General features: G+C 45.9%; 5 protein-coding genes and 1 long non-coding RNA gene across 23 annotated transcripts in view; 3 read left to right on the top strand and 3 right to left on the bottom strand.

The window, feature by feature from the left end:
* The window catches only part of ARHGAP9 (Rho GTPase activating protein 9), a 10176-nt gene extending 3703 nt beyond the window's left edge, over positions 1-6473 (bottom strand). The window contains exons 1-11 of one of the 9 annotated variants that reach the window (XM_027855067.1): positions 5992-6470; positions 4775-5140; positions 4153-4373; positions 3245-3466; positions 2650-2766; positions 2256-2327; positions 1640-1701; positions 1226-1313; positions 815-910; positions 528-626; positions 95-233 (exon numbers count right to left, since the gene is read on the bottom strand). In XM_027855067.1, coding sequence (XP_027710868.1) covers positions 95-233; positions 528-626; positions 815-910; positions 1226-1313; positions 1640-1701; positions 2256-2327; positions 2650-2766; positions 3245-3466; positions 4153-4373; positions 4775-5090 — 1432 coding nt within the window. In that variant the 5' untranslated portion in view covers positions 5091-5140; positions 5992-6470. Of the gene's footprint in view, positions 1-94; positions 234-527; positions 783-814; positions 911-1225; positions 1314-1639; positions 1702-2255; positions 2361-2649; positions 2767-3244; positions 3467-3626; positions 3740-4152; positions 4374-4774; positions 5141-5991 lie in introns of those variants that run through there. The other 8 variants (XM_027855066.1, XM_027855071.1, XM_027855065.1 and 5 more) reach the window with 8 other exon arrangements.
* A 17804-nt stretch (positions 6474-24277) lies between these two features.
* MARS (methionyl-tRNA synthetase) lies at positions 24278-36234 on the top strand. 2 transcript variants are annotated; one of them, XM_027855061.1, is made up of 21 exons: positions 24279-24402; positions 25586-25676; positions 25875-25953; positions 26036-26170; positions 26281-26356; positions 26766-26938; positions 27139-27251; positions 27614-27730; positions 28127-28330; positions 29389-29590; positions 29841-29915; positions 30007-30177; positions 30595-30690; positions 30904-31021; positions 32921-33134; positions 34299-34430; positions 34530-34634; positions 34721-34907; positions 35459-35530; positions 35834-35917; positions 35996-36234. In XM_027855061.1, exons 1-21 carry the CDS (start codon positions 24294-24296, stop codon positions 36140-36142), a joined length of 2700 nt encoding a protein of 899 aa, XP_027710862.1. In that variant the 5' UTR covers positions 24279-24293; the 3' UTR covers positions 36143-36234. The 2 variants fall into 2 exon arrangements, with proteins under 2 accessions (XP_027710863.1, XP_027710862.1); XM_027855062.1 differs by lacking the exons at positions 35834-35917; positions 35996-36234 and adding an exon at positions 35705-35827 and having other exon boundaries at positions 24278-24402.
* On the bottom strand, positions 36170-38885 carry DDIT3 (DNA damage inducible transcript 3). Of its 2 annotated transcripts, XM_027855074.1 has the most exons (4): positions 38743-38885; positions 37337-37384; positions 36848-37003; positions 36170-36681 (listed from the first exon to the last, which is right to left on the bottom strand). In XM_027855074.1, exons 3-4 carry the CDS (start codon positions 36983-36985, stop codon positions 36307-36309), a joined length of 513 nt encoding a protein of 170 aa, XP_027710875.1. In that variant the 5' UTR covers positions 36986-37003; positions 37337-37384; positions 38743-38885; the 3' UTR covers positions 36170-36306. The 2 variants fall into 2 exon arrangements, with proteins under 2 accessions (XP_027710875.1, XP_027710876.1); XM_027855075.1 differs by lacking the exon at positions 38743-38885 and having other exon boundaries at positions 36848-37014; positions 37337-37390.
* A 2520-nt stretch (positions 38886-41405) lies between these two features.
* MBD6 (methyl-CpG binding domain protein 6) lies at positions 41406-48600 on the top strand. 5 transcript variants are annotated; one of them, XR_003568530.1, is made up of 14 exons: positions 41406-41574; positions 42548-42610; positions 42826-42962; positions 43246-43348; positions 43480-43642; positions 43913-44968; positions 45173-45822; positions 46037-46190; positions 46360-46529; positions 46673-47083; positions 47165-47217; positions 47446-47506; positions 47623-47786; positions 48365-48600. XR_003568530.1 is itself a non-coding variant. In XM_027855058.1 (13 exons), exons 3-13 carry the CDS (start codon positions 42850-42852, stop codon positions 47695-47697), a joined length of 3009 nt encoding a protein of 1002 aa, XP_027710859.1. In that variant the 5' UTR covers positions 41406-41574; positions 42548-42610; positions 42826-42849; the 3' UTR covers positions 47698-48600. The 5 variants fall into 5 exon arrangements, 3 of the variants coding, with proteins under 3 accessions (XP_027710859.1, XP_027710861.1, XP_027710860.1); XR_003568529.1 differs by having other exon boundaries at positions 47623-47790; XM_027855058.1 differs by having other exon boundaries at positions 47623-48600.
* A 164-nt stretch (positions 48601-48764) lies between these two features.
* Positions 48765-63815, bottom strand: DCTN2 (dynactin subunit 2). Of its 2 annotated transcripts, XM_027855072.1 has the most exons (15): positions 63623-63815; positions 61416-61484; positions 55200-55205; positions 52864-52960; positions 52520-52581; positions 52142-52240; positions 51756-51916; positions 51466-51616; positions 51129-51194; positions 50639-50677; positions 50395-50472; positions 50233-50304; positions 49846-49948; positions 49636-49727; positions 48765-49191 (listed from the first exon to the last, which is right to left on the bottom strand). In XM_027855072.1, exons 1-15 carry the CDS (start codon positions 63656-63658, stop codon positions 49105-49107), a joined length of 1218 nt encoding a protein of 405 aa, XP_027710873.1. In that variant the 5' UTR covers positions 63659-63815; the 3' UTR covers positions 48765-49104. The 2 variants fall into 2 exon arrangements, with proteins under 2 accessions (XP_027710873.1, XP_027710874.1); XM_027855073.1 differs by lacking the exon at positions 55200-55205 and having other exon boundaries at positions 63623-63814.
* LOC114038004 lies at positions 51123-62720 on the top strand. 3 transcript variants are annotated; one of them, XR_003568531.1, is made up of 4 exons: positions 51123-51211; positions 54303-54458; positions 57633-57774; positions 61491-62720. It is a non-coding gene; the product is annotated as an uncharacterized LOC114038004 (long non-coding RNA). The 3 variants fall into 3 exon arrangements; XR_003568532.1 differs by lacking the exon at positions 51123-51211 and adding an exon at positions 52542-52722; XR_003568533.1 differs by lacking the exon at positions 57633-57774.
* Positions 63816-67347: the final 3532 nt, after the last annotated feature.

Below are 67347 nucleotides of genomic sequence, written 5' to 3'. Positions count from 1 at the left end.
ACTAGTCACAGTGGTTCTGGCCCAACTCGTTCCCTGACATCTGGCCTTGCTCTGCCTCCTGGCTCAGGCTGTCCCACTAAATCCAGTTTCTTACGAGAGATCCTATAGCTTCTTCCTCGACGTCCTAGCAGGGGCTTTGGCTCTAGCTCTTCATCTTCTTCACCCTGGCTCAGCTCCTCAAGCTCCCCTGGCCCAGACCCAGATAGTCGCAGTTCCAGAGGATTCTCACGCTCCTGGAATCAGACAGAGCTTGGTATTGGGATGGAGAGGGGGGTCTAGACACTACTGCTTGGGGAGATGGAGTGATGAGCTAGGGAGAGACTGTTGTCCCCAACTCTGGTTCGGAGATTTGTTTGGATTCTGGAATCTTTGCATATTCAAATTTAACCCTTAGCTCCAATGTTAGTCTCATACTTTCCCCCAGACCCCACTCCTCAAATCTTGTTTGTTGGACCAAACCCCTCTGCCCAACCTTATCCCTGGATTTCCCTCCCAGACCCTACACCCTGGGCTCTTGGCCCCCTGACCAGGCGGTCGATGACCTCCCGAAGTGCCCGGTGCCAGGCTCGGAACTCTGTCTCATCATCAGACTGCAGCAGGAACTCATGTCCAGGAACAGTACGCACCTGAAGGTCAGGCCCAGGGGAAAGGTTTAGTGGTGGGAGGATAAGATTTGGGGGAAGGCAGATATTTGGGAAATATGTGGAGTCTGGCTTCTGGAAGTGGAGAGATGCTGGGTAGAGAGACATCAGGCAGAAGACCAGGACAGTAATGTATGTTGCCTGGGAAGAGAGTAGGATGGACAGTCACTCACATGCAAGACATTCTGGCGGCTGGACAGATGTCTACCATGAGCTAGAGCTGCCCCTCTTAAGTCCACACTGCTCTCTGGTCGACTGCCAGCTGGACCCTGCATGAGGGTAGGGTCAGGAGAGAAAATTGAGACCATTACTACCTCCCTCTCATGGCCCCTAACTCTTGGGTGTCAACCCCCTACCCAAGAGAGTAGGAAAGGTGAAATGGTGGTAAGGTCCTCCCAACTCACTTTATACTTGTTCCCTGACCTCCTTACTATTTTCACCACTACCACCACCACCTCTCAGTTTTCCAATCCAGTAGGTAAATGGGGGAGAAAATGTGTTTCCCACTTGCCATTCCTCTCCTCTCTTCCTCATTATGCAGACCCTCTACTCCAATACCCCTTTTCCCAGCGCAGAACTCTTACCCATACAGCAGGAACTGAAGTTGGAGGAACTTTGTAGAACACCAAGCTATTTCCTGCCAACACCACCCAGGATGAACCCCAGTTCTTCCTATAGGGAGCATTGGGAAAATCATCACACCCCAGGGAGATAACTCTCCCTATCAACACCCTACCTCCTAGATCAGGGTATTCTTATGGATAGATTTTGGGAGTCCATGGACTTGAATGTGAAAAACATTCTATCTATATTTTCACTAGCCTTCGGGTCCTTTCGTGATCCTATATATTTAATTTTAAGCATTTAAAAACATGATTGTGAGAAAGGGTCGATAGGCTTCACCAGACTGCCATCAGGGTGTGGGACCCAAAAGAGGGTCTCAGATCTGCCCTCATTTTTCAGTTCCCATCCCCCATGACCAGCTCCCCAATCCCCACCTGAGCTTCCGGCCTCCCTCAGCAATCTTTGTCTTGTTGAGCATGCCAGACTTTTCCACCTCCTGTGTGGGGAAAGATAGAAAAGTTATCATTAGACCCCACGGAGGTGTGTTCCAGGGGCTCGGGAGTTATCCCAGAGGAGCTTCAGTTTATTTACTTAGACATTCCTGAAGCTCAGGAACCATCTCCAGAAGTCTGAGTGGATATTTTGGAAGAAGGGTAGGGTTGGTCTGAATTCAAGTAAGCAAACATTTATTATGCTTGGAAGGTGTGTGTGTGTGTGTGTGTGTGTGTGTGTGTGTGTGTGTGTGTGTGTGTGTGAGAGAGAGCGACAGAGAGAGAAAGAGAGAAATGTGGAGACCAGTAGATAGCACAATAGTCCTAGCTTATTTTCTACTAAGAGGGAGAAGGAGTAGCTGAGGATGAAAAGTAGATAGACTGATAAGTATCACTCGAAGTTGCGAAAGAGGTCAAAGTGCTCTATGAATATTCAAGGAGGCAGAAACCACTTTCTGCCGTGGAAGTGGAGGTAGAGATGGGGTTTTAGAGAAGCATTTGGACAGGACCCCAGAGACCCGGAGAACACAGGACAGTTAAGGTGGAAAGAGAGACTCACGTGAGGGTCATCCAGGAGCTGAGGCTGGGATCTAAGGGCCAGGGAGCCTCGGGAGTTGTCCGAAATGGAGGTCTGGGAGGAGGAACCGGTGAGGCAGAGTGAGGACTGGGAGAAGAGATGGAAACCGTGGGCGTTGGAGAAGTCAAGCCTTCCCATCTCCACTCCGAAGTCCGGCGGAAGACAGGAAGGAAAGAGTACCTCTGAGAAGCAGGGGGAGGGCGGGGAACAAAGGAAACCGCGAAGTAGAGAGGAAAGATCAACCCAGGGGCAACCGAGGTGGGGTGTTTGTTTTGAGGGGGATCGGGGAGTTTGATGGGTGGGGCAGGCTCCCAGAGCAAAGGGACGACTAAAGATCTTCCCTGGCGTGCAGGTGAGGGAGTCAAAGATATCTCACTTGAGCGGTGAACGTCTCCTTGGTTTCTGACACCTGATTGTAGAGTCCCGCACCCTTCTCCTCAGCCTGCTGGGCTTGGGCATCTCTCCCCAGATGCCCTTCCATGGAGTCGGGGGCCTGGCCGCGTGGAGGAAAGGGGAACAACCGAAACTAAAATACTTTTCAAAACAGCCTCCCCAATCTCTTCACTTCAAAAAAGGGTCCTTAACCTGGACCCCAGGAACTTGGTTTTTTAAAATATATTGATAACTTTTTTGCTGTAAGATTTATAATATAATTTGTTTCCCTTGTAATTTTGTGTATTTTATTTTATGCATTCGAAAACGTGATTCTGAGAAGAGGTCCATAGGTTTCCTCAGACTGCTGAAGGGGACAATGACACAGTAAATTTTAAGAACCCCTCTGCTTTAAAAGACCTTCCACAGACCCTCAGATTCTTCATCTCACAATTGGGAGGGATGAGGAAATCCCTCCCAGAGAAGTTTCACCTCTAGAAGGGGGAGGGGCAGAGATGAGTGAGGTGCCGGGCGAGAGAAAGGGTAGCAGTACACTCCAAAGAGGAAGGCCTTTCTTTTTCATAGATGAAAGGTCTCACCTTTTCACGAGCTCTTCGGGGAGGCTTCCAGGACGCCTGTCCAGTCAGGGAGTGGATGTAGAAACAGCGACCAGAGTCGAGGTCCAGATGCTGTTCCCAGCAGTCCAGCCGCTGTAGTGGGGGCCGAGTAGGGCCTGGGGGTGGTGTCTGGGAACAGCGGCGCAGGTCCACCAGGTTACAGTACAGAGGGGGCTCGGACATGGGGGACCAGGGTCCCGACTGCTGGGGAGGGGGCGCGAGAAAGAGACGGTTAATATAAAGATGCTAATCCAAACTCCTTAATTTTGTTTCCTCTTCTCCACAATCCGATAGCCTTTTCCTCCTTGTTCCGGGCCGCTCAGATTGTTTTCCAACTCCAATCCCCTACTCCCTATATTTTTACCACCAGCTCCAGATTGGGGTGTCCCTGGTAGACTTGTCCTTAGCCGTTTCTAATCCTCTTGCTCCCCTCCCCTTAACTTTACTCCTACTGGCTTCCTGTTGCCAACTTCCCCCCCAACACATAACTCTAACCCCAAGGCTGAAGGAAAGGGGAACATGCTGCCTGCTTGGGGGTGGGGTGGGGCAGGGAGGAGCTTGGGGCTCCACCCACCCACACCGCCTGTTCTCGTAGAAGAGAAGACTTAAACTGAGCCCCCTAACTCCGGGATCTAAAGAGCGGACATTCTCGGTTCCCAAGGAGGACAGAGTAAGTTCGTATTGACTGGGCCTGTAATGGGAGGTGAGAGGTTTAGACCTCAGAAAAGATGGGGGTATTCCAATGACCTGAGGCTTTGGGGTGGGTGGACATTGCAAGGAAATCAGGCCATTTGTTCTTTTCAGAAGTGTACAGAGAAGTCAAAGGTGCCATCGGGCCGAGGACTCAGAGTTAATTGGAATGATTTTGGGGTAAAAGGGGAATTTCTCACTGTGATGGTATTGGTCGTAGTTCTCAGGTCTTCTTGAGAGTGTAAATGCCCAGTCAATCCATCTGAGAGGGATTGGAGTGGGCTGGGATTCAGTCCAGTTGCACTAAGACTTCTTCGTATTCTTGGCGGAAGAGGAGGCTGCCAGGACAGGCTGGGGGATTTACCCTGGGATGACTGAGGCACGGACAATTCTTCCAGGGAAGAATGAAACCGATTTGGTTCTGGTGACAGAGAAGGGCAGAGGGAAAATAGATTTGTAACCTACCAAATTTCAGGTGGCTTCATTTTTCTGGGGGTCCAATTAATTTGGGATAGGCAATAGAAAGACAGAAGACAGAGAGGGAAAGTGGTGGGGAAGTGAAATGAGGATAGAAGGGACTTGAAATGCTAGAGGCCTGGGGAGGGAGAGATTGGCAGGAAAAGTTGGAGCTACTTATTAGAGATATGGGGATCATTTGGAGAAAGGCATTGCTAAAAACCCATGAAAAGCCAGTTTAAGTAAGAATCACTCACTAATAATTAAGGGTATTATAAGAAACAAGGGAGTTGGGTGATGTGGATTGTGCGTTGGGACTTACTGAGGGGTGTTAGGGTTGGGTGAGAAGAGGAGGGTTTCACTTACTAGGGACACAGAGGAATTGGCTAGTAGTAGTGTCAGAGGCCCTCCTAGTGGATGTAGACTCTTCAGCCACATATGCAGCAGGAACAAAAAGGGGTCGGGTGTTCCTAGGTGCTCCCAGAGGCCTCACCAACCACCAGTCTGGGTTGGTCTTTCGAAGCAGGAGGAATCGGTCACCTTCAGCTAGAGACACCTGCTGGCCATCTGCTCCCATGTAGGTGAAGCCATATAAGATGTAGAGGCGGGCTCCCCGGGATGGGCCTTGGGCCCTCACCCTAAGGGTGTCCCTGGTCCCTGGCCACCATTTGCCAGAGAACATGGCAGTTAGAAGCCCGTGGTCACCTTTGAAGGGGTAGTGGCATCAAATACCTAGAGTGAGACAGAGATCAAGAGCAGTAAGACAGATGGTCAGGGAATCAGTGTGAAGAGATGTTATGTTCTCAATACTGGAGTCAAAGTACAGTACATTAGTTCTTAGAGTACAAAAAGATGATGGGATTTAGTGAGAGGTTCTTGGAAGGGAACGCCTAAGCCCAAGACCAGGTGGGCGGTGTACATGTCAGAGAAGCCTTTGCCAGAGGTGAGAGAGGATGTGGTCAGAGGGCTGGGTCAGGGACTGACTGACAGGGACAGGAAATCATAGAGCAACCTTAGCTGTTATTTCTTCCCTTATATATTTTTCAGGGCCCATTGTATCCAGTACTGAAGAGTGACTGATCCCGGTTCCCACAGCCTGGGCTGGGGAGAGAGGGAGAAAAAGTCTGGATAAGGCTAGAGGTCAGACACAGGGAGAGATAAAAGCAGATACTCTGAAAGACAAAGAGAAAACGACTGAGCTAAAGACACACAACACTGAAGTTTTTTTCACTATCATTTCAGACTTAAGGCTGCCCGTTTCCTGTGCTGCCTTTGACTTTTAGAGACAGAAAAGTAGACAAAAAAAAAAAAAAGCTAGAGAGACTGGGCTAAAACTACAGAAATACATAGAGACAGGGATGCCAGCTTCTCTCAGAATATGATTTCTTACACTGAGGAGTCGTTCTACAACTCTAAGTCCCCAGCAGATTATGAAGGAACCAGTATCTGATTTATGGAAAGTAAAAGAGGGTGTTCCTCAAAATCCTGCAAAGGAGAAGGGTAGCTTTCCCTCTGGCATGACCAACACTTTTGATATGCTTTAACCCGAAGTCTAGAGTCTACTTTTTCTTCCCCCTCCTTACCTGGCCTACTCCTTTTTCCCCCTTTTTGTCTCAGCTTCCTCTACATCGTCTTAGGTTCACAGCCTGGTTGTGTGAGGAGGTGACCAAGGTCCCCACCGGCTGTGACATCAGATAATCCACTCCCTTCCCCCAACATGTGACAAGAGGGCTGGGCTTGATCTCCAGGGTTCAACCTCAGTTGGCTGAATCATGATTGACCCTTACTTATTTCCACTTATAAAATGGGGGCAACCTTTCTCCCCAATCCTCTCTGTTTCCTTTGGGAATCTGCTTGGGATCCAAAGGAGAAGAGGTTATTTGCATAATATATTTGTATGATATTCATTTAATTTCCAGTTCCTTCCCTTCTCATTGCCCCTCATCTCTGTGCCTCATTTTTCTCCATCTCCCCTCCCTAACTTGTGTTTGGTTAAACAGTTCCAGCCTAGAGAAATAGCTTCTTACTAAATGCAATTAAGATCTCTTCCTCTCCCCCATCTAGTATGAGATTAATGTTCTATTAACTAATTAAATTATTTTAATTAATCAAATTAAACTAATTGCTTTAGTTACTTTCTGTCTGGTACTACTTCTGACTATATCTAATTTTTTTTTTAATTTTTAGGCAATTGGGGTTAAGTGACTTGCCCGGGGTCACACAGCTAGTAAGTGTCAAGTGTTTGGTCTGAGGTCAGATTTGAACTCAGGTCTTCCTGACTTCAGGGCCTGTGCTCTATCCACTGCGCCACCTAGCTGCCCCTTATACCTAATTTCTAACTGCATTTCTTGCAGTGATAGAAAGCACACTGGATTCGGACTTCAGTTGGAATCCTGTCCATGCTTCTAACAAACTGTGACTTGGGGGCCTCTTTTACAGGATCATAGAATACAGAGCTGCAAGGGACCTTAGAGATCGCTCTTCACAAATGAGATGAAGAAGCTGAAGCATATTTGTGATCTGCTGCAATGACATGACAGTCTGATCATTCCCCATCACCATCTCTAGACAAACTGGACTACTCGTTGTTCAAATATTCCATGTCCATTATGCCTTTGTACAAGCTGTCCCCTATACCAGGAATGCTTTCCCTCCTTGGTTCTGCCTCTTAGAATCAATCTCTAGCTTCCTTCAAGGCTTATCTCAGGGCCAACAAATTACAGGAAGCTTTTCCTCATCCTTTCTCAAATTTATCTATCTACCTATTACTTGATTTATTTTCTTCATTCATCCTTATCCAGAGTTATAGGACAATCCAGGAATATGTCTGGCTATTTCCTTATTAATGACTAAAAGAGTAACATTTCATTAACTAATTAACATCATAATATTAATAAACTAGCTCCAAGTCATCACCTTTATTTTATTAAACATAATTTATGTAATTATAATTAATAAACATAAAAAGTAGACTCTAGACTTTGGGTTAAAGCATATCAAAAGTGTTAGTCATGCCAGAGGGAAAGCTACCCTTCTCCTTTGCAGGATTTTGAGGAACACCCTCTTTTACTTTCCATAAATCAGATACTGGTTCCTTCATAATCTGCTGGGGACTTAGAGTTGTAATAATAAACATAAACATTTTCCCATATACTCATATTTCTCTGTATATCAAAATCCTTTTTCTCCTAGACTTAAATAAACATTTGTTATTAACTATACAATTTATTAATCATGTAAACAATACTACAAAGACAAATATATATTTAGCTGTGATCTCTCACACAGCTGAAATGTTTTAAGTTATTATTTATGAAAGAAGTTTTTCAACTTTTTAATAACATGGAGTGGGGACTTCAAGTTGGGTAATTAATGAGTGAGAGGTTTAAATTTTACTAATTTATTAGAAAATATCATACTTAAAGAAATTAATTCAGGTTACTCATTGGAAGGTCAAATACTGAAGCCGAACCTTAAATACTCTGGCCACATAATGAGAAGACGGGACTCATTGGCAAAGACTCCGATGTTGAGAAAGATCGAAGTAAAAAGGAAAAGGGGACAGCAGAAGATGAGAGGAATAGATAGTGTCATGGAAACAATGAACATGAATTTGCACAAACTGCGAGAGATAGTGGAGGATAGAAGGGCCTGGCGTGTGATGGTCCACGGGATCGTAAAGAGTCAGACACAACTGAACAACCAACAACAAACCATATATACTCCTGGATTATACTAGACATAGGGTTTATGAGAATATGGTAACAAATTAAATGGCAGGCTGGGGGTGATTTACAAAGTGAGATGAGCATACGCAAAAACCCTGTTACATTTTTGTGGTGGCAAAGAACTGGGAACTAAAAGGGTGTCCAACAATTGGGGAATGGTTGAACAAATTCATGGGATAGGAATTTAATGGAATACTATTGTGCTGTAAGAAATGATGAAGGGAACAGTTTCAGAGAAATCTGGGAAGACTTGAATAAATCGATGGAGAGTGAAGTGAGCAGAACCAGGAGAACAATTTATATGATATTGTTTGTCCTTCAAGCTTGAAGAGGACCAAAATGACATCACAATGTCATGGTCGATGTACAGTATGTCCAACTGTGGCTGATCAGACTAATGTGAACTCATCAGGCACAGATAGTTCATACGACCATTTGGAATGGAGATGTCTCTAAATTTGGGCATCTCAGATTTCTTTTGAGTTAGTGAAATTCTGCTTTGCTCATAGAATACATAACATTGCTTTCTTTGATATGAGCATGCCATACTGGGCAGTCCTGTGGTAGGATCTCCCATGTCTCACGGTTGATTCCAAAGTTCTTCGTGACCTTGAGAGTGTCCTTGGATCAATTTTTCTGACCACCATGTAAGCCCCTGCCTTGTGTGAGTTCTTCATAAAACAGTCTTCTAGGTAAACGTAGGTTTGACATTTGAACAACTAGGCCAACACATCAGAACTGAGCTCTTTGCAGCAGAGTTTGAATGCTTGGCAATTCAGCTTGAGAAAGGACCTCAGTGTCTGATACCTTATCTTGCCTGGTGATCTTCAGAATCTTCCTAAGACAATTCAAGTAGAAGCGATTCGGTTTTCTGACATGGCATTGGTAGACTGTCCAGGTTTCACAGGCATACAACAATGAGGTCAGCACAAAGCACCGTAGACCTTCGGTTTGGTAGGCAGTCTAATACCTTTTCTCTCTCACACTCTCCTTTGGAGCCTCCCAAACACTGAACTAGCTCTGGCATTGCCTTGTCAACCTCTTCATCTATGTGTACATCCCTGGAAAGTATACTGCCAAGGTAGGTGAACTTATCCATAGCATTCAATATTTCTCTATTTGCTGTAGCTGATGGTTACACGTCTGGACGGTATGGTGCTGACCGGTAGAGAAGCTCTGTTTTCTTGATGTTAGTTGTAAGGCCAAAATTAATGCAAGCAGCAGAGAATCAATGCATATTTTGTTGCATCTCAGCCTCAGAGGCTGCAATGAGTACACATACATTTGTGAACAAAAAGTCAATTTACACAATAACAGTATTCAACAACTTTTAAATGACTTAAGAACTCTGATCCATGAAATGACCAACCATGATTCCAGAGGACCCATGAAGAAACATACTATGTACCTCCTGCCAGAGAAGTAATACACTCAGGGTGCAGTTTGAGACACATATTTTTGAAATCGTCACTGCAGGGAATTTTTTTTTTGTTTGACTTTGCAAATTTGTTACAAGGGTATTGCTTTTCTTTCAGGGTGTATGGAAAAGTGGCAGGTAGAGATGGTGTATTTTTGTCAATTGGAAACATAAAATAAAAAAACCTGAAAAAATAAACATGGCATCCTATGTCTGAAGACTTTTGGACTTTTCTCTTTCTTTTCTATGGGTATTTTATCATAGAATCATAAATATGAAGTGTTGAACAGTATTCCTGATGATTAATAACATTAGCCTGCATATGTTGCTATTTCATTTGATACATATTAATTTTATATAATGGTTTCATGGTTTATTACTATGTAGACTACATGTCTCAAGATTAGTTTAGTATTATAACATTGATTTTCTAAATAAAATTTAATATTTAAAACTAGAAATGTTATGTTTTATATAAATGGTGAAGTTTTTGGACAAGAAATTCATTTGTGGTTGTTTCAGTCGTGCTTGACTCTTTTTGTGACCCCATTTGGGATTTTCTTGGCAAAGATACTGGAGTGGTTTGCCATTTCCTTCTTCAGCTCATTTTACGATGAGGAAACTGAGGCAAACAGGGTTAAGTGACTTGCCCAGGGTCACATAGTTGGTAAATATCTGAGACTGGATTTCAACTCAGGTCTTCCTGACTCCAGGCCTGGTGCTCTATCCACTGTTCTACTTTGCTGCTGTGGAAATTAATAGGAGTCCCTTAACTTCTGGAGTGCATCCAGACAATAAAAAGAAAGACATTATAAGAATATTTGGGGGGTGGGGTGGGACAAGGTCAGAGGATTGGAAGATAGCAAGGCAATTTTTAGTGAGGTTGGTCTACTTCTTTAGCACTCTGGGCCTTTCCCAGTCTGTTGGCTCATTCAATAATACCAGATACACTGACAGTGGGGTGTAATACCTGGAGCTGATTTACATACCTCCTTTTGAGGAAGAGGAGGAGTTTGTCAAGAAAATAGAGGCTTTTGTCAAGAAAAGAAGGCCCTGGCTCAGATTCTTAAAATCTAGCCAATAGCTTACTAATGTTCAGACTCTTTAAGGGTCTGCCCAATATGATGGATGTTCTAATAAACCTTGTCTTTGGCCGAAAGAAGGCTTGGGTCTAATTCTTTCAGGCAGGACCCGCGTGTTGTGATTTTGGGGTCTCAGCACCACTTAACCTTTAAACCGCATCAGTACAACCTAGTTTAAGAAGATTGAAAAGAAACATGTTAACTGTGAAGAAAATGAACTTAAAAAGCTTAAACAAAACCCAAATCTCTATTTTGGGGAAGATACATTAATATCCTTTAGCATCTTCTAAAGCAATAGAGAATTTCAGTAATTGCAGAAAAGAAAGGGAACTCTGGCTTGCAATTGCATATATGTAGGATTTGTCTAAGTTAGATCCCAAATTGAATATGGACAATAATCATTGAGCTAAGTGTTGTGAAAATATAACTGGACAGTCAGTAACTTAAAGTATTCACATGGGCTCAAATACAAAAGCCAGCGATTTCAAAGAAATGACTTTTAAAATGATTTTGAAAAAAAAAAAACTGCTTAGGGGCAGCTAGGTGGTGCAGTGGATAGAGCACAGGCCCTGAAGTCAGGAGGACCTGAGTTCAAATCCGGCCTCAGACCAAACACTTGACACTTACTAGCTGTATTCCCTGGGTAAGTCACTTAACCCCAATTGCCTAAAAATAAAAAAGAAAAAGAAAAAAAAAAGAAAAGAAAAGAAGGCCCAATAGCAAAGGAGGCTGAAAAAAGGCTGTTAGAAATGGACAGCTCAGTTGAGAAAGAACAGCAAGAAGCAAAGAGAGATCATTTACCTGGGGGTGAGGCAATGACTAGATCATCAGAGTAGGACAGAAAAGTACTAGTTGTGGAAATCACTAAGTATAGGTTTATCCCTGAAAAGAAAGATTACCAATAAGGAGACCCTTCTAGAGGGGGGGTTAAGTTTAGATCCCTTTGTCAGCCTTGTAAAGCTACAGATTTCTTCTCAGACTAATGTTTTAAATGCATAAAATAAAATACACAGGATTGCAGCAGAAACCAATCATACTGAAATAAGGATGTAATTTTTTTTCTGATCCAAATTCATGAACTGATATTTCAGCGTGTCCATGGTTAAGAACCCGTACTCTAGAACATTATGTATATGACAATCAGTCAAAAAAAGCATTTATTAAGTGCTTATCATCTGCCAGGCACTGTGCTCAGTGCCAGGGATACTAAGAAAGGGAAAACAACTCTACCACATTCCCTTTCCTCAAAGCACTCATTTTCTAATGGGGGAGACAACGTGAAAATAGCTATGTACCTAGGAGACAACTACAATGTAATTAGGAGGTAATCCCAGAGGAAAGGCACCAGCTGGGAGGGGAAGATGGAGGAAGAAGAGGGAGAAAGCAAGGAAAGGTCTGCTGTAGAAGGTGGTATTTAAGCTGAGTCTTGAAGAAAGCCAGGGAAGCCAGGAGGTAAGCAAGAAGAGCATTCTAGCCAATCCAAAGAAAGACACAGAGGTGGGAGATGTCAACTGCAAATAGGTTGGGGGTGCCTAGATTGTAGAGTGTGTGGAGGGTCGAACTGTAGAGCCACACTGATAATACAGATTGCAAGATAAAAGTTCACAAAGAATCTATGGAAAGATGGAAGGATAAACAAAATTTTTCTATTTGTGAAAGTGAAAAAACTAAGAGAACAAAGGTCATGATGGTTTGGGATAAGTCTCAGTATGGCACAAGTGAAGAAGAATTATTTCCTTTTCTTAAAAAAATAAGTTTTTATTGATATTTTCTGCTTCTTACAATCACCATAGTGCCCTATGTATCCCTACCCTTTCCCTTCCCAGAGAGCCATCTCATTCAATAAATTATAAAGTATTTTTTAAGAGAGGAGGAAAAAAGTCAACACAACTGTTGCTACATTGAAAAAGTCTGAAAACATGTGCCATTCCCATTTCCACAAAGGGGTGGGTTGAGGATGTCTTCTCTTCTCTCTATATTTGAATCCTGTTTGAGCTTTATCATTTTGTTACATTTACTTTTGATTTTTTTGGTGTGTTGTTGCTCTTTCCATTTATGTTGTTGTAGTTACTGTGTATATTGCTCTGCTTACTTCACTCTACACCAGTTCACATATATATATATCTTTCCATGCTTCTCTGTATTCATCATATATATCATTTCTTACAGTGCATAATTTGTTTAGTCGTTCCCCAATTGAAGGGCATCTACTTTGTGTTTGTTGTGTCCTACTTCTTGTGACCCCATTTGGGGTTTTCTTGGCAAAGATACTAGAGCGGTTTGCCATTTCCTTCTCCAATTTATTTTACAGATGAGGAAACCGAGGCAGACAAAGTTATATGACTCGCCCAGGGTCACACAGCTAGTAAATATCTGAGGCCAGATTTGAACCCAGGCAGATGAGTCTTCCTGATTCCAGGCTTGATACTCTATCCACTGTGCCACCTAGCTGCCCTTACAATTCTTAGCTATCACAAAGTACGTCACAGAAACACTTTCTGTGATAGCTCCAATTCTTGGCTATTCCAAAAAATGTGTTATAAATATTTTGGAGTATATAGGGACTTTTTCTTGTCAACATCTTCCTTGGAGTATAAGCCTAATAAAAGAATCTCCGGTTCAAAGAGTATAGACATTTTAGTCACTTTATTTGCATAATTCCCAATTGCTTTCAAAATGTAACATTTCACAGCTCTGCTTACAATGTATTAGTGTATCTATCTTTCCACACCCCTCCAACATTGACTATTGCCATTTTTTTTCAATTTTTGTTAATTTGCAGGATGTGAGGTAAAACCTCAAGGTTGTTTTGATTTGCATTTCTCTTATTATTTGGAGCAATTTTTATGTGGTTGTCAGAATTATTTCCTATTGCATCTGTGACCTGTATGAATAAATACAAGATGTATGCATTCAAAAGAGGATTGCCAAGTTGGTGTGTGAGAAACCAAATTCCAAAGAATCATCTTCAGAAAACAATGATGCAGCTAGACATGGAAGTAGTCTTGCATTCTCAAAACACTAAAAATGATCTCATTATTAGTGGGTCCCACAATATGATATAAGAATACCACCAGCAGGATACAACCAGAGAAGTGGAACTCTTTTCCATTACAATATACTGTATGCCCATAAATATGTCAACTATATTTGAGAAGAGAATTTTTATTTTGTTCAGAGAAAACTGATGACCAAAGAACCAGTATTAAGAAATAAATGATGGGTTAAAGTGGGTACATGATTTAGACATAAAGGGTGATACCATAAGCAAATTAGGAGAGCAAGAAATAGTTTTCTGTCAGATCTAGGGAGAAGAGAAGAATTTATGACCAAAAAAAGATAGAGATAATTTTGATTACATTAAATTAAAAATATTTTGCACAAACAAAACCAATGAAACCAAGATTAGAAGGAAAGCAGAAATCTGAGAAACAATTTTTTTTACAGCCAGTGTTCCTAGTAAAGGCCTCATTTCTCAAATATATAGAAAACTGAGTCAAATCTATTAGAATACAAGTCATTCCCCAACTGATAAATGGTCAAAGGATATGAACAGGCAGTTTTCAGAAGAAGAAACTAAAGCTATCTATACTCATATGAAAAAATGCTCTAAAGCATTATTCAGTAGAGAAATGCAAATTAAAACAACTCTGAAGTACCACCTCACACCTCTCAGATTGACTAGTATGACAGAAAAGGAAAATGACAAATGTTGGAAGGGATGTGGGAAAATTGGGACATTAATGCATCACTAGTGGAGTTGTGAACTAATCCAACCATAGAGCAATTTGAAACTATGCCCAAAGGACTATAAACTGTGCATACCCTTTCACCCAGCAATACCACTACTAGGTCTATATACAGCTCTTTTTGTAGTGGCAAAGAATTGGAAATTGAGGGTATGTCCATCAATTGGGGAATGACTGAACAAGTTGTGGTATATGAAAGTAATGAAATACTTGTGCTATAAAAAATGATAAGCAGGTGGATTTTAGAAAAACCTGAAAAGACTTACATGAACTGATGCTGAATGAAGTGAGCAGAACCAGGAGAACATTGTACACAGTAACAGCAACATTGTGCAATGATAAACTACGAAAGACTTAGCTCTTCTCAATAATACAATGATCCAAAACAATTTCAAAAGACTCATGATGCAAAATGCTAACCACATCCAGAGAAAGAACTATGGAGTCTGAATGGAGATCGAAACATACTATTTTCACCTTTTTTGTTTTTTCTTTCTTGTGGTTTTCCCTTTTTTTGATTCTTCTTTTACAACATGACTAATGTGGAAAAATGTGTAACATGATTATGTATGTATAACCATATCAGATTGCTTGCTGTTTTGGAGAGGGGGGAGGGAAGGGAGGGAGGAAGAAAACTTTGGAACTCAAAACCTTATAAAAAAATTAATGTTGAAAACTATCTTTACATGTAATTTTAAAAAATATTATTAAAAAAAGAAACAAATGATGGTATATAAGGCTGGAGGCCTGAGTTTGGGAACAAGATGATAAAACTTTTCTTAAAGACTTTGGTGTACAAAGAATGTTGAAGAGATTTGAAACAGACCTTCAACAAATTTGATAACCAGATAGATAAGCTTGCATGTGAGATAGCTCAGCTGAAGAAGGAATTGGCAAAGTGAGCTAGATCAAAGGCCTACAATGTATAAGAAAAGAAACAATGTATCAGTTTGTTACAAAATTGCTACTCAAAGATATTCAAAAGCAAACTGCTACATTGACACTAAGTCAAACTCAGCTTGCTTTCCAGTTCCCTCTGGGACAAAAACAAGCCATGAAGTTCAGAATACTGATAGTGAGACTACACCATCAACCAATTTAGGTACATACATACAAGGATACATAAGCACTGTGCTAGGTGTTAGGGATACAAAGACAAAAGTAAAACATTCCCTTTGCTCAGTTTACAATCTAGGGAAGACATATACGTATATAATAGGCAGGAGTGTGCCAGAACCAGATCGAACTGGTGCAAGAGCTGATTGTTAAATTTTGGATGTGATCAGTTACATTTTGGAAATAAACAAATCTACAAATCAGGGGCTTGGTTTTTTGTTTTGATAGTTGTCTAGACTCAAAAGAGTGATTGAGAAAATGTTATTTATGTGGATTAAATTTGAAAGTGTGTCAAGTATTTTTCTCCCCCCACCCCTTCATCCTCTTCTTCAATATTTACCAACACATGGTAGTATTTAACGGTGAGGAGGACGTTGGGTCTGTCTCTCAATTACCCTACCCCTTCATAGAGCTAAGTAGTGCAGTGGATAGAGCACCAGCCCTAGAATCAGGAGGACTTGAATTCAAATGTGATGCCAGATACTTGACACTTACTAGTTGTGTGACCCTGGGCAAGTCACAACATCAATTGCCTCCAAAAATTTAATTTGATTACTCTACCCCATTTTAAGTAAATGGTAAGATGCTATGTCCAGATACTTTAAGTAATACCTCACTTTAAGTGACAAGATACCTTCACCAGGTGGGAACACATCTCACTCAAAGACTACACTAAGTACAAAAGGTTTCTGAAAGCCACAGGAGGAACTAGAGTGGTGTTGCTTAAGGAAGTGTGTTCCAGTTGGTTGAAGAAACTCGGTCACACTTGCCTGGACTGTCTATAAATTAGTATGACTTTCCGGGCTGGAGATTCAAACTTATAGAAGGCAGCAAAGCCCAGAGGAGGAATCCGTGGGAAGAGGGGAGAGGGAAGTACTCAGTTTTGGCCTCAGCTTCTGCCTGCCCCTATTTCCACTTTTGCCAGAGGAGGACCCTGTGAACTTCAAATTTGGACTTCCCATCTTCCCGTCAGAGACTTAGTATTGTCCCCAGAACAGTGGGGGAGATTGCAAGTGCCTGTGTTGGGAGCTGAAAACTGAAAGGACATAATGTGGAAAGGCCAATTCAAGGTTCAGCAAGCAGCTCAGAAGAAAAGTCACTTTGAACATGTTAAGGACTCCAGGTGAAGGGACTTACAGTAAAGGAGCTTTGCCACATTCTTTAAGCTTGAGCCTACTTTCTTCTGGTCTCTCTTGGTGGGAGAGTATGTCACAGACTTTTGAGGGATGTTGGTACTACGTGTTTTTACTATATGACCTTAGTAAAGAATCCTTCCTAAAAGCTAATTAAGTCTGGATGAGTAATTGTTGCTAACTAGTAATCAATGGGGAAGCAAATCAGAGGGTTCTTGTGATTTACAGCATTAGAAATACACTCCCTCACCAGCCCCTCAGAGTTAACTCCTAGACTCTGATGGGACAAGCTGTAACTAAACTCTGGGTCACCTGTTCTGCCAGCGAAAATGTAAGTGTGAGAGGGGAGCTCCTGAGGTTACAGGTGCAACAATACATACAAGATGATTTGGGGGGAAAGGCAGTGTCAATTATGGTGAATCAGGAAAGGTTTCTTCCAGGAGGTAGAATTAAAGATGAGCCTTGAAGAAAATTAGGGATTGATAGAGGGAGAGGTGAGGAGCTAGTGAATTCCAACCATGGGAGACAGCGAATTCAAAGGCATGGAGATGAAAGATGGAGTGTCATGTATGAGTCTGACTGGACCATAGTGTACATGAGAGAATTATGTGTAAAAAGTCTGGAAAGCTAGACTGGGGTCAAAATATGAAGGACTTTAAATGGCAGAGGAATTTTATATTTGGTCTTTGAAGTAATGGGGAGCCACTGGAGTTTATGGCTCAGAGGAGTGACATGGTTATACCTACATTTTAGGAAAATCACTTTCAAAGCTGGAAGAAGTATGAATTGGAATAAGGAGAAACTTGGGGCAGGGAACCTGATTGTAATAATTCACTCAAGAGGCGATGAGGACCTGAATTGGAGTGTCTTTGTGCGTGGAGAGAAGGGAGTAGATGAGAGATGTCAGCACTACTAAGAAGACAGAAATGACAAGATTTGGAAATTAATTAATATATGGAGGTTGAATAAGGAGTTGAGGATGACAGTGAGGTTTTGTTTGAGCCTGGATAATGAAAAGGATGGTGGTTATTTCCACGGAAAAAAAGGTAAGCTCAGAAAAGGAGTTGGTTTTAGGGGAAAGATAAGTTTGGTTTTTGGATGTAATGAGTTGGAGATGCCAAAGAGACATCTTGGTGTGAAATGTATGATAGGCAGTTGATGATTTGAGAATGGAGGTTAGGAGACAGACTAGGGCTGGACAATTAGATCTGGGAGTCATCAGCATAGAAATGATAATTGAACCCATTGGACCTGATGACGAGAGAGAGAGAGAGAGAGAGAGAGAGAGAGAGAGAGAGAGAGAGAGAGACAGAGAGAGAGAGAGAGAGACAGAGAGAGAGAGAGAGAGACAGAGAGAGAGACAGAGAGACAGAGAGACAGAGACAGAGACACAGAGACACAGAGACAGAGACAGAGACAGACAGAGAGAGAAGACAAGACTGCCCAGTTAGAATTATCTAAAAGTGAAATGGGTACCTAGGGAGGTAGTGGATTTCCCTTCACTGGAGGTCACATTTTTATTGATATTTTTGTTTTAACACATCATACAAGCCCCTGTTATACTTCTAAATGAATTCACCAAAATGCACATTTCCTGAAAATAGGTTATGTATAATATATACATATGACAGTATATATATCATATATGTGTGTATATATTCACACACACATATATGATTATGATTGATAAGGCTGTCATGAAACCTTACACATAAGTTATTTCCTGTTTGTTAAACCATGCTTTGTATGTTAGTACAAACACTGTAATTTAAACATTTTTTTCCTTCGGTTTTTAAATTGCTTTCCTTTTGGTAGTCAGAACAGTTGTACATATTATGTTGCATGTGCTTCACTGACTGCATTGCTTCATACACATCTCTCCATAATTTTTTTGAATTCTTCATATTCCTTGTTCTTTATTCTGTAATATTATTCCATCATATTCATATAAGCATGGTTTGTTCAGTCATTATGCAATTGTTGGATACATCATTTGTTTCCTGTTTTTTTGCTGGGTTTGTGAATATTTGTATTTTTTCCACTGTCAATAACCTCCTTAGGGTTTAAACCCTATAGTAGTATAGTACTCCCTTTGGGTAGACTCTCTCAGTCACTACTCAACACTGGCAGATTAAATATCCAGATGGCAGCTGACTACTCTTTCCTTCAGAATTCTAGGGATTTTGCTGAGAGGTCATAGTTGCTACATCTAGTAGCAATGACTCGGGTTGCTGAGGGAACCCATGATGGTTCCTCTGACCTTTTGAAGCCCCAGGAAGGAAAAAGGACAAAAAGTAAAGATGGTGGGCCATATAGAGCCTGTCATAATCAAAAAAATTTTTTTTAAATAATCAAATTCTTTATTTTTTTATTATTAATTTATTTTGATTTATCAACAATCACTTCCATAAGCTTTTGAGTTTTAAATTTTTCTTCCCCTCCCTCTCTACCTCCCTCCCCAAAACAGTGAGCAATATAATATAGGTTATACATATACATTCTTATTAAACATATTTTCACATTAGTGATGTTGTAAGTAAGAATTAGAATTAATAGGAGGAACCACCAGAAAGAGGAAACAAAACACAACAGAAGAAAAAAATAGCAAATGGTATGCTTTGATCTGCATTCAAACTCCATACTTCTTTCTTTGAATGTGGATAGTATCTTCCATCATGAAGCTTTTGGAGATGTCTTAGATCCTTGTATTTCTGAGAGGGGTTAAGTCTATCAAAGTCAGTCATCACTTAATGTGGCTGTACTGTGTACAATGTTCTCCAGGTTTTGCTCACTTCACTCAGCATCAAACCTTACAAATCTTTCCAGGTTTCTCTGAAGTCTGCCTGTTCATCATTTATTATAGCACAATAGTATTCCATTAAATTCATATATCACATTTACAATTATGATAACTATCTGTGTCTTTCTCTTCATCCTTTCTCCCTCCCCCCCTTTATGCTTTTCTTTCTCCTTTTCCCTCCTCACTAATGTTTTGGTTTTGAGCACCACCTCCCTTAGTCTCACCTCCCTTCTATTAGCTGGGGCGCGGGGGGGGGGGGGCACCCAGGGCCCCATTTCTTTCCCCTTCTATTGCCTATGGGGCATATTAGATTTCTATACCTAACTGATTATGTTATTCCCTTCTTAAGCCAAATCTGATGAGAGTAAGGTTCAAACAATGCTCATCTCCCTGCCTTCTTTCCCTTTGCTCTAATAGGTTTTTGTGCCTTTTCCTGTGATGTAATTTATCCTTGTCTGACTCCTTTCCTTTTCTCTCAGTAAATTTTCTTAGTTAGATCAGATTAATTCACTCACTTGGATTCATTTAACCTACTTGATTAGATTTTTTACATCATCACATCAAAGTCAATTTATACCCACCCTCTTTAGGTATACCCATTTTACATGGTGTAATAACAATATAGCTCTCAAGAGTTACAAGTGTCATCTTCCCTTGTAGGGATGTAAAGAGTTTGTCCTTATTAATAACATGTTGTTACTTTCTGTCCCATTTACCTTTTTATGTCTCTCTTGAGTCTTGTATTTGAAGACCAATTTTTCTGTTGAGCTCTGGTCTTTTTATCAGAAAGGTATGGAAGTCCCCTATTTCATTGAATATCCATCTCCTCCCCTGAAAGATCATGCTCATTTTCACTGGATAGTTGATCCTTGGTTGTAAACCAAGATCCTTTGCCTTGCGGAATATCATGTTCCATGCCCTATAGTCTTTCAGTGTAGAAGGTGCAAGGTCCTGTGTAGTCCTGACTGTGGTTCCATGATATTTAAATTGCTTCTTTTTGGCTACTTGTAGTATTTTCTCTTTGACCTGGTAATTTTGGAATTTGGCCACTATATTCCTTGCCATTTTCAATTTGGGATCTCTTTCAGGAGGTGATCAGTGGGGTCTTTCTATAGCTATTTTACCTTCTGGTTCTAGGACCTCAAGGCAGTTTTCCTTTATGATTTCCTGAAAGATACTGTCCAGGCTATTTTTTTCATCGTGATTTTCAGGTAGACCAATAAATTTTAAATTGTCTCTCCTGGATCAATTTTCCAGGTCAGTTGTTTTACCAATGAGATATTTTACATTTTCATCTATTTTTTCATTCTTTTGTTTTTGTTTGATTGATTCTTGCTCTCTCATAGAGTCATTAGCTTCCACTTGCTCAATTCTAATTTTTAACAAATTCTTTTCTTCTATTAGATTTTGTATCTCCTTCCCCATTTGGCCAATTGTATTTTTTAGGGACTTGTTTTCTTCAGTGTACTTTTTTTCCATTTGGTCAATTGTATTTTTTAAGGACTTGTTTTCTACAGTTAATTTTTGTCCTTCCTTTTCCAAGCTATTGACTGTCTCTTGCATACCTCTCATTTCTTTTCCCATTTTTTCTTCTACCTCTCTCATTTGACTTTTAAAATCCTTCTTGAGCTCTTCTAAGAAGACTTTTTGGGCTTCAGACCAGTTCACATTCCCTTTTGAGGTTCCAGATGTGGGTTTGTTGACAATGTTGTGCTCTTCAGAATTTCTGCCTTGATCTTCACTCTCCCCATAATAAGAATCTATCCTACATTTCTTTTTGCTCATGGTGTTTGCTTATTTCCTGGCTTTTAAAGAGATTGGGCTCTCCTGCTGGGGAACAGAGGGCACTGACCCAAGCTTCTTGTGTTGGGAGCCTTGGGCCTGGTTGATGGCTTTGTGTGCTGGGGCCTCCAATGTTGGCAGTTGGATACTGTAGGATTCTGGCGGCTTACCTGGTGTTGGGCTCGAAACAATACCGGAACTCTAGGGGTAGGATTGGGGAGTGTGGCTCCTGGAGATTTCCTGCTCATCCAGGCCTTTCCTTCCTTTTGCGTTCTTCAGCTCTTTTCAGATGTATGTTGTAGGGTGTTTATCTGCCTGCAGCCCCTTGGAGCACTGTTTCCCTTAGTTTTGCTGAGGCACTGGGAGAGCTGGCTCCTGTAGAATGCCGAGGCACCTGGTGGTTTTCTGAGCTGGTTTCCACTCGTTCCCCTGCCCTCAATGAGGCACTCAGGGTCCAGGTGTTGGTGTTTGTCTGCTCCACCACCTGGGCTTCAGGATCTCCTCCTGGTGTGCTGAGGTGGGGCTTTCCACTAGCTTGCTGGGATGCCTCCCATTCTGTACTGCTCCCCTTTCCAGTTAATCCCTCAAACTACCTGGGCTACTGGACTGCTGCTCCCCATCTTTCTTCTGGTTTAGTTGTTCCAGGGTTTTTCCTGGGGTGATATTTTCTGGGCTTTCAGGGGTTAATAAGGGAGAGTAAAAGAGACTCACCTCTTACTCTGCCATCTTGGCCATCTTGGCTCCCGGAAGCTGAAGTCTAAATAATCAAATTCTTACAGCCAAACTTTTGGCTATGCTGAGTCCTTTTGGCTCTAAAACCAATCAGAAGCTTTTTTTTTTTTTTTTAATCACCACACAGTACAGACTCCTGAGTTATTCAAAACAGGCTTCCAGAGTTCCAGTATTTATTGGAATTGGCATAGGCAGATGATGTTTGAGCAGGCTTCAAGGACTAGACAGACCCTCACTGGTCAGTCCCTCACAAGCTAGTCTCCTCCCCAACCCACCTCACAACAGAGAATACCTACGTCAAAAGCAATGAACTGTTTGGTCACATTTCATGGGCAATTCCAAATCATTCTGTAAAATAGATGGGCCAATTCACAGCTCCACTGAGAGAATTAGTAAACCTCTTTTTCCATGTCCCTTCTAATATTGAATTTCCCTATATTTCATCATCTTTGCCACTTTGATAGGAATGAATATCTGTTACTTTAATTTGCCTTTTTTTCTAATTAGTGATTTTCAGTACTTTTTTGTGTAGTTGTTGATAGTTTGTCTTTTTGCAAAAGATTTTGTTTATCTAGGTTTTAATCTTATAGATTTTTGTCAATTTCCTGTAGATTTTGCATGTTTTTTTAGCTATGCTTTGTACAGATGCTTTCCCAGTCTACCTTTTCTTCTTTTTATATTTGCATCTAGCATGTTTGTGCAAAAGTTTCATGTTTGTATAACCAATGTAGACTATTTTGACTTTTATGATAACCTTCATGTAACAGCTAATTACAAATTCGTGCTATCTCCATTCTTGTGAGAGACGTAACCTATTATTCCCTTTTATCTTTTTAATAGTGAAGTGTTTGTATTTAGCTAGTTTATTTATTGATTTGGAACTTACTATGCTGTATGGTATAAGATGGTAGCCTAAAGAAATTTTCTGATAGATTATCATTAACTTTTCCAAGAGTTCTTGTTAAATTAAAGAGTCTTTCCCAATATTTTGTTTTAGAATATGAAGAACCACCCAACTTATAAAATAGGTTAAATTATGATGTTGCAGAATTTGTCACTCTTCAAATGCATATAATTCATTGTTGAATTATATGTAACAGTTTTTGGCATTTTGATGTGTTATATATGTGTTACTATTTCATTTAGGTATTATTATTACTAGTGTTGTACTGGTTTCCTTCTTAAAGCAACCTTATTTAAAGTGGTGCTTTGCATTATATGTGCAACGTATTATCGAAGATTTGATGTGCACTCCCAGGTGATTTTCAGGGAACCAAAAATTTTTGGCCTTAGGGAGAAATGTAACATTTGTTTTAAAAGCCTTTCTTGCAGAGACTATCTTTACTGTTACTGTCTCTTCACTTGGTAAGGAAGCTTGGAAAGTAATAGTTTTTAACTGTCATCCTATGAAAATTTTGTTTTAGCAGATTTTTCGAAAGACTGGGAAAAGAGAACTAATGGAGGTGGTTTCAGAGAAACTGGAAAAGACAGAGAGACATGAGAAAGGGGTGAAAAAAATCCTAGAGAAGAAACTTTGCTTGGTATCCTCAATGAAGTACTATGGCGAAACCTTGTTCTCAGAAGACAGCTTCAGTTTCAGTAATGGTTAAAGGTGATTGTTCTTTTTCACAACTAAAATATGGTAAATAGATAATCGTCTTTGTGTTATTATTTGTTACATTGTTAATAAAGTACAGTCAGTAACTTTTTTTTTAAAGAAGTTAGAGGTTCTGGTATATAGAGATAGGAACCACTGTTTATTGAGAAAGAGGTTTCTCCAGGTTATTAAGTGAATAAACGCTGGGACTGTAGGAGCTAAGTTAATGGATTAATCAATGAGAAAGATTGTAATTTAAACTGATTAATGAGAAAAGATCCAACCATACCCCTGAATTGCCCAAGAACTCGGGATGATAAAAATTAATAAGGTAAGGAATCAAGTAACAGTGTAAGCGAAAGAGGCTTCCATAAAAACCCTGTTACAAACGCTGGTGGTGTGCAGTTAAGTGGCTGCAATGGCGTGCCTCCAGAGCTTACAAATCCTCCTTCTTAGCTGGTTGACAATAGAGGCTTAAAGGTGGGAAAAACAGGCCAACCACGGAAGGAAACGGATTGCTCTAGCATCAGCCCTTGTTTCTGTGGTCTCGGAGTAGTCTCTTCCGCTTCCTTTGCGATGCATTGTGGGAGATAGAGTCTCCGCTTAGCGGGACAACCTGAGGCGCCGACTGATCGGAGACTTCACTTCCCAGAGTCCAGCGCGGCGGTTGACTAGCGGGGCTGCAGAGGCAGGAGTGCGAAGGCCTGGCACGCCGGTTCCTGTTGCATCAGCGGCTGCGAGGAGGCGGAATGCGGCTTTTCGTGAGCGACGGCGCCCCGGGGAACCTGCCTGTCCTGGCCGCGGCTTGCCGGGCAGGGGCCAGGGACAAGCTGCTCATCAGCACCGTGGGCCCCGAAGGTACCAGGGATGGGGCTCGAGAGTCCAGATCCCGCCGCTCCCCAGCTCCTGATCCCCCGGCCCGCCTTATCCCCCCCTCCGTGACCACTCCCCTACCACCTCCTTCCCCTTTTCCCCCCTATCCTCTTGTCAGCCCTCGCAGGACCCTCCCCTTGGTCCCTCTGCCTCCAGCCTCCCATCCATTCCTTCTGCTGGGAGTCCCTGCCAACAACTGCTCCTATTCCCTTCTCGAGTGCTGATAGGTTCTCCTGGACTTCTCTCCCACGGACTATTTTTAAAAAAGAAAGAAAGAAAAGAAAAATTTTATTGGTGTTGAAAACTAATAAGCAGACCTAAAGCATTACTACTGCTTCTCAATTTCTCCCCTTCTCCACCTCCTCATCTCCTCCCAGGCAGCCGGGTGTAGAGTCCTGAATTTGAATCCTCCCTTAGACATTTATTAATTGGGTGATTCTGGACAAAGTTTCCTAACCTCTCTGCCGCAGTGGCCTTGTCTTTAAAATGGGGTAGTGGGATTGGGTGGCACCCGGAAGTACCTTCCCACACTAACTCTTATGATTGCTGGCAGTTAGTCCTTTCACTTATACCTGAACTACCCAGTTATTCCTCTCACTTGTCTCCAGTCGCTTGTAGTCTTCTTTTCCCGTCATTATGAGTAGTCTGTATCATGCTTTATTTTTCCAGGTGTAAAGCTCATTAATTCCACAAGCATTAATTTTTACTTTCTGCCAAGGGCGGGAAGGGAGGGGGTGTGCTTTGCTAAGAACTGGGGGAGGTACAAAGTTTAGATATGGCAAATTTCTGCTGTCCTGGAATGGGCAAGGGGAGAAGATACAAAGGCAGATCACCATAAATAAAATATGAAAGGGGTTATAGTTGTAAAACAATGTGCTGTGTGAGCTTTGGGGGTGAAGATCATTAGTGTTCTGGGGGATCAGGGAATATCCTTCTCAACTGTCCCCATTTCTCTTGGCTAAGTGTTCCTTAGAGTCAGTCTGAAATCCATTCTTGGTCACTGCCAATCACCTTTCCCCACAGTAACCCTACCTTGGGAGCTCTCAGCTGAACTTGTTCTCCATCCTTTTCCTTCCCCTAGGGTTTGTATGTTTTAATTGAGTCTTCCTAATTAGGGATCAGTGGGTCTATTCTTATACCTGTTGGTTTCCCTGTTTCCTCTTACCAGAGTGTGTGGTACCATTCTTGACTCGGCCTAAACTTCCAGCCCTGAAACTAGACAGTGGTCACTACCTTTTTTCTAGTAGTGCAATTTGCAGGTCAGTTTTGGTTGGTGTAGGGAGGGGGAAGGGAATGGGGATGAGAGAGAAGGAGACTGTGGGTGAAAGATTAAGTAATAAAGCCTGATGGCTTCTGTTCTCTGTGCCATTGTGGGAGGAAAGAGGATGGGTCCATCATTGGCATAGACATATGGGACCATCCCTGAACTCATACCCCATCTCTTTCTTTTCTGACAGGTATTTCTTTTTGTTGTCTGGTTGGGAACAAGATGACCTCACTAACCAGTGGCTGGAATGGGAGACAACAGAGTTACAGGTAAGAACTATGGCCTGACAGGTGAGGAGGCTAGGAGTTTTTTGTTCATAGTAATTTCATGTTCTTCCCCATCCTTCTGTAGCCTGTTCTTTCTGTCGCCCTCTACAACTTGGTGGTCCGTGGAAAGAAGGGAGAGGATGTCCTTTCTCCTGTCCGAAAGGCGTTGATACACATTGACCACAGCCTGAGTCGACGAAGCTGCCCTTTCCTTGCTGGGGTGAGTGAGTTGGGACTGAAGGTACAGGGAGGAAGGAGTTTCTATGAGGAAGGAGTTTTCTATGAAGAGCTAAGCTGTCAAACACATACTTCTTTCTCTTCTTGCTAAAGGATTCAGAGTCTTTGGCTGATATCGTTCTGTGGGGAGCGCTATACCCTTTGCTCCAGGATCCAACTTACCTTCCTGGTGAGAACCATACTTATTTCTTATTATTATTATTCATATATATACATATATATACATATATGTATATATATTTGGCTAGGCAGTAGGGTTAAGTGACTTGCCCAGGGTCACACAGCTAGTGAGTGTTATGTGTCTGAGGCCAGATTTGAACTCAGATACTCCTGACTTCAGGGTCGGTGCTCTATGCACTGTGCCATTTAGCTGCCCTGAGTACTTATTTCTTAGTCCTGCAGCCTTTGGGATTTGAGTATGGGAAGTAGGATGCCTACCAAGGGTGGAGTTTTGTTGGAGGATCCTGGGGGGAGGGGAGGAAGGGAAGAGAGGATGTAGCTTAGGAAAAAAAAATCCTTTTTGCCCATTCTAAGCTTCTGACTTCTTTTCCCGCTTTCTCTCCTACCCTGGTGCCCAGATGAACTTGCTGCCTTGCAGACCTGGTTCCGGACCCTGAGTGTCCAGGAACCATGCCAGCAGGCAGCTGAATCTGTACTGAAAAAGCAGGGGGCCTTGGCTCTCCGGGTATATCTGCAAAAACAGCCACAGCCCAGTGTTCCCTTAGAGAGACCTGTCAGTAATGAGCCTGAGGTATGAAGTGGGAAGGAGGGAGATCTGTGGGGGATCCCCACATTTGATTGGGGAGCCTGAGGTACATGGAGGTGGTTAGGAGATGGACTCTGCTAATGTTACTTGCTTGAGGACATTGTTGGGAGGAAAGAAGAAGGTTTCCCTTACCCTGGCAATTGCTCTTACTTGGGTGGGGCATGGGTGGGGTTCCCTGTCCGCAGGAGGATGAGCTGTCTGCTCACACGCTTTCTGAGGAGGAGATCGCCATGGCTGTAACAGCTTGGGAGCAAGGACTGGACGCTCTGCCTCCAGTTAGACCACGGCAGGATCCAGTGTGAGAGGGAACATGTATTTTCTTTGATCCTTCTACCTCATTGTGGAGGGACCTTTGGGTAGATTAGTCCCTTAACCCTGATTGCCTCCCTCAAAGCCAAACAAAAAACATGCAGTAAAGTTTTTGAGACACCCTATATAGCCTTGCGAGAGAGGTAGAAAGCATGCACAGGAAAAAAAAATACACTATCATAAGTGTTCTTAATGTTTGTAAAGCAGCATGTAGGTCAAAGTTAATATACTGCAATCTGAGTACCTCAGTGCTTTGTCTTCTAAGCTGGCCCCTAGTCCCTTTGTCTTGAATCTAACCTTCCAAACTGCTGGGTTGTCACCCTGACCTGTCTTCCCCTACCTTCTCACCAGGTTACCAGTAGCTGGAGAAAGGAATGTGTTCATCACCAGTGCCCTTCCCTATGTCAACAATGTCCCACATTTAGGCAACATCATTGGTTGTGTCCTTAGTGCTGACGTCTTTGCCAGGTAGATTAGGGTGCCAGGGAAAAGACTGGAGTGGGGAAACATTTGGGGGGCTGAAAGGGGATTCCTGGGGAATGAAGGATTGCTGGAGGGAGGGGTGGGCTCTGAGGAAAAGCCACATGCCCTGGGGATGGGAGTGAGGGAAGGGCCTTGTGAATGACGGAGAGGTTGGAAGGCAAAATCCACCCTTAATCAACAGGGGCCTAAAAAAAGGGCCTTGTAAAAGGATGGAGAACATATGTTGGTGAGGACTTTTTGTGATTGTATTCCCAGTGCCTAGAACCATTCCTTGTACACAGTTGGTTCTTAATAAATGTGCTTTTTTTGGATTGGAGCAATTGGGGGCCAGGATTGGCATAGGCATAGATCGTCCCTTTTGACCACCCCGTTGTCCTCAAGGTACTCTCGACTACGCCAGTGGAATACGTTGTACTTGAGTGGGACAGATGAGTATGGAACAGCAACAGAAACCAAAGCCATGGACGAGGGCCTAACACCGCAGCAGATCTGTGACAAGTACCACGCCATCCATGCCAGCATCTACCGTTGGTTTAACATATCCTTTGACTTCTTTGGTCGGACCACCACGCCACTTCAGACCACGTAGGCTCATGCGGTGGGGAGTATGGGGTGGGTGGGCTGACTGAGAAAATGAAAGGGTGACTGTTGATGGAGCTAAGGCCAGGGGTCAAGCAAACTTCTGGAAATTTAGAGAAGTTGAGCAATAAGCATGTTACCTTCTTTTTTTCAAATATATTTTTATGTATTTCTTTAAGTACCTAAAAACATTTTTAACATTCCTTTTTTTATAAATTTTGAGTTCCAAATTCCCTCCCCATCCCTAAGAAGGCAAGCCCTATGTTATCGATTGTATATATGAAGCCATATGAAACATTTCCATATTAGCTATGTTGTAAAAGAAAATGCGCGCGCGCGCGCACACGCACACGCACACGCACACGCACACACACACACTCCAAGAAGTATAATCTGTACTTTTCTGTGTACAGGAGTCTATGTTAATGATAGGGGGAGATGAAAAGAAAAGGAAAAAAAGCATGACTTACTCTAATGGGTTTTTCCTTCTTGCCTCCATTATCCTTCTCCCCTTTCCTCATGAAGTGCAGAAATTATTCTCTGCCATCCTTCTCAACACCCCCAGGATATAAATTTCTGGATGTAGTTCTATCCTAGATATTTAGGATCATATTAAAAAACAGATATTGTCCCTGATCTCATAGAGCTTTCCTCTCATTCAGATCCTGGCCTTTGCTACTTACTAGCTATGTGACCGTAGACAAGTCACGGGGTCTCAGTTTCCTCATCTATAAAGTGGGGGTGAGCGAGATGATTTCTAATGTTCCTTCTAGGTTTAAATCTATGATCGTGTTCTAGACAAAATCGTAATGATTCGCCCACAAAAATGCAGACTCTTTAAAGGTTATGGAAGGAAGAGGTTATCATCAAAGATTATGATGGCATTTGGGAGAGTGACCCAAAATGGGCTGACATCTCTCAAGGCACTTGGAAGAAGTGAACAGAAAGGAAGCCAAAGCCTTTCTGGGCCCACGGGACTTTTTGGGTTGTTTGTTTAAGAGCCTGAGCAAGCTCTGTGCTGATTTTGCCTCAGTTCCTCTGCTCTTCCCTGTGCACCCCACCAGGATCACCCAAGACATCTTTCAGAGGCTACTGTCTCGGGGCTTCTTGCTCAAGGACACAGTGGAGCAGCTCCGGTGTGAGCGGTGCTCTCGCTTCCTTGCTGACCGATTTGTGGAGGGCATCTGCCCCTTTTGTGGTTACGAGGAGGCCCGTGGTGACCAGTGCGACAAGTGTGGCAAGCTCATCAATGCCATTGAGCTGAAGGTCAGAAAGGGCCGAAGGCATACATAGGGGGTCCTTGTTCTCCCTGAGCCCCTTGTCTGATGACTGTCTGGCTACCGTTCTTCCCATTTCCACCTCGGCCTCATTCTTTTTATTTTCTTGCTCAATCTTGCCAAGACCTCTCTGCCTTCCCTTTCAGGGGTTGCTCTGCATGGGATCAGCTCGGGTGGATAGAGCCCCTAATTTGTTTTGTACCTTCATGGTTTTCTCCCTGTCTTTTCCCTTCTTACAGAAGCCTCAGTGTAAGATCTGCCGGGAATCCCCTGTGGTGAAATCTTCCCAGCACTTGTTCCTGGACCTGCCCAAGGTAAATTCTCTTGTTTTTTCCTGTCACCCCATTGATTTGTATGCTTTCTGTTCCACAGACACTGCTTTCTTTTTTATTCTTTCTCCTCCAGTTGGAGAATCGTCTGGAGGAGTGGTTGAGCAGGACGCTAGCTGGCAGTGACTGGACACCCAATGCTCGATTCATCACACGGTCGTGGCTCCGGGATGGGCTCAAACCACGATGCATAACTCGTGACCTCAAATGGGGTACCCCTGTACCCTTAGAGGGCTTCCAGGACAAGGTCAAAAGCTTGACAAAATTTCCTACTCCCCCCAAATGAACTGGCTCTGAAGCCCCATGCCCTGGGATTGGCTCTGGCCCAGTAGGATTGAGTTTGTTGGAGATTACATTGATTCAGTAGGTGGAGGCTGGGTTGTTGAGTCTTGACTGTTTGTTAGTTACTATTCTTTGTTTTTTGTTGTTGTTGTTGTTGTTGGTGAGGCAATCAAGGTTAAGTGACTTGCCCAGGGTCACACAGCTAGTAAATGTCAAGTGTCTGAGGCCAGATTTGAACTCAGGTCCTCCTGATTCCAAGACTAGAGTCCCCTGAACTACTTAGCTGCCCCAAGTCAGTTACCATTCTTATCCTCCTATTCTCCCTTCACCTCATTCCACTCCATCTTCATCCTAACATATGTCCCTTCTCCTGATTCCCCAGGTGTTTTATGTTTGGTTTGATGCTACAATTGGCTATATGTCCATCACAGCTAACTATACTGACCAGTGGGAACGATGGTGGAAGAATCCAGAACAGGTAAAGTGTACTTGAGCCTTATGGTCTGGGGATGGGTGTTTGGAGAATGAGAATATACAGAGAGGGAGAGGGAGAAGGAGAAAATGTGTGTGTGTGTGTTAGAAAATGTCTGTGTGTGAGAGAGTGTATGTGTGCGTGTGTTGAGGGGGGTCTCTGCCCTCCTCCTGAATATCTGATCTCATTGAGATTTCTCTCCTTACTCAAACTGCCCAGGTGGAGCTCTACCAGTTCATGGCCAAAGACAATGTCCCTTTCCACAGTGTGGTCTTCCCTTGCTCAGCCCTTGGAGCCGAAGACAACTATACCCTGGTCAGCCACCTCATTGCCACAGGTGCCCTGAGGGGTGGGGTAGGGGTGGGACTAAGTGTGGGATTTTGAAAGATGATGGGAGGATGAAGTCAGTGACCATGCCACCTAGGTGATGTTTTTGGAGAGGGGGTTGAAATGGAATAGTAGAATTTATGCTGAGGAGAAAAGAAATAAGAAGTTCCGGAGAATTGAAGGAGATGGGCCGCAGGTAGGAAAGCAAAGGTGCCCTTTTGCCAATGGAAAGGTCTGGTCAGCAGAATAGGGGCAGGTTTTGCCTCACTTGCTTAGTTTGTTGAGGTGTGGTTTGAAGAATTATCCCTTTTCTTACCATGGCTAGAAGTTGTATATAGAAAAGCTTATTTTAAAAATGTTTTTCTAAAAAATTATTTTTTGCTTTTAAGAATTAAATTTCTTCCCCTAAAACCACATATTTTAAAAATTAATCTGTCTTCTACTATCTTTGTTCACACCCTGCCTCCATCCTAGCAAGTTTTTTTTTAAACCTAGAGCAAGTCCCTTAGCACGTATCTACAATACATATTTACATACTTATCTGAAAATCTATGTCTCTTTCCTCTCTTATCAGGAGATGTGGAGTTTTTTATTTTCATTCTTTTATCTGTCTTCTAAAGTCTTCCAAAGTTGCTTTTCTCTTTAATGTTGTTATCATTGTACACATTATTCTCCTAATTGTAAACTCACTTTGCTCTGCATCAATTCACTTAGAAGTCTTCTCAGTCTCCTATCTATTTCACCTTTTATGATTGTTGATAACTTAGATTTATTCCTTTGAAAACTGCCTGTTCATATCCTTTGATCATTTATCTATTGGGGTTCTTAGTTTTATAAATTTGAATGAGTTCCATGTATATTTATGTGTGTGTGTGTGTGTGTGCGTGCGTCTTGGAAATGAGACCTATAATTAAAGAAAATCATTGGAGAGATTGTTTTTTCTTGGTTACCTTTTTTTTCCCTTAATTTTTATATTAGATTTGTTTATGCAAAAACTTCTAAAATTTTATATAAAGTTAAGAAAATTGTACATTTTATTTTGTGCGATTCATCCTCTTTCCCACTAGTTTAGTCATGAACTCTTAGCCATTCATAGACTTCTTTGCTCCTCCACTTTGATTACAATGTGACTTTAATATATAAGTCCTAATTCCTTTGGAAAATCTCTTGGCATATGGTATGAGATGTATCATTGCTTTCCAGTGTTCCTAGCACTTTTTGTTAGAGTGCGTCCTTCCCCCAGTAACTGAGGTCTTAGGTGTTCATCAAACACTGCGCTACTGCGTCTCTTTTCTTCTGTGTTGTATACATAATCTGTTCCAGTGATCAGCCTCTTTTTTGTTTAAACCAGTACCAAAACATTTTGATATTTACTTCTTGGTAGTACAGTTTGAGATCTGGTACTGATGAACTACCTTCCTTTACACTTTTTTTTCCCCCATTATTACACTTGAAATTCTTGGCCTTTCATTCCTCCTTAAATTTTGTTATTCTTTTAGCGTCATAGACTGTTCTTTTAGGAGTTTGGTATAGCACTGAATAAAATAAGTTAATGTAGGTCATATTGTCATTTTTTGTTATATTGGCTCCACCAACCCATGAGCAATTCATGTTTCTCCAACTTTTTAGGTCTGACTTTATCTGCAAAGAATGTTTTATAGTTAGATTCTTATAGTCCCTGGGTGAATCTCGGAAGACAAGATGTGTATATAATGTACGTGTGTTATGAATAATCAGTTAGATTTCCCTGGTGTGGGAGAGGGGAGAAACTGATATCTAGTATTATGGGGAAATAGGTGGAATTTTGCTAATGTGGGAATACCATGTTTGGTGTATACAAGGGGGCGCTGAGCTTGTGTGGGAAAGAGGGAGGAAGAAACTTATCCTGATTTTTCCCCTCCCTGTCTAGAATACCTGAACTATGAGGATGGGAAGTTCTCTAAGAGCCGAGGTGTGGGGGTGTTTGGGGACATGGCCCAAAACACAGGCATCCCTTCTGACATCTGGCGCTTCTACCTGCTTTATGTGCGGCCTGAAAACCAGGACAGTTCTTTTTCCTGGAGTGACCTGATGCTCAAGAATAATTCTGAATTACTTAACAACCTGGGCAACTTTGTCAACAGGTGACACTTCATGTGGGAAAATATAGTCTGGGGGGGGTAGTTGGAGGTAGAACTTTGTTCTGTGGCTTCTTTGTTTCCTGGGAGGAGAGGTGTGGTGGGAGAAATTTAGCTTCCTTCTTTTGGGAAGGGTTGGAGGGTAAGGAAACTTACCGAGGCCACATAAAGCAGTTGAAAGAGCCGGGTAGGAATATGTATGTTGGGGGTATGGTTAGAAGATGGGGATGTGATGGGGGAGGGTGGGGGGGAGCTCCCAAGTGGAGAGAAACATCAACCGCAGGCTCTCCCCCCCTTTGGTGAATGGATGTGTAAATTAAAAGTTGGTTGAAAATGGACTTATGTAAAATAAATCCTCTTCTATTGATTTTATGAACATATAAATATCTTTACAAATATCTTCTCCTACAGGGAAAAAATATAATAGAGGTAACTTTTTCCTTGAGAAAGTTTTAAGAATGGTGGCTGTGAAGAACAGGAGTGTGCTTCTGTAAAACTTTTATTGCTTTATAGCAATTTTGGTGCCTCGTGATCTCTTCCCCAGTCTCATATGCTTCCTTATCCTTTGCCCAGACCATAGGAATGTCTCCCATGGATGAGAATCTTCTTAACTACTTGGGTAGTTTACTAGGAAACTAGCAGAACTAGGAAACTATTTCTGTCTACTACTCCTTTTTTTTTCCCTGTGTTTTCAACGTCTGAAAGTAACATAGGTTATAATATCATCAGTCCCTAATTCCGAACTTGAGAGTGTCTATAAAATTAGCACTTAATCTATTTTTTCAGTTATTTAAGTGATGAAATTTTGTAAAAAATAAGTCAAATGACCACTGCATGTACATTGAATGCCCATTGTGTGGAGCAGAGGCTTACACTGGGGGAGATAGAAAGAAAAGCCTAGCCTCTGCCTTGGGGAGCTGTATCTCCCATAGGAGGGATGGGAGAAAAACAGAAGAAACACATTAAGACACATACCTAGAGTACCCAGTTGGACTGGATAACCTCTTAAGATTCCATGACGCAGAACTTAAGGTATCAATTGCATGAATGCTGAGGAAATGTGGGGTAATGGAAATGGGGATGATTTCAGGCCTGGGGTGGTTTTGTTGGCTGAACTTTGGCGGGTAGGTCTAGATGCAACTTGCTTCCCTTTATTCCTTTTCCCTGCAGAGCTGGGATGTTTGTGTGCAAGTTTTTTGGAGGCTGTGTACCTAAGATGACGCTAACTCCGGATGACCAGCGACTACTTGCCCATGTCACATTGGAGCTACGACTGTACCACCAACTGCTGGAGAAGGTTCGGTGAGTACTCTGATTTCACCTTCCCTCCAAAGATTTTCTGGAATGGAGAAGCCTTCTTCTCATTCCTCCTAGGTCTAATCTTTGGTTATTCCATCATAGGATTAGAGATGCCCTTCGGTGTTTCCTTACCATCTCACGGCACGGCAACCAGTACATTCAAGTGAATGAGCCCTGGAAGCGAATCAAGGGCAATGAGGCTGATAGGTAAAGCGGTGTGGGTGGATCTTCACATTCCGAGGAGCTCTATATGTCTGTAAGCCCCCGAGTAACACCGTCTCCACCCTTCACAGGCTCCGTGCCGGCACAGTGACAGGTGTGGCAGTGAATATGGCTGCCCTGCTCTCCATCATGATACAGCCGTACATGCCTACGGTCAGCACAACTATCCAGACCCAGCTGCAGCTCCCACCTGCAGCCTGTGCTGTCTTGCCTACCGACTTCCCATGCCTCCTGCCTGCCGGGCACCAGATTGGCATAGTAGGTTGTCTTTCAGTTCTACAAACCATTTCAGAAATTCTCTGTTCTTCTTGAAGCCTTTGCTGAAAAGGAAGAGCTGATATTGCCCTTCCTTTCCACCCAAGCTCTCATTTTAGGCAAAGAGTTCCCAAGGCTTCTGATTTTCATCCTCAATTTTGCATTTAAGGTTGATGTGTCTCATTCTGCAATCTATCTTATCTTTCACTGTCATCCTTAAAATGGAACATAAAGAATGCTGTTTATTAGATTTGGTCTGGTGCTAGCCCTATAATATTTGTTATTTGAGAGATCCTGGGAGTTGTTCTTTATAATATTATTAGTATGCCAACACTATCTCCTGCTTTCCTTCCTCTGAAGTCTATTTATACTTGGCCTCTACAGTCTCTTAGGTTAGAGTTCTATGTATCATCTCTCTAAAAGGTATGAGTTTTTATTCCCTATTCGAGTTTTATTTCTTCTAAAATTCCTTCAAAGCTTCCTTTCAAGGATGGCAGGCCTCAAAGCTGTCGTTCCTTTTATCCTGCTGAGCTTAACCTTCTCTTTCCTCACAGGTTAGTCCCTTGTTTCAGAAGCTAGAAAACGACCAAATTGAAAGCCTGAGAAAGCGCTTTGGAGGGGGCCAGGTAAGGAGGAGGGAGGGCAGCTGTGCTCATTTGCCCCTGGTAGTTAAGTTGCCCCTTGTCAAGACTTTCTACCATTCAATCTGCAAACAGCTTTCTTCCTCTTCCTCCTCCCCACTTTGTTCCTTTTCATCCTTATTAGTACCTTACCTGTAGCTTCTCTTTTTCCTGTCTTAGCTAGAAGATTCCTTGGAGTTGAAGGTAATCACTCTGTTGAGCTGTTAAAGGGATAATTGCAAGCATGTTTCTGTGTGGGGAGGGAGAATTTATGCATGGGGTAAAAATGATCCCCTTATTCCTTCTGAGGCCAAAGTTTCCAAGGCAGAAGACCCCACAGAACTAGCAAATCCTGAGCAGATTAAGCTGCTAACGGATGCAGTGACAAAACAGGTGGGTTCAGGGAAGAGGGAGGGGGCTAGCATAGGGGCTGTACCCACTCCTCCTCATCATCCCTTTCTGTAACCTCAGGGCAATGTTGTCCGAGAGTTGAAGGCCCAGAAGGCAGACAAAGCCCAGGTGGCTGCTGAGGTGGCTAAACTGCTGGAACTAAAACAACAACTGGCACTGGCTGAAGGGAAGCCTCCAGAACCTTCGAAGGGCAAGAAGAAGAAATGAAAAGGAACGCTTGAGACACCATCTGAGTGTGATTGAATATAAATCATTTTAATGCAGCGGGTTAGAGATAATAAATACATCTATATACATGGTGAGGGACCTTCCCTTCAGAGTGTGTGTGGTTGCTGGTTGGCACTTGGGGAAGGGGACAGAGCTAAAGGCCTTCATGACCGGGGCAAGCTGACCATGCGGTCAATCAGGGCCTGGCGTGTCGTGTCTACTTCTTTGGTCAGTCGTTCGATCTCTCTCTTCAGTCGCTCGTTTTCTGCAGCCAGATGGGCCACCTTTCGTTCATTCTCCTGTTCCTTTTCTTTCACACTTTGCTTTCGACCTCGAGCAGGGGACTGCTCACTGTGCCTCCGTTTCCTATTTCTTCCTCGCTCCCCCTGTTCCTCCTCTTCTTCCTGGGCCAGTGAACTCTGGCTGGACTCGGGAGAGCAAGGGCTCTGGCCACTGCTTGTGATTCCCCCTGGCCCAGGCTCCTCAGCTAGCCAGACCAGGGAGGCTGGGTCAAGAGTAGTAAAACTTTTCAGTTCTTCCTACAAGGAAACAAAAGATGGCGTGACACCAGAAAAGGACCCTCGCCTTGAGCTGCAGTAGCTGTGTCACCTGGGGCTAGTCATTCTCCTCATTTGTAAAATGGGAATAATAAGTGTACTCCCTACCTCAGGGTTTTAGCAGAAAAATTACTTTTGCAAACTTTACCTGTTCTGTTTCAGGGTGTTGGGCATATGTCCCTCCGTTCTCTTCGGAGGACAGCACCTCTTGCAGGTCCTCATACCAGGCCTCTAGCTCCCAGCTAGACAGCGTCCCAAAGGAGAAGGGCAGTGGTTCAGCTGCCATCTCTGGTTAGATCGGACTCTGGGGAAAGACTACTGGCAATGAGGATGCTTCACAAAACAAGCTGGAGAACTTTCATTCCTGATAATACCTTGACATTTATATAGAATTTTTGAAAGAATATAGTTTTACATTTCAGGGCGACTTGTCATTTATGCTACTCTTACCCTAATCGAGCTACCCCCCAAATAAAAGCTAGTGAAGGGTCATAAAAAAGAATAGTGAATCAGACAACTTATGAGGACTGGGCCAGGGGAAATGAGCCTATACCAAATCCTTAAAGATGCTCTGGCTTCTTTAAGGATCACCATGGATATCCTCAAAGATTAGGGGGAAAGGCCTGATCAAATTTACCTGCTCTCAGGTATGGTGATGTATGAAGATAGACTTTCTTCTGGAACACTGTAGAGGGTAGAGAGAAAAAGAGTAAGTTCATTTGAAAGATTGTTCCTCCACTTTCCTTCCTTCTCAGTCTGGAAGTTGTCTTAGTGCTATGCTGATCAGTTACGAGTCCACACATCCTTCTCCAAGGTGTGTGGGTATTGGTCAAAGAAGAGCCCAATTCTCTTTATTTTTAGTTGCTGACATTTGTCATCCTTATTGCATAATGGAAAAAGTCCCAGGCAAACCATAGCCTTCTTAATATCCAAATTAGGCCACAATTAATTGTTGGAGAAGGGACTGGATTGGCACTTTGCTGATTCTGTGTCCCCTTGACAGGGCAGGGACAGCTGCAGCCCAGAGGTGGCAAGCAGCAGTAGCAGCTTCAGGAGTCCCAGGAGGCTGGAGATGCAATACCACCCCCAGTATTTCTCTGCTGGGCTGTCAATCCCCCATGGGACTCTCCCTTGCCTTCCTGCATACAGGACAGGGCTTTCATCAGCAGTGAGGCTCCAGGCCAGAGGGATCCAGAGTCAGGAAGGGGGGCTGGCCTGATGCAATGGTTACATAGGGCTGCTTGGAAAGGGACACAGGATAGGGGGATGCAAGAAATATCCAGTCTGCTGAAAATGCAGCATACCAAGTATTACATTCAGGGTGCCCCAAACTGGAGAAATAACTGCTACATTAATAAAGCTTCAGGATAGGGAAAGAGGAAATCACTCCCCTCTCGGACTTCTTCATCCTTACTATTTTCTAAGTGACCCTTACTTGTAAAGTTCTTCCTGCTGAAGGGAGATGTTAATCACAGGGCCCAAGAGCACAAATATGCAGAATAAATAGAGTCCGTATTCTTGCTAGCAGACCAAGCAGGAGAGAAGGAGTGAGCTAAGCTGCAGCCCAAATCTCAAGTTATCCAGGCTTGGACAACAGCAGAGGGGAGGGCTCCTGGCACCTCTCACTGTGATTGGGCGAGTGGTGACCGTGCTCCCCTCGGAGGTCAGTCTCCTCCCCTCTGGCAGGCCAAGCTCACCTTCCTGCCCGCCCGAGCCATCTCCCTGGTACTCGAAGGGAGCAGCATCCCACAGACTCAGTTATCCGTGTCATACTGGGTGGAGGGCGGGGTTGTCCTTCCAAAGAAGGGGGAGGGGCATAAATCCTTTCCTACATTGGACAAGAGGAGCCCACACCTTTTTTGGGGGATGATGCGCTCCACAGGACCCTGAATTTATTAGGATCTTAGGCTAACAAGGTTATAAAAGACCCCGGAGGAGAAGATCACGTTTTGGGGCGCAGCCCCTGGTGTAGGGGGTGGAGTCCCTAATTTGGGGAGGGCAGTAAGTGACACGGGAGGGGAGAAGGTAGGGACTGGCACTTGCCTCTCTCCTCGGGTCCCGGCTCTGGTTCTGGCTTTGCTGCTGCCACCAGGTCATCTTCATCATCATCTATCCTTTGTCTTGTACTCAAGCGTCTGACCTCGACAAGGCCTTGGGTCCAAGCCTTTTAAAACAACCCTGCCCTCCTCCGGGGAGGGGCGGGGTGTCGAGTCACCACCCAATAGGCGAGGGGCACGCCAGCTTCGGCCCCGCCCCGCCCCCTGCCCTCTACCATTCAGGAGCTCCTAGGTCCCCCCCTCCCTAGCCCCACTCCGAGCGGGGGTAGAAGTCGCGTTGTACCCGGAAGTGGCTTGGGGTCACGAGGCTCTGGGGAGATGGGTGAGTTCTGGGAGTGCGCGCGCGCGGGCGAGAGCGAGCAAGAGCACGGAGGAGAAGAGTGGAGCGCGGGGGAAGGGAGGAGGGGTGTGGGGCCAGGAGAGGGAGGGAGATAGAGTAAGCAAGCAAAGGAGGGCGGAGATGATGCAATGTTTGGCAACCGGTGTCTGCGAGCGCGCACGCGCACGGGCTGTGGAAGGTGGTAGGAGGCGGGGGCACGGGCGGCCTGGAGCCGCGGGCGCCCAACTGCCCCGCCCTGGGCCCTGCGAATGCCCCGGCGTGGCAGGGGGCCTTCCCGGCCTCCGCCGCCTCTCCCAGCGGGGGCCACTTGGGGCAAAGAGAGGCCTGGACGCGCTCCAGCCCCAAATCTAAGTTCTCTCGCCTTTACACCGCCCTTGGCCTCCTTTTGCTCATCTGTAAAATGGGTTGGGGGGGGGCAGGGAGAGAGCTGACTGGGTGATGTCAAAGAATCCCAGCTCCGATCCCCAGGGCTGTCACGGTTTTCTGTCTCTCACCACTGAGAGTGACCTATCCCACACACTGCACACGACCTCCCCCACCCCCAACAAAAGCAAAAGGTCTTTAACTTTCACTCTTGGGGTCATGCAGGCTTCCTCTAAGAAGGCCCTTCTGAGGATGCAGCACCCCAAGATTTCTGCCTCTAACCCAGAGGATTTGGATCGTCGCTGTTCTTTTGGACTTTCCTCCCCATGGAGCACCGGGACTGGAGGCGAGGCAGTGTGTGATGGAAAACAAATGCATCCTTCAGCAGATTATTAAACGTGCTTGTGCGGGAGAGAAAGATAAATAAGCAGTTTATAATCCAGTAGGAAGTAGTAAGTAGGAAGTTGTAGGGCACAGTGATTTTTGCACACCAGTAGGTTGAGTACCTATAATAAATGTTTATTGAAATGAATTTTTAAAGTGCTTTACTTCAACATAACATTAAATGTCTGCTGGGTGCGAAGCGCTCCTAGGCTTTTGGGGAGGTGAGATGTGGTCCCTTTGCTCATAGAGTTTACAGTCTATGAAAAGGGTGAGATATAAACACAGATACAAAAATAATAGACGATATTCTATATGAAAAAAAACACATGATAAATGCATGAAATTCATCCTTCCATGAGGAAGAGTGCTAAAATCAGCGAAGCCTTCCTGCAGTTCGGACTTTAAAAGATGTATTGGGAATCCAGCAAGCGAAGAGGAGAAGCAATGAATATTTCTGGAACATTACAAGCCCTCTACTTGGATTATGTGGAGGGGAGCAGTAATGGAATATAAGGGGACTTAATTACCTTGATTAATACCCCTTGAAGGGATAAGGTTGGAAAAAAGGTAGTGATGCCAGATTATGGAGTGCCTTTAATGCCAATATCTTTTTTTCAGGAACAAGGATGTTTGAAAAAATAAGTGATGCGACCAGGTCTATGCACGAGGGAGATAGTTTGACCAGAGCACTGCCAATCACTAGCCACATCACTTAACCCCTGGGTGCCTCAGTTTTCTCATCTGCAAAACGAGGAAAATCAGAATGCCGCCAATCAAAAGGCGCTGCTGGAGCACTAGACACTAAGAGGGAAGATTTGACTCGTGCCCTCCTTAAAGCGGAGGCCGTGTGTTCCTGATGTGACATGGCCGAAGCTGTCAGAAGGGCAAATGACAGGTGTGCTGTGATAAGCCTGGGGACCTGTTACTTCTCGGTCAGCTGAGGATCTGCCCTGAGTAGACCTGCTGAGCTTCTGTCATCCTCCCAGGGGCCGTGCGCCGTGGGTCGGTGACAGGCGGAGGGAGGTCCTGGGGGACTGGGGGATTAAGAGCTGCCCAACCCCCTCCTTTTAGGGATCAGGAAAGGGAAGATCAGAGAGGTTGCGTGACTGGCTCTAGGTCGCCCCGGCGGAGAAAGTGGCCAAGTTGGGATTCGCACTCGGGTCCTCGGACTCCCGGCCCAGCCTGTACCGCGCCTCCTCTTTGGGAAGGCGCTGGGGGTTCCTGCAATCCCGCTCTCCTTGGCTGTCCGGGGCTCGGTCTTGGGGCGGTCCGGGAGAGGTCATTGGTGGACCGGGAATTAGCTCAGATCCCCGCGGGGAGGAGGGACGGGTTTGTTCCCTGGGGGACTGATCTGGGGGAGGGAGGTGCAGGCGCGTGTCCGCATGCGCACTGCGGACCCTCCCGTTGGTTCGTCGCAGTCCGCGGGGTGGGGGGCCTGACCCCGCCCCTCTCCCGTCCGGGCGGCGGCGGTGGCGGCGGTGGCGGCGGCGGCGGCGGCGGCGGCGGAGCGGCGACCCGCGCGGGGCCTTCTGGGAACGGAATCCCCAGGGCTGCCCCTGGCCCCTATGGCGCATGCGCGGGAGGCCGCTCGGTGATCCGCGGCAGCGGCGGTGCTTCCTGCTAGGACTGGCCGGAGGCTCGGGCTACACCGACCCCCTACCCCCACCCCCTCACACTCACCCACCGGGCCGCGACTGCGCAGGGCGGGGCCGGCCGGCACTATGGGCCGCGGTGAGTGCGGGGGCCCGGCCCCCCGCCCCTCCCCCTCCCCTCCTGCCCCCTCCCTCCTCGGCTTCTTCCTTCCCCCCTCCCCCCGCTTTGCCCTCTCTCTCTCTCTCTCTCTCTCTCTCTCTCTCTCTCTCTCTCTCTCTCTCTCTCTCTCTCTCAGTCCCTGCTCCCTCCCGGCTCCCCTTTTTCTCCCCTTCGCCTCCCCTCGGTCCCCATCCCCGCGCCGCTTCCTCTCACCTGCTCCCTCCCTCCTGCTCCCTCCCTCCCTCCTCCTCCCCCCTCGCCCTCCCCTCCCCCTTCCCCCGCCACCTACCTCTGGGTCTGTCTCCTGCCTCCTGCGCCGCCTCCTTCCTCCTCCTCCCGACACGGCGCTCACCCCTCCGCCCTCCCCCCAAGTTCCTTCCTACTCGCCAACCTCGCGTCCCCAGGCCGAGGCGGGCCGGCGGCGCGGGGTGACAGGGGTCCCGGGGGGGCTGCGAGGGAGGCTGGCGGGGCCTCAGGGCCCTCCTCGCCTGCTGTGCCCTCCGTCGAAACTCAGGGTGGGGGAAATGCAGGAACCTTGAAGGCGCCGCAACTGGGGAGGGGGATGGAGAGGCACCTCCAGTCCAGGGTCTCGATGAACGCAGAATGTGTTGGGGGAAACGTCGGGTGGCAGTGGGGACACGAAGGGAGGTCGCCCCAGAGGGCTTCGGGGGCAATGAAATCCTGGCGATCTCTGGGCTAAACAGTGTAGTCCTCTTGGAAGAGGAAACTAGTGGGTGCTGACGGCTGGCTAATTTACCTCCACTGCTTTGGGTGGTCTTCCGACCCTCTGAGGCCGAGGGCTGCGATCTTCAGACCCCCAGGTCAGGAGGGGGTCCGCTGGGCCCTGGGGGAGTAGGTGGGATCCCTGCTCTGTCCGAGGTCTTAAAAGACCGCTGGCGAGAGTGTGGGGTGCTGTCATCCCTGCTGACAGGCCCCGTCCCCTGTGTTGCAGGTGTGGGCTAAGCCGGAGGCCCCGGCTTGGACTGGACACCACCATGTTTGCAGAGATGTTCAGGTAGCTGTGTGCCGCGGGCATCCCCCTGCTCTCCTGTCCCAGCTTCCAGAAAGTGCCCCTGAACGCCATGGGGCTCTTCCTAGGGTTGCCTAGGCCCATGTAGGCATGCGACTGCCACTGGTTTCTCCCCGTTCTAGCCGAGCCTTCCCTCATGCCCTGTCCTGTGTCCCTCCCTGCCCTTCTGCCAGTGCCCACCAGAGTGTCTGTGTTGTCAGGCGAATGGGAGCTGAGCGCACACAATGAATGGGGGCAATGAGAGCAGCGAAGCAGACAGAGCTGGGGGCCCTGGGGCCTCCCCTGTCCCTATTGGCTGGCAGCGCTGTGTGCGGGAGGGTGCCGTGCTCTATGTCAGGTATGGACCTTTCCAGGATTTTCTGATTTCCTCCATTCTGTTTTTTTTTTTCAATCTGTTCACTCACAGCTCAGACCCCTGCACCCCAGCTGCCCCCTCAGAGCCATGCTCCTGCATCCATTGAAGTATCCCCTGGCCCCCCTCCCCCCCCCAGCCTTCCTCTTAGATTATGCTGCCCCACCCAGGAGGATCTTGGAATTGGCTTAAGTAGCTATGTCCCTTGGGAGTATTTGCTGACCTTGTGCCCCCTAATCCCATCCTTCCTGACCCTGTTCCTCCCCAGTCCAAGTGGCACAGAGCTGTCTTCCCTGGAGCAAACCCGGAGCTACCTCCTCAGTGACGGGACCTGCAAGTGTGGCCTGGAGTGTCCACTCAATGTCCCAAAGGTCAGCATGATGAGGGTTGGCCAAGGTGGGGGAGTGGGGAGCTAGTCCAAAACCTCCCTAGGAATCATAGGTTGTGTCATCTATCCCAACATCTCTGCTTCCTCAGCCTGTCCATACCCTCTGCCATATAGGTTTTCAACTTTGACCCCTTGGCCCTGGTGACCCCGGGCGGGGCAGGGGTGGGGCCGGCAGCTGAGGAGGACATGACCAAGCTGTGCAACCACAGGCGGAAAGCTGTCGCCATGGCAACGCTATACAGAAGCATGGAGACCACCTGTTCACACCCCTCCCCTGGTAAGAGAAAGAGAGGGATTAGAAGGAACCTAGGAACCTGGGTGAGGGAGCCAGGGGAGGGGTGCTCCCAAGTCTGGGAGAGCTGAGCAGAGAGGATATGGGGGAGATAGGCCTGAATGGAATGGGGCTGCTATGGATTGGGTGGGGTGTTGGACTATGACGTAGGGGTCAGGCAAACAGGGACACCTGATAGAGGTGCAACTGAGGAATGAGAAGTTCTTGGATGCAGAGGTTCCTGGCTTTGACCCTCTTATTTCTGATCTGTTGCAGGAGGGGGAGCAAGCCCCCAACTGTTCCACACTGTGTCCCCAGGTCCCCCGACTGCCCATCCCCCTTGCCGAGTCCCTCCCATGGCCCCACTTAATGGGGGACCCTGTACTCTACCCCCAGAGCCACTCTCTGCATCTCCTCAGCCCTTTCCCCCTTTATCAGGCCCTGGGGGTGTCTTTCCACCCCCAAGGCCCCCTGACCCAGGTACCCCAGGGGGCAGCAACAGCCCTTGCTTCCTCCCAAGGGGCAATGCGCCCTCCCCAGCCCCACCCCCACCTCCTGCTGTCAGTCTCAATGCCTCCCCATACATCTGGGGGACTGCCCTCAGACCTAGCCTGGTTCCTCCAGACCTGGGTTCTCCTCCTGCACCCCTTATTTCTTCTTCACCACCCACGGGGAGTGGCGAGCACCCTCTGGATCCCCCTTTCCACTGCAGTGATGCCTTAACGCCCTCTCCCCTGCCTCCAAGCAATAATCTCCCTGGCTCTTGTGGACCCCCCACTCAGCCACCAGTGTCTTCAGCCTCTATGCACCTGCCCTTGCCCCTGGTCCTGGGGCCTCTGGGAGGGGGTCCCATGGTAGAGGGGACTGGGGCACCCCCATTCCTCGCCAGCAGCCTACTCTCTGCAGCAGCCAAGGCACAGCGCCCCTCACTGCCTCCCCCCAGCACTTTACAGGGCCGAAGGCTTCGAGCCCAGGCGCCTCCTTCTCCCCATCAGCCCTCACCCCGTTCCCAACGCCGCCCCCGCAGGCCTCCAACTGTTCTCCGCTTGCTAGAAGGGGGAGGGCCTTTGATACCCCGGCGGACCCGCCCTCGAGCCCCTGCCCCCCCATCTTTCCCTCACTCTGAACCATCTAACCCGATCCTCCCCTCTGTGCTATCCCTGCTGGGGCTCTCTACCCCTCCCCACTCCGATGGAAGCTTTAACCTTTCGGGGTCCGATGTGCCCCTTCCCCCACCCCTTCCCCTCTCCTCAGGGAGCCCCCCTCAACCCATGCACCCCATCCAGCCCTCCTTACCTGGGACTAGCAGTGGCAGCCTCAGCAGCATGCCAGGTACATGGATGTTATGAAGCAGCTCCCTCTCCCCATGAGTGACTGGGTTGGGGTAGATCAGTCACCCCAGGTGTTTGGGTTGAAGGTTAGAGGGGGAACTCCTTCCATATTGTTTGGGTTGAAACTGGACAGAGAGGCTGTTTTCCCTGGGTAATAGGGTGGGGTTTTCTTTTCCCTTTTCTGACTCTTCCCTCTTTTTTCCAGGTGCCCCTGCCCCTCCAGCCGCCACCAAAGCCCCCCCGGTTCCCAGCCCTGTCCTTCGAAGCACCCCTGAAGGGATGGGTCCAACCTGCCCTCTTCCCTCCCTTGGTGGGGGGGAAGCCTTCCCCTTTCCCAGCCCAGAGCAGGGCTTGGCATTGGGTGGGGCAGGCTTTCCAGGACTGCTTGGGGCCCTGCCTCTTCCCTTGAGTTTGGGGCAGCCTCCTCCCCCTCCATTGCTTAGCCACAGTTTGTTGGGTGTGTTGGCTGGGGGTGGGGGGCAACCTCCCCCTGAGCCCTTTCTGCCTCCTCCTGGGGGTCCAGGTCCCCCCCTGGCCCCAGGCGATCCTGAGGGACCATCACTTTTGGTGGCTTCCCTGCTTCCACCACCCTCCTCGGACCTACTCCCACCCACTCCAGCCCCTCCTAGCAACCTCCTTGCCTCACTTCTACCCCTACTGGCTTTGGGTCCCCCATCGGGGGATGGGGAAGGACCTGGGGAGGTGGCTGGGGGTCCAAGTGGGGAGTCATTTCCAGGTTTGGGAGACCTGCCCCCCCTCCTGTTTCCCCCCCTCTCAGCCCCACCTGCCCTCATAGCTTTAAATTCTGCGCTGCTGGCTGCCAGCCTGGACCCCCCTGCAGGGAACCCTTCTCAGGTGAGGATGGAGATAGAAAAGCAATAGGTGGTGTTAGGGAAAGACTAGGGAAAGGAGTGCTGGGGAAGAAGGAGGTATTCATCATTCCAGAAAAATTCTTCCCCAGAGGAAGATAGAGGTTTGAGTCACTGGCTGGGGGTGGAAGTAGCTGGGGCAGCACTGCTGCTGGAATACGAATCTTGATCGTTCATGGCCGATGCTTCTTTTGACTCAGCCCTGTGTTCTGAGCACCCCCCAACCTGGACCACCTACCTCCAGCGTCACCACGGCAACTACTGACCCTGGGGCCTCCTCTCTGGGCAAGGCCCCTTCCACCTCAGGGAGAACCCCCCCACTCCTCAGCCCTCTGCTGAGTGCCAGCCTGCTGGGTAAGTCCAAGGAGGAGAGATTTCAGAAGTGGTGCCGAGTGCTCACTGGGGCGCCTGCCTTACAAGGCTGTGGGTTCATGGCTCATACCCCCTTCTGAATACTCACAGGATGGTCTGGGTTTGCTCTGTTTGCATAGGGGACCTCCTAACTTCCTTGCCTCGTTCTCAGGTGACTTGTCTTCAATGACCAGCAGCCCTGGGACCCTTCCCAGCCTGCTGACCCCCCCAGGCCCTCTTTTCCCTGGCCAGCTTGGGCTCCAGCTCCTCCCTGGGGGAGGTGCCCCCCCACCGCTCTCTGGGGCCTCCAGCCCCTTGACCTGCTTGCTGCAGAGTCTCCAGGTGAGTTTCGGACATTTGCTGCTATTTTCTTCTCTGGGGAAAGCAGGCAAAGAACTTGGTTTCCTGAGTTATTGTGGGTTGTTATCAGGAAAGGAATGTCAGTGTCTTGGTTTGGACTGACTGGACTCTCTTTTGCTCTGCAGCTCCCCACTGAGCAGCCAGAAGCTCCCTGCCTGCCCCGTGAGAGTCCCAGCCCGACTGTTGAACCGGAGCCTGCCCGGCCCCCCCTCAGTGCCTTAGCCCCACCCCAGGGTTTCCCTGACCCCCCAGCTCCTGAGTTGTTGACTGGGAGAGGGTCAGGAAAGCGGGGACGGCGGGGAGGTGGGGGATCAAGGGGCATCAATGGGGAAACTAGACCAGGCCGGGGCCGAAAGCCTGGTAGCCGGAGAGAGCCGAGTCGACTGGCCCTTAGGTGGGGAGGACGAGGTGGTTTCAATGGACAGATGGAACGGTCCCCCCGAGGTCCCCACTGGCAGCATAATGGGGAGTTGGCTGAAGGGGGGACTGAGCCCAAAGACCTACCCACTCCCATGCCCCAGCCAGATGAGCTCAAGGTGAGTACAGAGGAAGGGCTTTATTTTAAGGTATTTCAGAAAGGATCATTCCTTTTCCTAATCCCATCTCAATTGTTTCAGGTGCCCCCTGGGGGAGTTAGAAAGTCACGCAGGGGCAGGAGGAGAAAGAGCAAGTAAGTGCTTGACCCCCAACAGTGACTTTTTGCATCCAAGCCTTTGCCTATTTGCATTTGTTTGGAGTTTCATAGCTGTTGTCTTCAAAATGAACAGATGTTCACTTGAATGACTCAGGAGTCTAATGCCCCAGTATAGACAGGTTCCCCTGCCCCATTGTCCCAGTTCACCAGCCTCACCTCTTTTGCTGGGAGATTGACTTTATCTCCTTATTCTCCTTGTTGCAGCCCCTCCCGAACCAGCAGCAGCTCCCGACAGATTACCCTGGAGCCTAGCCACATGGCCGGGGTAAGCAGGAGGGGTGGGGGTGGAAGAGGGAGAAGAAAAACGGTGGCTGGGGGATTGACGGAGGAAGAAAGATTGCCTTGTCAGCAGCTGCTAGTGACCTTTCTGTACTCGTCCAGGTGGCCGTTCCCTTGCCCCCCCGGCCCCGTCCCGGTCGTCCTGCCAAGAACAAGAGGAGGAAATTGGCCCCATAGCAGCCATACCTGGAGCTGGACCTGATCCCCACTCTGGGGGGAGTTGAGCCTTGGGAGTCCCTGCCAACCATCTGTACCTGTGGACAGAAGTGGGTAGGGGGCTGTGTACCCCCCCCTCCAGCCCCCAAGCACAAATGCATTTCCCTCCCCCCATAATCTTATCCTGAGCCATTCCAGGGGATAGAGAAGCTCACCTCACCCCAAAGCCATGTCACTGATAAGGTCTGGGGGGGTATTTGGCACCTCCCCCCCCCCAGGTACTAAGGGGAGCATACCCTTCTCCAGGTCTTATTTGCTTAAGTTATTTTTGCACAAATGACTCTTTATATTTAATTCGACTTCATTGCCCCTCTTCCCCAAGCCAGCAGGCTCAGTTTACAAACCTGTGAGCCACTGTTGGCTGCTGCCCTCCTTCCCAGCGAAAGGCACAAAGCAATAAGCATCACTCCTTCTACCCCCAGCCCCCTTCCCTCTGGCTCAGGTGCCTCAAAGCACAGATCCCTCCCCGCCCCACCCCACCCCTACCCCCACGGTTTGAAACACACGGAAGCCTCATTTCAGGCTGTAAGCCAGGTTCCTTCCCCCTTTCCTCTGGGGTAAGGGGGGAAAGAGGCCTCCCTTCCCACACACACTACAGTGCCCCCTTTTCCCCATCAAAAATGCTCAGAGACGTTGTCATGACGCTGACGCAAGGATTATGCAACGCAGTCCGACCGGAGTGGCCAGCATGCCCAGCCGTCCAGGGGCTGCCTCATGCCTTTTCTTTTGTAAAGACAAGACCCTTCGGGAGTTTTAATTCTGTTTTGTACTTGCCCTGTGGGGCCTCCACCGCTTTTCTATGGGAGACACTCTTAATTTAACAGATAAGAATATTTTGAAACTCTGGCTCTGGGTCCATGCTCATTTCTTTTGTGGAAACAGCTTATTTAAAATCCTTCCTTCTTCTCTTGTTTTGTTCTGGGAAACATACCCAGAATTCTTGCCATCCAGATTGGTTTTCCCGGACAAGGGGTAGAAGTGGCTAACCCTTGGTGAGGTTACCTTGCCAGGAAACAGGACAGGCCATGTACGGCACAACAGCATTTAATGATCAGAAAGTTGTACAGTTAGCCACAGCAGCTGTGTACCCCTACTCCCACCACATCACAGGAAAGCAGTGTTATACATGGGTTAGGAAAATGGCTGTTTCCATGCCCCCCCTCTCCAGGGGCTAACAGGAGATACTTCCTCTTGGCCACCACTGTTTAATGTATCCAAGGGGTCTACACTCCACATGCAGGAGGTCCTCTCCTTGGAAGGGAGGGGGAAGCTGGGATTTGTATAATTAAGGAAAGAGGGAGCACAGCCAGACTCAAGCTGATAAGTACAGGACACACACAACGGGTCAGACCGCCCCTCCACTTCTGCTCACTTTCCTAGTTTCTTCATTCGTGTGTTGATGCTGGCAAAGTTTCCCTCCACTGTGACCAGGTTCTCCTGCATGGTGGCTTGTACCTAGAAATGGATGACATGTGCTCAGGAACTTTTGGCCGTAACCTTCGAGGGAGTACCTTAAGGAGCTAGAAACATGTGACTGAAAAAGGCCAATAAGAGATGGAATGTAACCCACCACACAATTCTGGAATTGGAGAAGACTTTAAGAGATCATCTGGTCCAACCTCACTTTACAGGTGATGAAACCAACCCAAAGAAATGAAGGGACTTGCTCAAACTCAGACACAGGACTGATACCATGATCTCCTCACTCCCCACTATGCTTTGGAAAACAGAATCAACTACAACTTGTCCAAACCCAATGAGCAAAGTTACAACTTGAAGAGCAGAGGGAGGGAAGGCCTTTCAGCCTCGGGCCTCTCCTTGAAGGACGGACAAAAGAATCTCATCTATATATGTTAAGGTAGGGGAATACAGGCCCGAGCTTTGTTGGAAGACACAAACCTGAGCCAGCAGGGCAGCATTGTCCTTGAGAGAACCAGCGATCATCTGCTGGGTTGTATCCAGATGTGTCAGGAGCTGACCAAACTGCATAGCTACAATAAGTGAAGGTGGGTATTGGGACTTGGTAGCACACCTCGGGAAGGGAACCAAAAGGCTCAACTGCTCACCTCCCTAATCCCTCCCAGTGCCTCCCTGGTCCAGGTTCCCCACCTTGCTCATGCAGCTGCTTGATGGTAACAAGTCGCTGTACTAGCTCAGGAAGTGTGGCAGCGATGGGACTCCAGCGCTGAACTGTCTCATACAACTGATGTACCTGGGAAATGAGAGAGCAAACAGAAAGGATCCTGAGGGCACACACAGCCAGTGGTTATGCTACCCCGGAATCATTGTCGGACCAGCAAGCAGCGGCTCCCCATGCAGTGGGGACCTGATTTGGCTCACATTGGGGGCAGTATTTCTGGGGGCGTGGAAGGAAAGCTGATACATGTGAGGCTGAAGGCAGTGGGCAAATGGGCTGGGTGTCTGCGTTCTGTATGTCTCAGTGTCAGTGGGACACTGTAGGGAAACGACGTAGTGCGGCAGGGGTGTGGCTCTGACCTTGCTTTGTGTGTCTGCATCCTCTACGGCAGCTTTGTGTTTAGCAATCTCATTCACTTTCCCCAGGACACTCTGGAAGCACAAAGGATGAGATAGGCAATGAAGACACAAAGGACTCTTGCCATCAATGCTTAGATCACTGCCACCTCTCCAGATGCATACCTGTAGTCGTGCTTCCACCTGGTCCAAAGCAGCAAGGTCCAGGGTGCTCACCTTTGCCTGCAACAGCTCCACTGTTTCCTGGGGAAGTGAAGGGAGGGCCAGAGATTTACAAATACACACTGGGGCCATCACTAGGATAAATCCACTTGGAGCCAGAACTCTGAATAGCCAATGCTTGGAGAAAACTCAACTGTAACATCCCTTCCAAAATCCTGCTATTGTACATAGCTCCCTCCCTGCTTACCATCAGGCTGGATCCCTGCAGACCCGCAGACAGGGGATTCTAGAGGAAGAGATGGGAAGAATGAGTGAGATCAGTCTCCGTTTTCTTATCATTACCACCACCTTCCATTTTGGCATCCCCAGCTTTGCTTGACTTTGAGAAATAGGTTTCTTATCCCCTTAGAGGCAGCTGCTGGTGCAGCAGAGTACTGGCCCTGGGGTTAGGAAGACCTGAATTCAAATTTAGCCTCAGGTGCTTACCAGCTGTGTGACTGGGCAAGTTACTTAACCTCTGTCAGCCTGTTTCCTCAACTGTAAAATGGGGTTAATAGTAGCACCTACCTCCCAGGGTGGTTGGGAGGATTATTTGTAAAAAGTGCTTTTAGCACAGTGCCTGGCAAACAGGGCATTATCTTCCTCCCTTCTTAGTTCCAAGAATATAGACTCCTGACCTTCCTGTACTGGTTGTGGGAAACAAGGAAAGGCTCTGGCAGGGCATGAGAGCATCTGACCTGAGGGTCCTGGTCACAGCGCACTGTTGCCTCCAGCTCTGACAGCCGTTTCTCAAGCTCTGCAACCTGTAGTGAAAGCAAGGGTAAGAGACTCCCCTAAACTAGAGTTAAGGGGTGGCCCCCTTGTTATTGTAAAACAGCAGAAATGCGCCCCACAGACAACTGCTGCCCCACCCCAATACAGTTTATACATCCCTGGCCAGTCAGATTGTGCCAAACAATCAGTCCCAAGTGCTTTAAACACTGAGAAATATACAGGCTAGACTTAGCTTAGTCAGAAGACTGCCAGGGAGCAGGATACTAAAACTGCTCACAAGTGACTACTCCAGCCACTCACCTTGGCAGCCTGGGAGAACTTGTCTTGCTCAGGCCGAGAATGAAGCTCATAAGTGACCAGGCTGCTGTCAGGGGGGGGCCCAGCAGCATCCTTGCCCCCTACCCCAACCCCTTTGCTGCTTTTTGCTGCCTCCAGCTGCACCAGTAGACGGCTATGCCAAGGAAAGAAGATCAACAAAAAGTCACTTCACATGCGGGGTAGGGGCACAAGTGTGACTTCCTTTCATTTCCCTGTTCCCCTCCCTAGCTGCAGCCTGGCCTTGCAGAGGCTCTCTGGCCCAGGGTACCCACTTAGCCAGGGCTCCATCAGGGTCAGTGAGGTTGATGGCAGCATCAGGTCCCAGTAGCTTCTCTAGGTGGGAGGCAACGAGCTGCTGCTTCAGGACAGCCAGCTGTTTGGCCAGCACCACAGGGGTCAGCTTCTCCTCAGCAGCTGACTCTTTCACTGTTGCCTGGGAGGGGAAGAGGTAAGAAAACCATGAGGAACTGCAAAGAATTGGGCCAGACCTGAGCCAAGTGTCAGTCACTGGGAGTGCACTGGAAGATCAGTCCTGGACAGAAAATTGGTCAGCTTCTATTCCCAGTCTTGAATACGGTTCCAGGCACCTTCTCCCTCCCTCCCAAGGTCAAAGGGACAAGGACTGGGGGTAGAGGAGGAAGCAGAGCTCCTGGGTTACCTTTATCTTCTCCACCTCGGTCATTAATTCTTGAACCTCATGCAAAAGTCGCTGATACTTCTGTTGGGGTGTCTCCTTCAGCCCCAGTCCCTCTCCAAGCTGGAGGTCAAGGATAAAAGGGGGTGTCACATCCCTCAGGATAGGGAACTGCCCAAATCCCAGAATCCAATCACAAAGTGTATTTTGCCCAGTCCAACATGTCTACTACATTTCCAAGACTGATGACTTCAAACAACAGCCAGGTAAGTGGCAACACCAACTTAAGGGATGTCCCTTTCAATAACCAGTAGGGCCCCTCAGCCCCAACAACCAGAGGAACATCCAAAATTTTCCCTTTTAATTGTCTCCCTAGATGAGAAATTCCCCCTCATAACGAACCATTTCAAACTCTCCAGATTCATATCCTGTCCTTTTGGTTTTCCCAATACGATCTGAAAAGTCTGCATGGGAAGAGAAGAGAGGAGAAAGGAATGGAAAGGTTGTCCCACCTTTGTCACTGCTTCTAACTCCCAGGCAAGGGAGGGGATTTAAAGAGTTACTTGTTTCCACCAGAGGCCCCTTGGAAGGGTCCCTTCCCAGGAGTAAGTCCACTACAAAAAAGTCCAGAACTCAGAAGGTTGCTTCTAGGCCTTTTTTCCCATTCCTCCTCATACACCCATCTCATTCTGAGTTTTACCCTTATCACCCCTCCTGCCTGATCGCACACCCAACTCTGGCCTCACCAAGTCCCTTGGTCCCCACTCTTTTGTCTTTGAACTTGTCATAGGCAGCGTTTGGGTTGACAATGATATGCTCCACACTTGTACTTGTCAGCTCCTCCTGGAAAGACAGATATTTTAGATCAAGAGAAGTCTTTCCAAGTCCACCACCCAAAGTCTTCCCCACACCCAAACCATCACTGAATGTCCCTCCTGTGTTTTTATTTTACTTCACTGGGGGAAAGGGAAAAAAAAATTCGTCACTTTGATGCTCCTTCTGGCTCAGTCCACAGAGAGGAAATGAATTTTCCTTTCCTGTCACAGTTTGAATAAGATTTATATGGAAACAAGGGATCCAGAACCAAAGCTAAAGCCTTGGCTCTCTATAAACATCAACCCCTTGCTTCAGCTGGGGATGCATGACAACAGCAAGTATCTCTTCTACTTTCAACAACAAGCTCTGGGAGCTGGCAGGGTTATCCAAGCCATCTCATGTACTCTAAATGTTTATACCACTAAAAACTGCCCTCCCCCCATCCCAGATCTGCTAAGACCACTCTATTTTAGTCTCACCCCAAACCTGCTTGTCACAAAGGGCAAGATGAAAGAGATAACAAGCTACCAGGCTGCTAGCTGGTAGAGAAGGTATTAGCACACTGCTGGTACCACCTGACATCACTTGGAGCACGGGTCCGTGAGATTTCGGGAGTCAGTGGCCATTCCCTAGACCTATCAGGCTGAGATTGAGAAATTTAGATGGGTCTGTCTTCTGAAGGACAACATAGAAGCAGAAACCCATCCAGTTAATATGCATCATGATAGGGATTATATGCCTGTCCTACAGAAGAAACATCTCAGGTTCAATCCAGAGAAAAGCTACAGCAAGCATCCTGCCTTGCCAACTTCCACTGGCACAGATCATAGACTAAAGCCAGTTCTAGAAGAGCCTCACTACACAGACAGGCTTTTCCAGGAAAAGGGGACTTTGGTGGGGATGGGCCATGGAATGAGGAAAGGGCCTCGGTTTGAAGCCCAGAGATGGAAGAAGCAGTTACCTCACTGTAATACAAACATCTACATTCTCCATCTCTACCCCCAGATTCTAATGCTGTCTCACAGGCCAGTGTTCCCTCCCCAAATACTTAGAGAGGTCTGACATCCATCCCTATAATATAGCAGACTTCACCCAGGATTAGGATACTAGTCTTATTGTGGAAGAAAGGAGAGAGAGGTTCTTTTTCCCCTCTCTCCCAGCTTGGGTGTGGGGTACAGAGAAGAAGGCAAGGGGTAGGAAAATGCAGCCCTCATCTTTACAGCTCCATCTTTGACCATGTACCCTATCACATCTTGGGGTTAGTCTGAGGAGGAACCAGAATATTAGTGGCAGCTTTATTGGGGGGGAGGGGAAGGGAGTACATTAGGGGAGAGAAACACTTAACCTTTTGTCTTTACCTCATCTCCAGGGGAAGCCATGGGCAGTTATGATGGGCAGAGAACAGAGGGTCAAGAGCCCAGGACCAGAAGAAAAGCAAAGGAGCTTTCGATAATAAAAGCATCATTTTTCCAGTCCTCTCTGGGGTGCTGTGCCCAAAGCACCACATACCCCAGGTATCCAATCAGTGAGTATCTTGATCTCTGATCTCTACTTCACATGTGACTGGGAAAGAACTCAAATTAAGGGAATAAAAGCCCCTGAAACATCTAGGAGAAAATTAAGCATGAGATAACTACCTTTTCTCTAGTCCACCCTTGAATCCCCTCCTCTCTTCCCTTGCCAGGACCCTGATCAGCAAGGACAGTAAAATTAAAAACTCTATTAAAAATTTTAAGTTTGAAGGGTGACAGTCCTTCAGTCCAAGGAAAGATGATGCCCTGGGCAGTGAAGGGATTGTAAAAAATCAGCCAGCCTTAGACAATTTCAATCTTAGGACAGCTGAGCAGAGATCAGCACCAACCTATTACAGGCCTGGGACTTGACTGTGAGACAGAATGAGACAGAAAATTCACCAGCAGTCTTCCTTCAGCTATAGGTCCCTGCCCCTTACATAGCAGCACTGACAATGGGCCTTACAACATAGGTGTTAGGTGACTTTGGCATCAGGAGCCTCTCTAAGTATGTGTTACCCCTGGAAGGGGCAGGAGAACAGTGTTGAAGGACTCTCCACTTTTACATTCTAGGGTCTTAGATCAGTGTCCGAGAGGTATTTGATGGTGGCAGAATGAATGGGGTCAAGGTTAAGCCAGCTAAGTGGGCAGGGAATGGAAGGATGAGAAGTTTGGTACAGACAAAAGGGCAGGAGAACACCCATCCCATGATAGCACACCCGTTAAAAAAGCAGACAAAAGGTCAGGCTTCTTACCAGCTCCTTGCAGTTTCCCCAGAGGTGAGAAAGTCAAAAGAGGTTAAGAGGAAAAGGAGTGGGAAATTGGGGGGAAAAAAAGACAAAATTGTTATTAGCACATTGTCACATGCACTACATGATACTCTTAAAACATACCGTACCACAGGGCCCCGGGGGAGCTTGGCAAAACCTTGGTAACAGTTAATTACAGATGAGATCCCCACATACTCAAAAAGGGTGGGAAAGAGTAAGACCCGACCCTCCCCCTAGGTAACAAGGCTACACAGGAGATTAGGTGAAAGGATAATTACTAAAAAATAGAAGAACACCAGCAGTTAGAGGTGATCAGCCAGTGACATGGATTAAGGAAATGATAAGAAAGAAAAGAGGAATCAAAGCATTGCTGAGCTAAAGGGGATTTCTCCTATAGTGGCCCAGAAGAGATGGCAGGTGTGAAGGAGAGACTGTGGCCATTCCAAAGGCCTCTAGTTGAGTGGTTAGCCTCTGGCCACTACCCTGATTTTCGAGGCTTCGGGAGCACAAGACAGTTAAAATGGCAGCATGAGCCCTAGTGAGGGAAGGGAAAAGCAAGTGTTCAGGTTAGGCAGGACAGCTAATCCCAGCTGCTGACAAAGGAAGCAGGAAGAACCTGTCAAACACCTGTTTTCTCTGCTGTGGCTGCTCTCACAGTAGGGGTAAAACAGTCCCTAATTCCAATCATTTTCTCATTCCCCTAGCCCTGGGAGCACCTAATTTTGGTTACTGCTAAATAACCTTCTTGTTCCCTGAATAAGCGAGCTTAATTTTACTGTGATGAGCTAGCAGAGGGAGACCAAAGTTCAAAGAATTCCAATATCCAGCTCTCAGACCCTTGTGGGGAATCTGACTTTTTAATTCCCTTGTTACAGGATCCATTTGGGGGGGGGGGGGAGTGAAGGAGAGGGTAACAAATATAGTTTCTGTAAACCCAGGCCATGACAGATGGTTCCTAGTCCTAGGCAGTGCTGAATTAGGAATCTCCAGGAGGGGAAAATCCCAAAAGATGCTCCAAAGGGGCAGACACAAATGAAGGGCATGAGTACAGGGATATACACTAGAGACTGGGTCTCAATCTCCTCCATGTAATACAAGCATAGCTGTATCCTGACCTCCCCACCTCTTCATTCCTCATCCCATAGTTACTTCCTCTAATGACTGTTTCTGGCCCAGGCAAGGTTCCTCCTTTAGACTGAACTGGAGCTCCATTTTCAGTTTTGCTGTCTGAGCTGGAAGAGGCAGGGGGAGGTTTCAGTGGGACTGCCTGGATGGAAAGCCTGCAAAGGTGCTCACATGCAAACACAGAGACCAAGCCTTTCTCATCCTTGTCCTAGTGAGATAAAGCTGGCTCAGGGAGAGAAGCAAATGGTCATCAGGGAGTAGACTCCCAAGTTCAAATCCAAATCATGAAGAATGAGCAGCAGGGGGTACAAAAAAACTTGCTAGTGGAAATAACCAAGTGATGGATTAGTTTTCAAATCATGGTCTCCAGGATGTGCCAGAGAGAAAATGAAATCTTATATATAATTCCCACTACCTGGAGTTGTATTGATCACCAAAGAAACACAAAACACCACAGTCACCCTGACTGAAAAGTCTCATATCCTAATCATGGGTGTCAGCAAGGACAGTTGATGTAGCATTTTTCATATGACTCGTTCCTCACTCACTCTATTCAATTTCTAAACTCACCAGGAGTATCTGGCCAAGTGACTACACAAATCCTGGAGGGTGAGGTGGGGAGTGGAGTGGATATGAGGCAGTGAGGAGGTGGAGGAGGCCAAAAGTTCGTACTTTGCTCTGACTTAGGTACAGTACCAAAGAAAGAGCTAGAGACACTATAGGTGGTTAGAGAGGATAGTGCTGGAGAATATAACCTAGAATTTACCCATATAAAATCAAAGCTAACTATCCATTTTTAAGGAGGGGTACAAAAGAATAGTTAATTCTAAATCACTGTTTCTTTATTTGAAATTCTAGAGAACAAGGTTGAGGCTATTTTTGGAATTAGTAATATATGAAGTTGTGTCATGGATAATAAAAAAGACAGTTCTCGGTTTTAGAATACATATGATTCTCCCTCACCTTTATCCTCCAACACACAAGATGTAACTTTCTGTTTTGCTTAAGTTGATATTAAAATTAGTTTGCAATTCTAAGCACAAACCAATTGTTCCTCCATTCAGATGAGGTAGTCCAAAAAATGTGCTGGGCAACAATGTTGGAAATTAAAATTTCCACGGAACACACACATACGTACACACACACAAATTAAAAATCCTGATAGCTATTCCCCAGAGATGTTCCTTTGATGGAGGAAGAGGCATTGGCCTCTTGCTGTACAGTCACCTGAAGTGATATAACCTTGATCTAACATAGTTCAAAACTATTCTCTTTCTATTGGTCTTGTTCCAGGCTGGAAAAAGGGGGCATATTTTCCCATTTTCTGCTCCTCAAATCAATGGAATCCTCATGCCCAAATGCTTTTATAGTCTTTATCGCCACGTACCACCCTCCACCTGACAATTTGACTCTAAGATGCTCACATAAGGAAAAGGTAACAGTAATCCAATTAGAATTCTATATACAAAACTTGACTAACCATCTTTAAACAGGAGGCCGGCAGGCATCAAAGTCACCCAATCAGGTGTTTATTGGCTTTTGAAATGATTAGTGACAACAAAAGGACAGGAGGCAGTTCACTGGCATGCAAGATGGAAAACAAGAAAACATGCAAAGTAGAAGCACTGAATGGTCTTACTTGTGCAAACTAGTGTCCAGGCAAGGTGGTGAGGAGGGAGGGGGAAAGCATTAGGAAAAACTCAGATAAGTTCATGTGCATTAACAGTTATTAAACACAATTATGCATATTCTATGATATCCCCAAACCAAAGGGAGGGAAACAACCTGCTGTTCCTTTTTTGGGGCTAGAGAACAATCAATCCTACCTGCCCTTCTCAGAGGCTGAACAAACTGCATAAGCAGCCAGGAGACTGCTGGCTGTGCCACAACCCTCTCAGAGCACCAGAGTTTGCAACAGAGCAGTAGGTTTTCCCATTATCTGGCAGTGAGGACTGCTATGAACCATGTGTTTAGTTAAGAATGTTCCTCTTGCTTTCCTGCTCTAGTAGCTTCAAAAATCATAAATAAAACAATTCATATACTAAAGTTGAGTACTGACAGATCAAGTATAGAAGACAGGGTTCACCTTTGGGAATTAACTTTCCTCAAATTTTTTTTTTTTAATCCTACCAAAAAAACCCAGTCCATTTCCCAATTATCTTGGAACTTGGCCTGGGAAAACCAAACCTGTGTATGGACAGCAATGAAGGGTAACTTGTAGTATGAGAGGGGTCACATGGTAAGGTCAGCTAGACCCTTTAGTTGGCCCAGCACCCTTCGCTCACTCCCCTTTGGAATATCATTTCTTGCTTTAGCTGCTTTACTGCACAGTAAGGAACTTGGTCATTTTATAAACAAACCTTTCCCATACCAGCCTTCTGAGGATAGCAACATTTCCAGGTATACTATGAAGTAGCAATTATAAAATTCTGGATACAGTTTATTTTTTTAAGCCACCATCTCCATCTGTGGCTTAATTTAAGATTACTGGGCCAGACAAAGTTTCTCTCACAATGAAGAAATAATAGAGGTTACCATATTGGTGTTACACACGCTAAAGCTACTTCACTATTCCTTTAATCAAAAGTCTGGAGATTAACTTAGAGAACACCATCACTGGGGGTAGTGGAATGGTAGCTTTGTATGAATTTGTGTGAGAGACTCAAGGTTGAACAGTGATAGTGGTATGTGCCTTTCTCCCATGCTATATCTTCAGGAAGGTAGGCATGCTGGGAGAAATGTTGATATCAAAGAAACCAAGATTGCTGAAGTTTTAATTCATATACATCTCAAGTTACAAATTTAAATGTGAATTAAGAACAGCAGTAGAGCCATTACTCAGCTTCCTTGGCAAACTGTCTCTCTAGGGCCCAAAGGGACAAGCTGTAGCCAGATACATTAGCTTTATGACAGAAAACATCGAAAGCCTTGGCTCCTCCTAAAGCAGCTGAAGGCATCCTCATTTCTCTACTTCTACTGCTGGAGAGTCACTAAAAGAAATGTTGAGGGAAAGCAACTAAACTTACGTCATCATTTCTCCAGTTTCCTAGCGCTGTTATTGGTAGATACTGAACAAAGGATCCAGGGAAATAAAATACTTATCTTTCCCATTTGAGATGAGAGATTATTGGAGTCTGGAAAAAAGCACTCTTACTTAGGAATAAACCAGACATCTGCTTAGGTTCTGTCTGGGGGAGAAGCAGCTGACCTGGAATGGACATCCTTTTTGGCTCTCCTCTCCCAGGTAGTTAACATCCTATTAAGCCTATTCCACAGCTGGTGAGGCTTAGCCAGGGACGTTACCCTCGGTTCAATGGCTCTGCTCATTAAGGAGAACCCTCTGTGGACACCAGGAATACACCAAAAGAAAAATCACAATTTATTTTTCAAATGGATAGGTTTCCTCTGAAATTAATTCCTGTCCCTGCATTAGAGATTGGTCAGCAGTAGGGTCCCATTCAGTATCTCTCTGTGAAAACTTGACATTTATTCTAGAGTCTAGACAGGCCCAGGCTGAAATTGAGCAGAATTCCTGGATTGTGGCATTATGATAATGTGCTCAGCACCTCCCACTTTTGACCTCTAAAGAGGAGAGAGATGACTAATCTGGAGAAGGACCTTTAAGAATAGCTCTTATAGTGACAGGTAAGAATAGCTCATGAGCAACAAAAGATGCCTCAGCCACACTCACACATTATTCTTTGGACAACTGTACCACACTACATCCATCTCCATATGACTGCAGCTTTGGGACATGACATGCGAGCAGCTAGAGAGAGATGCCACAAGAGACATACCACAGAAGGTGGGGTGGGGTAGAAGATACGGTCTGTTTGAAAATCAGGGGCTACTGCCATGTGGGAGAGCCAAACAAGAAAAAAGTGAATATGCCAAGCCACACATTATCAGCCAGCATCCAGCACCCCCCAACTGACCAGAAAACTCCCAGACACAGCCAAAAGATTCATACATGTTTGTATGGAGCCTGCCTCCTGAGGATGGTCAGCCATGCTGTCTTTGTTCAGACATCACTCTAGCCTAGGCCATTGTGGGAATACCAGAAACACATAATAAATACAATTAAGCATATTCTATGATATCCCCAAACCAAAGGGAGGGAAACAACCTGCTGTTTCTTTTTCAGAGATAAAGAACAGTCAATCCTACCTGCCCTTTTCAGAAGCGGAACAAACTGCGTCAGTGCCCTCAGGAACTCACACACAGCTTGTACCATTTAATTTGTACTTCTCTGTTATGACCTAGGCACTATTTGGGTGTATCTTATTTCTTCTATTAGCTTGGGTGTTGGCGCTGGATTCCTTGAAGGGAAGGACCATATATATACATACATATATGTATACACACATATATATATGTATGTATATATCTTCCTTCTTCTATACTATACAAAGCTCTCTAAACAAGGGAGACTTGACCAGATTATGTGCTAAATGCTCTTCCTTGTCTGGGACAGTATCCATAGTTTCCCCCATACCATCTCTCTTCTCTGGACATCTTCCTATATCTAAACATCCCTCAAAGCACCTTTTCTTTGTTAAGAAAGTGAATCGATTCCTCCACCATCTTTCTTTGTCATGACCGTTCCCCAATCTCTGTAAAAAGCTCCAAACCACAATCCTTGCTCTGCCCCATGAAGCTCTGCACTAGGTAAGTCACCAGTCCACAGTAACCGGTGTTACTGTGGAATATTGAGTGAAATACTGTTTGAGGAAGACATAACTCAGTCTCAGGGAGTTTACAGCATCTCAGGTTTCATATTTGTTCTTAAACAATAACCAGGTCCTAGAAGTCTATGTTTTTCCTAACCTCAGTTATTTGCTCAGATTTTACCAGCTAAACTCAAGAGCTTTAAAGGTCTGAACTGTCTTAGCATTTCTCCTTCATGCTCCAAGTTCAATGATGAGTGTAAATCTTTTGTATGACCAACAACTTAAAATGCCCTGGAAATGAGGCTGGCACACCAGATTTTTGTGGTGGCTTATTAGGGAAAAGGATGAGATAGGCCAGGGGAAGGGCACCAAAGGAGTGCTGTGGAACAGCAGTGTGTGGTCTTACCGAATCAAATTCTGCTTGGTCGTCCTCAGGGAGATCGCTGGTCTCATAAACATCTGGTTCATTCCTGGCCTGCAGGTAGAAGAAGTAACCAACCCACCTCATGACAAAGTACCCACCAAGTCCCTTCCCCTCCATTTATCATGGCTAACAGAGAAGACGGGATGATTCCCAGATCACCTGCCTGCTCACCTGTCCCTTATCCTTCACCCAGCCCAGGGAACCACCACAGGGCTGGTGGCTGAAGCAACTGAAACTTGATGGTAGAAGCTGAATGTGAGTTATGACAAAGACAATGCTTTCATCTGAGGGTTAGGCACTGTATTTTTTTTACTAATCTGAGGAGACAAGGTTGAGAGGGACATGGACCTTAAGTCTTTTCACTTCACTTACTATAATGGTAAACTAGTACAACTCGGGGGTACATCAAATGTATTGATATGGGATGGCAGTTTTCAGAGCTTTAGACAGAGTTCTAAACCTGATCTAAGAATGATTTTGTTGCTCCAACTTCTTATCTGCCATTAGCCAACTCTAAGTCTGGCAAAAGTGGAAATAAGGCAGCAAGGGGAACAGGTCATGGTTAGTATGGGAGTGTCAAAGGCCATATAGTCAGTATTTGTTTCATTTTGGTAAAATGCAAGGTAGAGGAGGCCTAGGGGTGTGTGTTGGTGGTAGAGAGGAAGTATGAAATCGGAGGGATAGTCTAGGAGAGGTTGAATGCAATGGAAATAAGAGTGGGAAGATAAGACAGGAGAGGAGGAAACATTCTTGGATGCTAATAGGAGTCAAGAGGAGGGGGCCAAGTCTTGCATTGTGAGAGGTGCACAAGCTTATGAGGTATAGGTTGGGGGTAGGTGAAATGTTAGGTTACAGTGCAATGGAATTGGTGGCAGCCTGAAAGAGCACACTTACAGAAAAGAAGAAAACAAAAGGAAGGCGAGAGCTTTCACAGAGGAGATGGAGGACAATTTACACAATAACTATAATGTTGTAAAGACAATCCACCTTGAAAGATTTAAAAACTCTGATCAATGCAATGATCAGCCAGGACTCCTGGGGGTAGATTCCAGGCCACCCATGTCCTGAAAGAGAGGTGGTGGACTCAGGATGATGAATGGGATATATGATTTTTTGGAGGGGGCTACTGTGGGAATTTGTTTTGACTACTTGTATTTTTTTCTGTTCCACTATCATATTAAAATACAAAGATATCAACCATCTATTTTTTCTCCCTTCAGGCTCTCCTAACACCACCCCCCAAACTGGAAAAGAAAAAAAAACACTTGTAACAAATAAGTACAATGCATATTTGTTATAAGGGTTTTATCTTTTTTTTCCCAATGGGTGAAGAGAGAAAAAAAATGCTTGTTAATTGGAAAAATAAAAAAAGAGGTGGAGGTAAAGAAGCTCAGAGACGGAAGCCAGGTGCTTGGTAGTCAGAATACTCTCAAGAGGGCTACAATGCAATGGGAGTGGGTGGAGACAGCCTGGAAGAGAGAAGCCTGGAGGGAGATCTGACAGCAGAAGAGTGAAACAAATCCTTAGATGGGTAAGAGGGTTTAAGGCAGGGGTTTCTTAATCTTTTTTGTATCACAAACAACTTTGACAGTCTGGTGAAACCTATGAATCCATTCTCAGACTGCTTTTAAATGCACAAAATAAATACCTAGGATTACAAAGGAAATCAATTGTATAGAAATTCTGTTATCAAACTACTGAAAGGAGAAAGTTCATGGACCCTAGGTTAAGAAGGAGGAGGCCAAGGCAAGGCTCAGGAAGCGGGTGCGGAGAGGTGGCCGGGGAGCCTCTGGATAGGGGCAGGAGCACGGATTTAAGCTGAAGGGGGCCATGGCAAGGCAATCGAGGGAGGACCGGCGGCCCAGAACGGGAACGTGACTCGCCCGAGGCTGCCCCGGCACTCAGGGAGACAGAAAGGACGCGGACACGACTCGGGCTCCACCTTCAGCGCTCGTGGCCGGCCGCACCCCGGGGCGGGGGTGGGGATGGGGTGCCGGGGACCGGGTGAGGGTCCCCGGGCAGGGACCGGGCAGCCCGCCGGGCGGCGGGGGAGGCGCCGGGGCCCACGCGTGAGCCGGGGCGTTCGAGCCGGCGCCCTCGGGCGGGTCCCCGGCGGCGGCCCAAGCGGCGCGGCCAGGGAGGGACCGTGCCGGGTCGCGGGGCGGGGGCTGTCCGGGCCCTCTACTCACAATGCCGGGGAGGTCGGCGTATTTGGGGTCCGCCATGACAGCGGCAGAGGAGGGCAGGGAAGACAGGGCAGGGGGGGTCCGGGGCCTCGGCGGGGCCGGAGCCGAAGCTCGAGCTCTGCCCGCAGAAGAAGCCGGTCTGGGTCCCGGTCCAGGGCTTCGTCGGATGCGGCGGCAGGGGCGTCTGAGGGGCACGAAGTCTCGCGAAAGGACGGCCGGGAATCGGCTCAGCCGAGAGAGGGAGAAGCCGACCTCGCGAGAACTGAGGGCTCTTGGCCGCTTCCCCCCCACCAACCGTGAGGTAGAGGCGGGCGAAAACGAGGCAGAGAGATGAGGTAATGGGAAGAGTGCCGACAAGGATTGTGGGATGTGTAGTCTGAGTATAGCCTCCCTTGAAGGCATGGAAGGAGGGTATCTTGTTAGAGGATCATGGATGTAAAGCTAGAAGGGACCGTGGAGATCATTTAAATCCAGAGGTTCTTCTTCTTTTTTTTTTTTTTGGCTAGGCAATAGGGTTAAGTGACTTGCCCAGGGTCACACAGCTAGTGAGTGTTATGGGTGTGAGGCCGCAGTTGAACTCAGGTAGTCCTGACCCTAGGGCCGATACTCTATCCACTGCACCACCTAGCTCCCCCAATTTAAAAGTTCTTAACCAAAAATCATTCTCTCTCTCTCTCTGTCTCTCTCTGTCTCTGTCTCTCTCTCTCTCTTGCTCTCTCTTTTTTTTAGGCAGTATGTGAGATTCAAAAGGCATTTATTTAGCACCTACTATGTGCCCACTTGGGCAGCTAGGTGGCTCAGTGGATAGAGCACTGAGTCTGGAATCAGAAAGACCTAAGTTCAAATGCCACGTCAGACATATTTACTGACCCTGGGCAAGTCATTTAACCCTGTTTGCCTCAGTTTCCTTATCTGTAAAATGAGCTGGAGAGGGAAATGGCAAACCACTCCAGGATCTCTGCCAAGAAAACCCCAAATGGGGTCACAAAGAATCAGACATGACTGACCATCAAGAGTATGTGCCCACAGCCTTGGGGATACAAAGGCAAAAGCAGTCCTTGCTTTCCAGTAGCTCACAGACAACTGTGTATAAACAAGATATATACAGGATAAAGAGAAGATCATCTGAGAGGGAAGGCACTAAAATCAGGTGAAATCTATGGGGCTCTCCTCAGAATAATGTTTTTCTCTTAAGGCAATGGAGTTAAGTGACTTGTCCAGGGTCACACAGCTAATAAGTGTCAAGTGTCTGAGGTCTGATTTGAACTCAGGTCCTCCTGACTCCCAGGCTAGTGTTCCATCCACTGCGCCACCTAGCTGCCCCTCAGAATAATGTTTTTAAATGAATAAAATAAATACATAGGATTACAAAGGAAATCCATTACATTGAAATAGTTATTAAAAAAAAAGAGCTCCCTCAGATTTAAAACTGCACAGCTAGTAAAAAATGCTACCAAAACTTCCTGACAGAGAGGTGATAGGCTTAGAGTGCAGACTGAGACTTTTTTTTTAGACATACCTAATGCTGGAATTTGTTTCACTTCACTATACATATTTGTTATAAACCCCCACATATTTACAATATTTACAGATGAATATTTACAATATATAGAGAGAGTAAATGATGTCATTGCAGGTGGGTGGGGAGAGCATTGACAACATAGATCTAGCACATGATTTATGTTTTCAAGGGAACCTATGAAGCACAGAGAAAGAGTGGCTCAAGAATGGATTGTTCTATATACTTCCTGGGGCCCTTTCTGGCTCTGAGATTCTGTCATTCACACTAAATCAATGAACACTTTACTATCTAATCCTTCCACATTTCTATTTTTACCAATGATACATATTTGTGAAACAAATAGTTTTTTTAATTTTAAATTTTTTTTTATTTTTAGTTTTCAACATTTACAAGATTTTGAGTTCCAAATTTTCTCCCCATCTCATCCTTCCCCCCACCCCAAGATGGCATGCATTCTGAATACCCCTTCCCCTAGTCTGCTATCCCTGCTATCTCTCCCCCCCTTCCCCATCTATTTTCCTATAGGGCAGGATAGATTTCTGTACCCCATTTCCCGTATTTCTTATTTCCCAGTTGCATGTGAAAACATTTTTTTTAAACATGTGTTTTTTTTTAAACTTTGGGTTCCAAATTTTCTCCCTTCCTCCCTCCCCACCCACACTCATTGAAAAGGCAAGCAACTCCATATGGGCTATACTTGTGCAGTTATGCAAAACACTTCCATAGTAGACATGCTATGAAAAACTAACTCTATTTCCCTTAATCCTATCCCAGCCCCCCATTTATTCTATTCTTTCTTTTGACCCTGTCCCTTCTCAGAAGTATTTGCTTCTGATTACTCCCTTTCCCAATCTGCCCTCCTCTCTATCATCCCCCTACTCTCTTGTCCCCTTCCCCTACTATTTTCCTGTAGGGTAAGATAGATTTCCATACTCCATTGTGTGTGTTATTCCCTCCTTAAGTCAAATCCTATGGGAATAAGATTCATTCATTTCCTCTCACCTTCCCCCAGTTCCCCTCCGCTGTAAGAGTCTTTTCTGTTTTTTTGTGAGATAATTTACCCCATTCTACCTTTCCCTTTCTCCTTCTCCTAGTATAATCCTATCTCACCCCTTAATTTTATTCTCCAGATATGATCCCTTCATCTTCAACTCACCCTGTGCCCTCTATCTATCTATCTATCTATCTATCTATCTATCTATCTATCTATCTATATATATATACATACATATAATTTTTCCCTCCAACTACCCTAATACTGACAAAGGTCTCATGAGTTACAAATATCGTCTTTCCATGCAGGAATGTAAACAGTTCAACCTTAATAAGTCTCTTATGATTTCTCTTTCCTGTTTAACTCTTCATTTTCCACTCGAGTCTTGTATTAGAAAGTCAAATTTTCTATTCAGCTCCGATCTTTTCATCAAGAATGCTTGAAAGTCCTCTATTTCACTGAATGACCATTTTTTCCCTGAAGAATTATACTCAGTTTTGCTGGGTAGGTGATTCTTGGTTGTAATCCTATCACCTTTGCCCTCTGGAATATTATATTCCATGCCCTGCGGTCCCTTGTACAAGCTGCCAAATCTTGTGTTATCCTGATTGTGTTTCCACAATACTTGGATTGTTTCTTTCTGGCTGCTTGTAATATTTTCTCCTTGACCTGGGAACTCTGGAATTTGGCTACAATATTCCTAGGAGTTTTCCTCTGGGGATCTCTTTCAGGAGGAGATCAGTGGATTCTTTCAATTTCTATTTTGCCCTCTGGTTCTAAAATATCAGGGCAGTTTTCCTTGATAATTTCTTGAAAGATGATATCTAGGCTCTTTTTTTGATCATGGCTTTCAGATAGTCCAATAATTTTTAAATTCTCTCTCCTGGATCTATTTTCCAGGTCAGTTGTTTTTCCAATGAGATACTTCACATTATTTTCTAATTTTTCATTCTTTTGGATTTGTTTTACAGTGTCTTGATTTCTCATAAATTCACTAGCTTCCAATTGTTCTATTCTAATTTTTAAGGAAGTATTTTCTTCAATAATCTTTTGGACTTCCTTTTCCATTTGTCCAATTTTGCTCTTTAGGTTATTCTTTTCTTCACTGGCTTTTTGGACCTCTTTTGCCATTTGGGTTAGGCTATATTTTAAGGTGTTATTTTCTTCAGTATTTTTTGGGGTCTCCTTTAGCAAGCTGTTAACTTGCTTTTC

The sequence above is a fragment of the Vombatus ursinus genome, unplaced genomic scaffold (assembly GCF_900497805.2).
Source record: "Vombatus ursinus unplaced genomic scaffold, bare-nosed wombat genome assembly UNPS02010769.1, whole genome shotgun sequence".
Lineage (NCBI taxonomy): Eukaryota > Metazoa > Chordata > Mammalia > Diprotodontia > Vombatidae > Vombatus > Vombatus ursinus.
This window is presented reverse-complemented; position numbering and strand designations above follow the sequence as displayed.

What these genes read in the sequence shown, in the direction of transcription:
- MARS (XM_027855061.1), top strand. Translation starts at nt 24,294, where the DNA reads ATGCGGCTTTTCGTGAGCGACGGCGCCCCGGGGAACCTGCCTGTCCTG. An exon ending in TAGAGGGCTTCCAGGACAAG is followed by an intron (nt 30,178 to 30,594) that starts GTCAAAAGCTTG and finishes CTGATTCCCCAG; the next exon opens with GTGTTTTATGTTTGGTTTGA. An exon ending in AGCGCTTTGGAGGGGGCCAG is followed by an intron (nt 35,531 to 35,833) that starts GTAAGGAGGAGG and finishes ATTCCTTCTGAG; the next exon opens with GCCAAAGTTTCCAAGGCAGA.
- DDIT3 (XM_027855074.1), bottom strand. Translation starts at nt 36,985, where the DNA reads ATGGCAGCTGAACCACTGCCCTTCTCCTTTGGGACGCTGTCTAGCTGG. An exon ending in AACACCCTGAAACAGAACAG is followed by an intron (nt 36,682 to 36,847) that starts GTAAAGTTTGCA and finishes GTTTCCTTGTAG; the next exon opens with GAAGAACTGAAAAGTTTTAC.
- MBD6 (XM_027855058.1), top strand. Translation starts at nt 42,850, where the DNA reads ATGAATGGGGGCAATGAGAGCAGCGAAGCAGACAGAGCTGGGGGCCCT. An exon ending in GCTTGCTGCAGAGTCTCCAG is followed by an intron (nt 46,530 to 46,672) that starts GTGAGTTTCGGA and finishes TTTGCTCTGCAG; the next exon opens with CTCCCCACTGAGCAGCCAGA. An exon ending in GGCAGGAGGAGAAAGAGCAA is followed by an intron (nt 47,218 to 47,445) that starts GTAAGTGCTTGA and finishes TCCTTGTTGCAG; the next exon opens with CCCCTCCCGAACCAGCAGCA.
- DCTN2 (XM_027855072.1), bottom strand. Translation starts at nt 63,658, where the DNA reads ATGGCGGACCCCAAATACGCCGACCTCCCCGGCATT. An exon ending in ACGCCGACCTCCCCGGCATT is followed by an intron (nt 61,485 to 63,622) that starts GTGAGTAGAGGG and finishes TTCTACCTGCAG; the next exon opens with GCCAGGAATGAACCAGATGT. An exon ending in AGGTGGAAGCACGACTACAG is followed by an intron (nt 50,305 to 50,394) that starts GTATGCATCTGG and finishes TTGTGCTTCCAG; the next exon opens with AGTGTCCTGGGGAAAGTGAA.